The 60,948-nt window shown below is 34.4% G+C and overlaps 5 protein-coding genes across 6 annotated transcripts; all 5 read left to right on the forward strand.

Moving 5' to 3' along the window:
* The first annotated feature begins 2,080 nt into the window (after positions 1-2,080).
* On the forward strand, positions 2,081-19,674 carry LOC128230206 (capping protein inhibiting regulator of actin dynamics-like). 2 transcript variants are annotated; one of them, XM_052942282.1, is made up of 7 exons: positions 2,081-2,208; positions 7,261-7,386; positions 7,930-8,025; positions 8,266-8,553; positions 14,147-14,257; positions 16,976-17,764; positions 17,941-19,674. In XM_052942282.1, exons 1-7 carry the CDS (start codon positions 2,133-2,135, stop codon positions 18,459-18,461), a joined length of 2,007 nt encoding a protein of 668 aa, XP_052798242.1. In that variant the 5' UTR covers positions 2,081-2,132; the 3' UTR covers positions 18,462-19,674. The 2 variants fall into 2 exon arrangements, with proteins under 2 accessions (XP_052798242.1, XP_052798243.1); XM_052942283.1 differs by having other exon boundaries at positions 8,266-8,550.
* A 4,142-nt stretch (positions 19,675-23,816) lies between these two features.
* On the forward strand, positions 23,817-28,716 carry LOC128230023 (golgin subfamily A member 6-like protein 4). The gene is made up of 4 exons (XM_052942000.1): positions 23,817-24,010; positions 25,303-25,455; positions 26,211-26,633; positions 26,935-28,716. Exons 1-4 carry the CDS (start codon positions 23,935-23,937, stop codon positions 27,381-27,383), a joined length of 1,101 nt encoding a protein of 366 aa, XP_052797960.1. The 5' UTR covers positions 23,817-23,934; the 3' UTR covers positions 27,384-28,716.
* A 4,514-nt stretch (positions 28,717-33,230) lies between these two features.
* On the forward strand, positions 33,231-37,680 carry LOC128231577 (trichohyalin-like). The gene is made up of 4 exons (XM_052944581.1): positions 33,231-33,477; positions 35,350-35,442; positions 36,335-37,039; positions 37,329-37,680. The coding sequence occupies exons 1-4, from the start codon at positions 33,402-33,404 to the stop codon at positions 37,439-37,441; spliced, it is 987 nt and encodes a 328-aa protein (XP_052800541.1). The 5' UTR covers positions 33,231-33,401; the 3' UTR covers positions 37,442-37,680.
* A 7,748-nt stretch (positions 37,681-45,428) lies between these two features.
* On the forward strand, positions 45,429-52,425 carry LOC128231575 (uncharacterized). The gene is made up of 4 exons (XM_052944579.1): positions 45,429-45,878; positions 46,847-46,999; positions 47,854-48,381; positions 48,659-52,425. The coding sequence occupies exons 1-4, from the start codon at positions 45,803-45,805 to the stop codon at positions 49,327-49,329; spliced, it is 1,428 nt and encodes a 475-aa protein (XP_052800539.1). The 5' UTR covers positions 45,429-45,802; the 3' UTR covers positions 49,330-52,425.
* A 1,739-nt stretch (positions 52,426-54,164) lies between these two features.
* LOC128231576 (uncharacterized) lies at positions 54,165-60,654 on the forward strand. The gene is made up of 4 exons (XM_052944580.1): positions 54,165-54,401; positions 55,476-55,628; positions 56,560-57,075; positions 57,373-60,654. Exons 1-4 carry the CDS (start codon positions 54,326-54,328, stop codon positions 58,044-58,046), a joined length of 1,419 nt encoding a protein of 472 aa, XP_052800540.1. The 5' UTR covers positions 54,165-54,325; the 3' UTR covers positions 58,047-60,654.
* Positions 60,655-60,948: the final 294 nt, after the last annotated feature.

The following is a 60,948-nucleotide window of genomic DNA, read 5'->3' on the forward strand; positions in this document are numbered from 1 at the left end:
AATCGCTCTTATAAGTATAAATCAAATTTAAGAAGGCACATTCGAGAGAAGCATCTAGGTGCTGATCATTGGGAATGTTTAAACACGGTGACGTGCAGTTCAAAATTCATAAGGAGGAGTTATTTGTATCAACATATGGTGTTAAAACATGGGATACCTAAGACGGAAGCTGTAAACATGTGTGTTAACGCGTCAAGGTGTGGGACAAAACAAAACAAATATTATTCTGATGTCAGTGATGACGATTCTGTTTTTGAATTGATAAATGATATCAATAATAACAATTGTACATCCACAGAATTCGAAGACGCTGTAGCTTCGTTTGATACGGGATTATTCGTTAGCAACCAAAGCACTGTAAAGGCTTCTGGAAGTGGTGTTGCTTCAAGCGCCGTGACTTCCGGTATGGACAAAAGAGAGTCGTCGGATAGTGATTCATCTTCCGGTACAAAATCCGGAAGTCATGGTTCATCTGACGAATCTTCTGTTGGTGAGGACACTGACAGTAATGTTGCCAATAATGATTCCAGCGCCGTCACTTCCGGTATGGACACCAGTGAGTCGTCAGAAAGTGAGTCTTCTTCCGGTACGAACACCGGAAGTAATGTTGTCGACAGTGTATCTTCAAATGATGTGAATAGTGTTCATGATGTCAAAAGTGTGTCCCAGGATAATTCAGTATCAGCTAATGATGATGATGAAAGTGCTAAGACCGTGAAAGAGTGTTATTCGCCAGAGGTAGTATGGATCAGTGATGACGAAGAGTGTAGTGCACAAGTGCCTTTAAATAAGTGTAAAAGAAAAGAAAAAGTCTGGATTATTGAATTTAGACAGAGTGTTTCAACAAGGAATGGTGTACAGGTCATTGAGAAAAGTGAGGTCACTACCGACCATTATGTGCTCGATACTTAATTGTGAAATTTAATATGAAAATGAAATTGCCAGGTAGCAATCAGAAAGTGTTTAAAACAATTGAAACATTAAAAATTATGTATTGCTGGGTAGCATTATGAAACAGTATAAGCTTAGAATTTAAACGTCATTGTTTGATGTGTCAATGTTCATATAAACAGATGCAGTTCTTAATATTAATACATATGTATTAAATTGTCGGCGGGAGTGTCGCGACTTTCGCGAGTATTCCGCCGGATCATTTCCGACGGATATAATCCTTTCGGATTGTGCACGTTTCTCTCGGGCGTTTCGTGCCCGAGTGGCGGGATAGAAAGGTATATAAGGAACGGTTTTATAGTGCCTAAAACAGAAGTTTTTCATTTTGGACAATGGATTATTAAAAACGTCAGTTAAACGATTTATTGTGTATTATTTAGGAAAATCATTTAAGAAAACTATATTAAATTTGAAACAAATTAAAAACTGTAAAAATTAAATTGTGTTGTTTCTTGTGAGAACATTCAAAACCAAACCCCAATGTGGCAATTAAATCTCAGGGGGCAATAACTCAATTAAACTTCGCCACACAGTTTGAACAATTTATCCCTTTTCATGGGAAAATATAATCTTCTGACCGGAATTATGTATTATTATTAATTTTCTTATGATTAATTCTTCGAAGTGCTAGAATAAACATATTTCATTCCTCACTACTAAATGTCTCTTGCAAGAGCGTACATCCATTCCGGCCCCACTCATCCACAGCCCGAGCGTGTATTACCTACCTACGCACCTGTTATATAACATAGGCTTTTAACAGTCACATGTAAGTCTTCATAGAACATAATGCATGAACGGATTTATAAATGACGTTTTTGGGGATCATATGTAGGCGTTTAGCTTTCCGCTACACTTTTAACATTAATTTCTGTGACGTCTCACAGTTATATGTCTTACCTTAAAACGATTTGTCATAAAAGAACATTGGCTATTTGCACCTTGCTTAATTGTTAACAAGATTTGTTTTTGTTTGGTAATTGGGCATGGACAACATGTTATGACAACTTTGCCCACATATCTTGTATCTGTTGTTAAATTTGTCTTTAAGATGCCACAACAATGACAAAAAAGGAAATGTTCATTCAACATTTAACATGTGCATTTACATCACAGCCGATTTGCTATATAAGGGCTAGTTCGAGACAGTTTTATCTTTTACTAAAGCAATACTCGTTAATATGGATATTCATTCATTGCGTGCTTTAACATTTTGTTTAATTGTTCTAAGACAATCGAGAGTATCTGGGCAAGGAGGTAAGATTAGTCTGATGATATGTGCGTTAAACGTGGTTTGTTTCCTCTGTGTAAGATAAGTCGGATGATCTGTGCGTTAAACGTGGTTTGTTTCCTCTGTGTAAGATAAGTCGGATGATCTGTGCGTTAAACGTGGTTTGTTTCCCCTGTGTAAGATAAGTCGGATAATCTGTGCGTTAAACGTGGTTTGTTTCCTCTGTGTAAGATAAGTCGGATGATCTGTGTTTTAAACGTGGTTTGTTTCCTCTGTGTAAGATAAGTCGGATAATCTGTGCGTTAAACGTGGTTTGTTTCCTCTGTGTAAGATAAGTCGGATGATCTGTGCGTTAAACGTGGTTTGTTTCCTCTGTGTAAGATAAGTCCGATGATCTGTGCGTTAAACGTGTTTTGTTTCCTCTGTGTAAGATAAGTCGGATGATCTGTGCGTTAAACGTGGTTTGTTTCCTCTGTGTAAGATAAGTCGGATGATCTGTGCGTTAAACGTGGTTTGTTTCCTCTGTGTAAGATAAGTCGGATAATCTGTAAGTTAAACGTGGTTTGTTTCCTCTATGTAAGATAAGTCAGATAATCTGTAAGTTAAACGTGTTTTGTTTCCTCTGTGTAAAATAAGTCGGATGATCTGTGCGTTAATGTGGTTTATTTCCTCTGTGTAAGATAAGTCGGATGATATGTGCGTTAAACGTGGTTTGTTTCCTCTGTGTAAGATACATCTGATAATCTGTGCGTAAAAACGTGGTTTGTTTCCTCTGTGTAAGATAAGTCTGAAAATCTGTACGCTAAACTGTGTTACTGTAGATTAGCCTGATAATCTGTGCGTTACACGTGTTTTTTCCTCTGTAGATTAGTGTGATAAAACGTGTATTACACGTGGTTTATTTCCTATGTATATATCAGTCTGATAATCTTTGCGTAAGACGTGGTTTATTTCCTATGTATATATAAGTCTGATAATCTGTGCATTACACGTGGTTTATTTCCTATCTATATATAAGTCTGGAATATCTGTGCGTTACACGTGGTTTATTTCCTATGTATATATCAGTCTGATAATCTTTGCGTAAGACGTGGTTTATTTCCTATGTATATATAAGTCCGATAATCTTTGCGTAAGACGTGGTTTATTTCCTCTGTATATATAAGTCTGATAATCTGTGCATTACACGTGGTTTATTTCCTATCTATATATAAGTCTGGAATATCTGTGCGTTACACGTGGTTTATTTCCTATGTATATATAAGTCTGATAATCTGTGCATAACACGTGGTTTATTTCCTATGTATATATAAGTCTGATAATCTGTGCGTAAGGCGTGGTTTATTTCCTATGTATATATAAGTCTGATAATCTGTGCATTACACGTGGTTTATTTCCTATCTATATATAAGTCTGGAATATCTGTGCGTTACACGTGGTTTATTTCCTATGTATATATAAGTCTGATAATCTGTGCATTACATACACGTGGTTTATTTCCTATGTATATATACGTCTGATAATCTGTGCGTTACACGTGGTTTATTTCCTATGTATATATAAGTCTGATAATCTGTGCGTAAGACGTGGTTTATTTCCTATGTATATATAAGTCTGATAATCTGTGCATTACACGTGGTTTATTTCTTATGTATATATATATAAGTCTGATAATCTGTGCATTACACGTGGTTTATTTCCTATGTATATATAAGTCTGATAATCTGTGCATTACACGTGGTTTATTTCCTATGTATATATAGGTATATTAATCTGTGCATTACACGTGGTTTATTTCCTATGTATATATAAGTATATTAATCTGTGCATTACACGTGGTTTATTTCCTATGTATATATAAGTATATTAATCTGTGCATTACACGTGGTTTATTTCCTATGTATATATAAGTGTGATAATCTGTGCATTACACGTGGTTTATTTCCTATGTATATATAAGTCTGATAATCTGTGCATTACACGTGGTTATTTCCTATGTATATATAAGTCTGATAATCTGTGCATTACACGTGGTTTATTTCCTATCTATATATAAGTCTGGAATATGTGTGCGTTACACGTGGTTTATTTCCTATGTATATATCAGTCTGATAATCTTTGCGTAAGACGTGGTTTATTTCCTATGTATATATAAGTCCGATAATCTTTGCGTAAGACGTGGTTTATTTCCTATGTATATATAAGTCTGATAATCTGTGCATTACACGTGGTTTATTTCCTATCTATATATAAGTCTGGAATATCTGTGCGTTACACGTGGTTTATTTCCTATGTATATATAAGTCTGATAATCTGTGCGTAAGGCGTGGTTTATTTCCTATGTATATATAAGTCTGATAATCTGTGCATTACACGTGGTTTATTTCCTATGTATATATAAGTCTGGAATATCTGTGCGTTACACGTGGTTTATTTCCTATGTATATATAAGTCTGATAATCTGTGCATTACATACACGTGGTTTATTTCCTATGTATATATAAGTCTGATAATCTGTGCGTTACACGTGGTTTATTTCCTATGTATATATAAGTCTGATAATCTGTGCGTAAGACGTGGTTTATTTCCTATGTATATATAAGTCTGATAATCTGTGCATTACACGTGGTTTATTTCTTATGTATATATATATATAATTCTGATAATCTGTGCATTACACGTGGTTTATTTCCTATGTATATATAAGTCTGATAATCTGTGCATTACACGTGGTTTATTTCCTATGTATATATAGGTATATTAATCTGTGCATTACACGTGGTTTATTTCCTATGTATATATAAGTATATTAATCTGTGCATTACACGTGGTTTATTTCCTATGTATATATAAGTCTGATAATCTGTGCATTACACGTGGTTTATTTCCTATGTATATATAAGTGTGATAATCTGTGCATTACACGTGGTTTATTTCCTATGTATATATAAGTCTGATAATCTGTGCATTACACGTGGTTTATTTCCTATGTATATATAAGTCTGATAATCTGTGCATTACACGTGGTTTATTTCCTATGTATATATAAGTCTGATAATCTGTGCATTACACGTGGTTTATTTCCTATGTATATATAGGTATATTAATCTGTGCATTACACGTGGTTTATTTCCTATGTATATATAAGTATATTAATCTGTGCATTACACGTGGTTTATTTCCTATGTATATATAAGTATATTAATCTGTGCATTACACGTGGTTTATTTCCTATGTATATATAAGTCTGATAATCTGTGCATTACACGTGGTTTATTTCCTATGTATATATAAGTATATTAATCTGTGCATTACACGTGGTTTATTTCCTATGTATATATAAGTCTGATAATCTGTGCATTACACGTGGTTTATTTCCTATGTATATATAAGTCTGATAATCTGTGCATTACACGTGGTTTATTTCCTATGTATATGTAAGTCTGATAATCTTTGCGTAAGACGTGGTTTATTTCCTATGTATATATAAGTCTGATAATCTGTGCATTACACGTGGTTTATTTCCTATCTATATATAAGTCTGGAATATCTGTGCATTACACGTGGTTTATTTCCTATGTATATATCAGTTTGATAATCTTTGCGTAAGACGTGATTTATTTCCTATGTATATATCAGTCTGATAATCTTTGCGTAAGACGTGGTTTATTTCCTATGTATATATAAGTCTGATAATCTGTGCATTACACGTGGTTTATTTCCTATGTATATATAAGTCTGGAATATCTGTGCGTTACACGTGGTTTATTTCCTATGTATATATAAGTCTGATAATCTGTGCGTTACACGTGGTTTATTTCCTATGTATATATAAGTCTGATAATCTGTGCATTACACGTGGTTTATTTCCTATGTATATATAAGTCTGATAATCTGTGCATTACACGTGGTTTATTTCCTATGTATATATAGGTATATTAATCTGTGCATTACACGTGGTTTATTTCCTATGTATATATAAGTCTAATAATCTGTGCATTACACGTGGTTTATTTCCTATGTATATATAAGTATATTAATCTGTGCATTACACGTGGTTTATTTCCTATGTATATATAAGTATATTAATCTGTGCATTACACGTGGTTTATTTCCTATGTATATATAAGTCTGATAATCTGTGCATTACACGTGGTTTATTTCCTATGTATATATAAGTCTGATAATCTGTGCATTACACGTGGTTTATTTCCTATGTATATATAAGTATATTAATCTGTGCATTACACGTGGTTTATTTCCTATGTATATATAAGTCTGATAATCTGTGCGTTACACGTGGTTTATTTCCTATGTATATATAAGTATATTAATCTGTGCATTACACGTGGTTTATTTCCTATGTATATATAAGTCTAATAATCTGTGCATTACACGTGGTTTATTTCCTATGTATATATAAGTCTGATTATCTGTGCGTTACACGTGGTTTATTTCCTATGTATATATAAGTCTGATAATCTGTGCGTTACACGTGGTTTATTTCCTATGTATATATAAGTCTGATAATCTGTGCGTTACACGTGGTTTATTTTCCTCTGTGTAAGTTATTGAAGTGGAGTGAATTAATTTCTATGAAAACATGAAAACATGTAGAGCGATTATATTTTGTGTAAACATACAAAAGAGATCATAAGAACCGTGAACGAAGTACTCTTCTGACTGTGTTTGCCTTGTACCTTACCCAGTCCGTACAAGCTTCATGGAAATATACCTTGAAATGTGGTCATCCTTTAAAATTGTTGCAAGATCACGGTAAGGCAGACATTTGGTTGTTTAGAGTGGCCTTGCAGAATGACGTTTATGGTTTGGAAGAAACATAGCATTTTTTATACTGAATTTGCTTAACAATTAAAACCACGTACAACGTGTTCAATCTGTCAATATTGTCATCATTCAATAGGTTTAAATATCTACATATGTTGGTCATTCGAATATATGTATATCTTAAAAATAATTGCGGATTAGCAATAAATAAGTCTTATTTGCATGTTACACAATTGTTTACCATGTACAAAGTGTTAACAGACGTTAGATATTGGAACTTTCTTTCGTAGATTCCTGGTGGCAGAGCTGGAGCTGGGGCGACCAGGGTCCGCCATATACGGCGAAAGCGGCGTCTGGGCCGCAGGTGCAGGTCGGGACCTCTTCCGGTGGTTCACAACAGACGACAGTCTCCCCAGGTACGTGAAAGCCGTAGTCCATATAACAATTGTATACTATTAAAATACACTCAAATATTAAAACAATAAAACAAGTTCAATCAATGGTCTGCATGTAGTGGGCTTGTGACGCCTTCCACGGTGGAAGCCCGTAAGCCGCTGACCAGTGGCGGGGCAGATGGAGACCCGGGGACCGGCACCATAGGTGGTGTGTTTTACAAATTAATTCCTTAGTTTTATGTTTAAAATCTAAATTGTAATAGGCATTTAATTGCATGCTTTCATGTCTTCGACAATTTACTCAAAAGATCAATTATTATTTCATTCATTTGAAAGCCTCACATTTCATTTCACATTCAGTGATCAATATTGTTATAAATAGAAACACCATTTATTGTGCCCATCCAATGCCAAACGAATTGTGGAAACATCCGAGCGAGTATCATTATGGTAAGCTGAACACGAAGCCTGTATTTATCCATTATACCGTGACTTTACAAGATACCACCCTCACACAATTTCCTTGAATGAATACTAGCGCTATAACGTGGAGTTTCATTTCAGATTGGACATGGTGGTCTAGCTGGAACTCAAATACGGGCGGCCAACCATCCAGGAGAGTTAACACCGCCCAAACTGTTTCCCGGCAGCAGGGCCCGGGTATATTTATGCCTCGATTCCTTATTTATATGATAATCTATACGTTATTTTTAAGTGTACATGTCATGATCTAGAGAAAACTCTATCAATTTGTAAATCAAACAGCTTTTGAAAGCTCAAGAAAACCGCAGTAAGAACTGCTTTGTTTTATTATCAGCATGTATCTGAAACACAAACGTTTAATTTCGAGTTTTAACCGCAACCAATATCAATAATTGCACATGCTTTATTACATCACAGCTAACACTTGGTCCACCAGTTGGAAGTGGTCAAGTGACGGAAGTGGTGCGCAAGGTCCCGCTATTTCGACCAGGGGCGCGCCATCAATTACCGGTATGACTGCGTCTGCTGTAGAAGTGCCGGTTTCCTTCCGGGTTTCGGAGACACCGGCCGATAAGAATGTTAATGGGTTGATAACAAACGGAAGTGGGGATGGAAGCGGGCTCGTGACGCCTTCCACGGTGGGTTCCCGTGAGCCACTGACCAGTGGCGGGGCAGATGGAGACCCGGGGACCGGCACCACAGGTGGTGTGTTTTACAAATTAATTTCCTTAGTTTAATGTTTTAAATCTAAATTTGTAAGAGGCATTTACTCTCACAGATTTACCGTTTTTACAACTTTTCGTTTTATTTTTTTTTGTCTTGGAATAAGCCAAGATTTGCGAAAGTTTCTAACAACTAGTGATATAAGGCTGCTGGCAAAAGATCAGATCGCAGATTTTCATTATTCCGTTAGAAAGTTAATGTTTTATGACTATAAGCGTTACTAACGTTCAATCTGTGAGAGTGCAGCTTTTAGTCTACAGTCGGTGCTATAGGGGTTCGATTCACTATGGTTGACAAAATTGTTACTTAATAAATATGCAGAGATAGAATGGTATCCTTATGTAGATGGATTCCTCTCAAACAAGTTCCCTGTTCAAACCCTTGCTAGGTCGTTAATTTAAGGCGTCGAATATTTATTCATTTGTTGAGAGAAAATTAGACATGTGTTAGTGACTTAGTATTACACATTGAATTGTCATTTGACGCCTCAGTTGTTAAACACGATAATTGAAAACAAGTGCAGTGCATTACGAAAAAAAGACGTTTCATCTTCCACCACCATTAATGAATCTTTGGATATACAGGCGTGGCGGGTTTCACAATATATTCCGGGTCACGCTAGCGGCGGTCCGCCGGTGTGATGATTAGACATACTGGCGTAGCGGGTAAAACTTTCACAATAAATTCCGAATCACCTTAGTGGCGGTTCTTCTGTGTAATGATTGCACACAGGCGTTGCGGGTTAAAGGTTCACAATTTATATTTCGGTTCAAACTAGCGCGGGTCCCCCGGTGTGGTGTTTGGACACACATGCGTAGCGGGTTAAAGCTCTACAATACAGATTCTGAGTCACGATAGCGCGGGTCCCTCGGTGTGGTGTTTGGACACACATGCGTAGCGGGATAAAGCTCTACAATATTTCCTTCGGGTCAGTCTAGGGCGGGTCCCTTGGTGTGGTGTTTGGACACACATGCGCAGCGTGTTTAAGCCTTACAATATTTCCTTCGGGTCTGGCAAGGGCCGGTCCTTCGGTGTGGTGTGTAGACACTGCACCGAGTAATAATATGCAAGCCCTTTAAACCCAAGTACTGGCTCAAGAATGAGTCAAGTTAAGGTTAAGTATGACGCAAACATTCGATTAATCTTTATTGGAAAATGCATTCTAAAATCCATTAACCAACTTTGTGTTCGAGATTATATTTTGTCTACTGACCCGGCCTCTGTTCAAGTCTACCGAATACCTTATATACTCAATAACAACTAACTGATTAACCAACATGTACAGCAGATTAAAAAGAAACATACTCCATCACAGAGTACAAGGTATAATCTATAATTTAATTTTGGTCACAATTGAGCTTTTAAACTATGTTTGTGAATTAATTTCAGCAGGCAAATTTTCGACTGTTTGAATCCAAAGAGAGTTTCCCATCACATGGATTCACATTCATGAATTGAAACTAATTGTTTACTCACTTCAGTTGTATGTATCTTTATGCAATGCACTTTGAGCAGTTAATAAAAAGTTAATTTTGTTGGCCGTACATGATCAATTAGTGTACAACATTCATCAAACAAATTTATTCAAGCGATAGCACATCTTATACACACGAATGCAAGAATTTAACCAAATTGATTACACTAGCAGTTTACTATTTATAAAATATATTGGCAAAACAATTGTTATGTAAGAATTAAAGCTATATATGTATGAATTTCACTCGTTCGCCTTTGTGGTGTTTATCATATGATATTACCTCATTTATCTATGTTTGTATTGAAATGAGTGAAAAAAGGAAACTTGACTTGCAATCTTGTTACAGCCGATTTAAGGAATTACACATTTATAAGAAAACAAAAACATTTCTCGGTAAAAACGATTGCAAGCTGATTTAAACAATGTTTATCAATTATTGTTTTTTTGTTTTTCATAGAAATCTAGCAATCAATTGTATTAAAATGGTTCATTCATTGGTTTGGATAAAGTAAGCCAAAAAGTTTATTTATTGATAAATATGTATCCAATAATGACTTATGAGTATTAAAGGGACTATGTAAATATACACCAGACGATACAATTGCAAGAAAAATAGAAAATTGTCAAAAACTTCTATAAAATTGATATAGTTGTGTTCAACACATTAAATCGTACTTACTGATGTATCACATTGCTTACGCCAATTGTTGACAATTCTCCGCTCGTTTTATGGGCATACTGTATTTGCAGATTTTGGGACCATCTGGTGTCTAGTCCCTTTAACCAATGAAATCATTTAAATGTGCAAACTAACCAAAAATAACATATGGACAACATAAAAACGCTTTATACAACTGGCTGGTTAAAATAAACTTTGATTCTACCAACATGAGCTGTCATCATATTCAGGCCCCAATTTCTCAAAACTTCTGAAAGCTGCACTCTCACAGATAGAACGTTCTGACAATCTCTAATCTGATCTTTTGTCAGCAGTCTTTCATCACTGGTTGGCAGATATTTACGAAAATGTTTTCTAATTCTTAGACAAAAAATATAAAAGTTTGAAAAACGGCAAATCTGTGAGAGTGCAGCTTTAAGTCCCTTATAACAGGATAAAGCTAAGCTCAATCATTTTGTCCCCTCCAAACCATTAAATATTGATCAAAATCCATTTTAAGCATGTGTTTTGGCTCATTTAAATAAGCAATATAAGCCTGTAAAGCTTAAGAAGTTTCGAGAAATTGGGGCCTGGGCATTTCAATCCCTAGACGTTGTTCAACGAAGGAACGTCAAATTGTGACGTCAGGATAACGTTTACCTTAGTTCTAGTAGGTACTGTTGCGAGAACTAACACAAATAAAAACAACGCTCAGTAGATCGATTGTTTTGCAAACGTAAAGTGATTGATTACTTAAATATTCCGTTTGTGTCGCAACAAAAACGCCCATACAAGTGAACATAAACCTTGTCTTTTGTTTTGCATGCGGATACAAAAAGATCAAAACTCAGGTTAATAGCGGAAAATTAAAGTTGTGTTCAAGCTTCGTAAACAAAAAAAATAGCAATGAAAATTCTGTCGTTATCACACGGTGCCTTGTTGTGTCATGTAATTATTTTAGTTGGATTAGGTTTACAAGCAGGCGGACAGAAACAGAGTAAGTGTTGTTTTCCTTTCGATCCAAGTATAGGCACAGGTGGTGGTGTCAGTAAGAGATTGGCAGTATTGGTGTCGAAGTAACCAATTATTTTTGCAAATTAATCAGACGAAAAACGGTTATATGATCAACTTAAGGTGAAATAAAAATGTGTTAGAGAGGGATATTGGAATAGTTTTGAAAGTTTGACAACTTGTTTTGTTGTTGTTTTCTTTAAAATGATATACAACTGAAGGGGACAAATGTCAAATAACCACACAATCTCTCTGTGTCTCGTTAATCACGTTACCGCAACAATGATCAAAAATCGCGTACACCGTATGACTTTTGCAAATTCTAAGATGGTGAAGACATAATGCACCAGTAAATTGTAACCACGCCCCCAGGTCCGGGGAATAGCGGGGACTTTGACTTTCAGTCCAGCCAAGCCCGAATAAAATCTTTGCCCTGCGGTGACGGACTGCTGGTAAAATCCCCGCAAAATGCCCCCGCACCCCAGGGACTCTAGGTAAGGCCAATTCCCCGCTATTCAGTTTGGCGCGAAGACAAAACCACCGCATTCACCCGGCACCTGGGGGACCGTGGTTACAATTGACTGGTGCATAACTCATTCACAAATTAGTGGATTGTAACCAAAGTCGACCGTGACCTTTAATTTATAATGTTAAACATCAGTACGCATTATTAAAATCTTGCCCGTTTCGTGAGCTATCGTTCGCATAAGACCGACCATTCGACAAACCGACCGACGCTCGCACTCATAAATATCCCCAACCTCAACTTTGTCGGTTAGGTTTAACTACCCCCCCCCCCCCCCCCCAAGGTCCGGTTACAATTGACTGGTTCATAATGGCATCTAGTTATCTAAAGAAATACTACCACATGTGCGCTCAATGTAATCATTTGAATAAAGCGTGAACGCATTAAATGTAAAATGTGCATGTTCATTCTGTATAATTAGCCACGTTTACAACAATATATGAATATCAGTGTCCCATATATTAATGAATATACCGACAAGTTTATGTTTAGGCGTATCTCATCTTTTTTTTTAAATATTATGACAAGGAATTTGTTACCAGATAATTTCACATCGATGTAGTATATGTTCTAGGGGAAGGAGCATTTATTAAAGCCAATGGCTTATAATTGTAGCATTCGCATTCGTATTTTTTCGGCAATTCCCGTATGTGTCCGGTTTAATATCAAAGTCGAGAGAGATCCGATTTAAAGCTGCACTCTCATAGATATACCATTTTTACAACTTTTTTTTTATTTTTTGTCTTTGAAAGAGTATTTTTTTGTATAAATATCTGCAAACCAATGATTTCAGATTGCTGACAAAAGATCAGATCGTAGATTTTCATATTTCCATTCGAACATTTCTGTTTTATTGCTTAAGAAAAAAATGCATAAAATATGCATATTTAGAATTTCAATATAACAATCTGCGATCGGCAGTCTTACATAACTGGTTTCCATGGATTTTCGGCAAATTGGCTCGATTCAAGACAAAAAAAAATAAAAAAATGTCAAAACGTTCAATCTGTGAGAGTGCAGCTTTAAAGAGGTGACAGAACTCATTGTAAGGGTACATAGACGGTATCTTCTCCCATTCGGAACTCCTCGGCCAATTTTACCGAAAACAACTTCGGATGTATGTGGTCGTCTTCAGAAATCGGTATACTTAAACTGCTTTTACCATAGGGAATTTTAATTATGTTTGCAATAATACACTTCACTGGCAATCAATGTAAACTTAGATCTACAAAAACAAGCCGAAATACTACATTTAATTAATAATATAATTCATATTTACGAACTACATTGTACTTTTACTGAAGTACCGGCATACATCCGAGGTTGTATTCGATACAAATGGATTGTTTAATGACATAGGTTTGTTTTTTTTTGTGGTCGAACGATGCCTAGGGTATGACCTCCGGAACACCTGTATTTAGTACATTTCAATTGTATGTTCGCCACATTTTCCTTATATAACTCGGTTAGGATAAAAGTTCAAATTATTCAAAAGTTTAAACAGTATCATGTCTTCTTTAGATAAGAGTATTTGCTATACATAATAAATGTTTGTTTTAGAACACCATTGACAATTTTTCGAATCAAACGATTTTAAAATTCTACAAAATTGATTCGATGTTCACTAGTACACCAAACAAAATAAATGTACCCTAAGCATCCTGGGAACTCATGAAAAAGTTACTGTATGTAAGCAATAACATACATGTTCGACAATTTATTTGTTTCATCTCTTAAATGTTACTTTAAAAATACTTATGGAACAATTAACGAATTAAATTCTTATCCTATTTTTATAAATTCTTTTATATGCTAAAAATATGGATCTCTAGCATGTATAAGTTTGAATATTTAATTTCAAATATTAATTATAATAATACGAAATGTCTCTCGTATTTTCCAGTGTCAGCATGGCAAAAGCGCTTGCTTGAGACGAGGAACCGGAACATGGCGCGTCTAAAGCGGTTACGTGCAAACGCACCGTCAATCACGACTACTGCCCCATCTGTCAAAGGTAGAGTAGATGGGGTAACGTTTTTTCCCTTGCATATATAACCTATAGGAACACGATGCATAATAGTTTTAATTGGCAGGCTCCTCGAATGGGTAGATATCGACAGATTACTGTCAATACCTGTTGGCTCGAACTCCTAGGGACCGGTGAAAATACCTCGAGCCTCAAAAATTGCTGCCAAACGTGATTGTTTACCTTCAGTTTCCTTCACATATACGTAATTCGAGCCAACGAAGAATTCGAGCCAAGCGAGTTCGAGCCAACGGGGTTCGACTGTAATTTCAACAAATGGGCCGACTCAACTCGTTGACTGTTTCGAACAACTATAAAGCAAAGAATTTTCTCAAATATATTAGCTTATTTCTACAAATGGACAGATTTCTGCAATTTTTCAGATTTCTAAAATGTGTATTATTCTACAAATATATTGAACGGACGGAACTTATAAACCCTGCAAACATGTGCCATGTTTGCATTGTTTACTGGTTTGTACGGCATGCTTTGTAAGCTGAAATGTTTATATATGAACTTTTATCGTTCAAATATCAAGTCGGAATAATGAGGTTCTCTTAAAGAACTTTTCATAGATATGTAAAGAAATGTATCGCCTTTGATTATGTCAGCATTCAAAATACATTATCCCAGCAATAACAAGAGTTTAACCTGGGAGTTCTATCGTTATACACTGTAACGTTTGTATTAGCAAAGGTCAAATATAAATATTATAATTACGTCCAGGACACGTAAAGCTGTTAGTTACTTAACTGTGTAGGAAGAGAAAGTATACCACTTTTTATCAATTTTTTTTATATCTTTAAAGTCTGGTCAGTCATTCTTTAAGCATCTGAATATATGATCCAAAAAAAGGTTTTGGACACAGAATAAAATTAATTTATCTTAGTAAAATGGTCAAAGGGAGACAATCAAAATCTTCAAAATCAGAATTATATCAAAACAATGGCTTTATTGCAGAACAAGGAAGTAAGGACATCTTTGCGTCAAAGTCCATTTTTAAACTTTTTTAAAAACCCTTCAATGTAGGTTGTAGGCATTACTATGTTTTGATACACTTTGAAAGTCTGAAGTACACATTCAAATGAAAGTTATAATTACGAGGCGAACATTTAATTTTGCGCAAAAGACTGAAAAAAATGAAGATCGCTACGATTTAAATACTAACCAAATGTTCATTGATGTGTAAATGTAAGATAAAACCCACAAGAAAAACTAAGTTTGTCGGTTTGTCTCAGATTGTATAGATTTTCACTTTTAATGTCACTTGATAGATTTTCACTTTTAATGTCACTTGAGTGTAATTATCATTAATATCTCACTTCTAATCTCATTTGAGCGTAATCATTGTAGATGATCTTACTTTAATGCTACTTGAGCGTAATATTTATAATCTAACTATCTTACTTAGTTTAAAAGTCATTTGAGCGTATTCATCGTTTATTTTCTTACTTTTAATGCTGTATGAGCGTAATCAACCTTTTAATGTCACTTGAGAGTATTTTTCGTTTATTATCTAACGTTTAATGTCACTTAAGCGTATTCAACGTTTATTATCTCATTTTAATGTCACTTGAGCGTATTCATCGTTTATTATCTAACTTTTAATGTATGTTGAGCGTATTCATCGTTTATCATCTCACTTTTGAGCGTATTCATAAATGATTATCTGTCATTTAATGTCACTTGAGCTAATTCAACGTGTATTATCTCATTTTAATGTATGTTGAGCGTTTTCATCGTTTATTATCTCACGTTTAATGTCACTTGAGCGTATCCATTGTTTATTATCAGGCTTTTAATGCTACATGAACATATTCATCGTTTATTACCTTACTTTTAATGTCACTTGAGCATGTTATTCTTTTATTATGTCATTTTAATGTCACTTGAGCGTATTCGTCGTTTATTACGTCATTTGTAATGTAACTTGAGCGTATTAATCGTTTTCTTTTATCTCACTTTAATGTTACTTAAACGTATTAAGCGTTTATTATCTCATTTTTAATGTCACGTTAGCGTATTCATCGTCTATTAACTTACTTTTAATGTCAGTTGAGCGTATTTATCGTTTATTATCTGACTTTTAATGTTACGTCAGCGTATTCATCGTTTATTCTCTGACTTTTAATGCTTCATGAGCGTATTCATCGTTTTTGTCTTACTTTTAATGTCACGTGTGCTTATGCATCGTTTATTACATAATTCTAAATGTCACGTAAGCGTATTCATCTTTTATTATCTTAACGCTACATGAGCGTATTCATCGTTTTTTCATCTTACCTTTAATATCAAGCAAACGTATTCATCGTTTATTTTCTTACTTTTAATGTCACTTGAACGTATTCATTGTTTATTATCTCACCTTTTATGCTACATAAGCGCACTCATCGTTTGTTATCTCATTTCTAATGTCACGTGAGCGTATTCATCCTTTATTACCTCATTTGCAATGTCACATGAGCTTGTTCATCATTCATTATCCGACGTTTAATGTCACTTGAGCGTATTCATGGTGTTTTATTTTTAAATCTTACTTTTATGCTACTTGAACGTATTTATCGCTTATTATCTCACTTTAATGCTACTTGAGCGTATTCATCGTCTATTATCTTAACTTTAATGTCACTTGAGCAAATTCATCGTTTTGTTTTATGTACGCTTTTTAAATGACATTAATAAAAAGTACAGAACTTTCTTTATCAGCCGGATCATCGTGGCGTGAACGGATGAGGCAGCTACAGCGTTTACGTGCCAGCCAGCGCGAACTTACCAGCACCGCTGCACCTATAACCACGGAGTCAATAGCTCTTATCAGACAGCGTCTTCTAGAGGAAAGAAGGAGGCAACAAATGATTCACGAACAGAGACTACAAGAGCAGAAACTCCTTGAACAGAAAATGGAGGAACAGAGACTGAAGGAACAGAGGCTGGAGGAACAGAAACTACAAGAGCAGATACTCAAGGAGCAGAAACTGGAGGAACAGAGACTGAAGGAACAGAGACTGGAGGAACAGAGGCTGGAGGAACAAAGACTACAAGAAAAGAGACTCCTGGAACAGAAACTGGAGGAACAGAGACTGAAAGAGAAGAGACTGCAGGAACAGATACTGGAAGAACAGAGACTACAAGAGCAGAAACTTCTGGAACAGACGCTGAAAGAGGAGAAACTTTTGAAACAAAGACTGGAGGAAGAGAGAGTGAATGAGATGAGACTGCAGGAACAGAGATTGCAGGAAGAGAGACTAAAGAAAAAGGCACTGCAGGAACAGAGACTGAAGGAACAAAAACTGTTAGAACAGCGACTAGAGCAGCAGAGACTGAATGAACAGAGATTACTTAAACAAAAAATGGATGAACAGAGGCTGCAAGAACTAAGACTACAAGAACAGAGACTGCATGAACTGCGACAACAGGAAAAGAATATGCTGGAAAAAAGACTACAGGAACTGAAAATGCAAGAACAAGCGGCGTCTCTGGGGCAACGACAAACAGGTTTTTTATCGATTAGAAACATTGGATTTTTTCGATCAGTACAACGCAATTTAGTTGTTTTAGGACACGTATTTTTTACTGTTCCTTTTTAAACGTTTGTCCGAATGTTCAAAGATTGCAAAATGATTTATAAATTAGATTGACCGGTACATAATTGTATTTTTTTGTATCCTCAGGCGGAGATATTACGAGTCTGGGCCAAGTTCATCCTGGTGTAAACCTTGGGAGTTCCATATTTGGTCCAGGAGATGGTATCCAGATTCGACCATCAGATACTCTACCTTCACCAGTTGACATGGGAAGAGAGAGTTCCATTGGCGCGACTTCCGGTGAGCCACTGGGAGCTTTCAATCCTGGCGAGGCGCTTCAACCTTTACAACCATCACCTGGGGAGCCTCTTGGTGTTCCGATCACAAGCTTTAAGGAAGTCGATTTAAACTCATTCTTTAATTCTGGCAGTACATTGGGGCCAATAGATAGCTCTTCTTCAAGCGTTGGTAAAGCTCAGACTGGTGAGAAAGGGCAGAATGTCAATCAACCAAGTGCAGGCATACAGACACTTAATGGCGGTGTTATGCCAAAAGTCGAGACTTCGAAGTCATCCTCTAACTTTAAGTCTAGCGTTCAGACCAAGACTACACAAAATCAGCTGTTTGGTATGATATCTGGTCTCTCGAGAAAACTCAAAAGGCCTTGATTGCTTTGATGTATTTTTGTTTTTATCACGTTTTGCTATAACGAATTTATTTATTAAATGATTAATTCATTAAATGAATTTTTTGGAGTAACCGATAAACCAGCATGTATTACACACAGATGTGTGTGTTGTTATATTTGTGGCAACAAAAGTTCCTAAAATTAACAACTATTTATGTTGTAACAATATGATACCATTACCCATACAGTAATGTAGTGAATCGTCACTGTGTCAACGTAACTTGACAAAAGCAAATTGCAAATTTCCTACATGAGAATTCGACTGTCGGTTACGCCATTACTGCAAACCGAATTAAAGTAAAAAGTTGTTGATGTTGCTTCCATATTTTTGCGAAAACATGATATCAGTACATTATATAGCAATTATATACTATGTATTAGCAAATATCAAACATAAACATGTAAACTTGAGTCTCTCGACAAAGGGTTGAAAGCGAAAAGGTTCTATCTTCTTTTTTATTTAATGTCACTTAAAACATTTTCGCATTCACCCCTCGCTACGTTTCCGGACAGAATAATCGATTACGCGTACTATAGAAAAAAAAAGTTCTATAGGCTGCACTAAATTGCGAACGAAATAAGATGTATAAGAAAGTGCTGACCATATCGATAAAGAAGGATATTGAAAACTGCGGATATTCTTATAAGGGTATAACATGTAAAGATTATTATTTTGATAATGCTCATTTTTTTTTTAAAATTCGCACAGGGATGATCAGTTTCTTCTTAACCTTTTCGGCTTGTCTCCAATACTTGTTTCACGACGTTACCCTTGCCTCAAACTGTTAAAATCGTTATGAAATATATTTACATAAAACTGAGTACATACTGATGTCACTAATGACTTTACATACGCGCATGTGTAAGCTAAGTTTAAATTTCATTTGAGGATTTTCAAGGTGGGGGGGGGGCCGTCGTAATTTCGTTTCATGTTATTATTAAGTGAGAAAAAATTCTATGGCAATTAAAAGGGATAATTTAAAATAAAATGCTCCGAATCAGGTAACAATTTTCGCCTGGTAAGTGGACTTTTCCTATTTAAAAAATAAAATAAAAATGTATGCGTCCAGTATGTGGCAAAAACATATTCTTTCGACATCTTAATTTTGTATAATATATTCTAAGATTAAAGAAATACTGAATAGGTTGTGGCTAAGGAGGCAATGTTTACAAATAAACGTGTTGATCTTATCCACATTGTTTCGTATTTTCTCGGCAAATATGGCATATTTATGCTTGTTATAACTATCTTTGTATGTCCACCGTCTTGATTTTTTTGTCAAAAGATGCCAATGAAGTCAGCTTTTCACCTGCAAATTCATTATATTACATGTAAGACCCCCCCCCCCCCCCCGCGATAATCCATATGATAGTTAAGTATTATTCAGTGTTAATAACATACAAATTACTAGTTTTTTTTTCGGGCCAATTTATCCTTGATAAAACAACTGTAACAAACGAAATTAAATAGCACAGTGCAATACAGACATAAGACCAAAATATCACAAAAGGTGCATTAAACAACAACATAACTATTTGAAAATAACATTTCCATACTATTCTATACGATATGTTTACTAACATAAATATATCAATTATTTCTGTTGCATTATAATAAAACATCATTTCAACAACGAAAATTTATAATTGCAATAGTTGCGAAAGTATATTTAGTTAATGCATTGTAAGAGTAACATCAAACAAGCAAAACAGTAACGGACAGAACCAAAATGTACATAGCCGAAGTATGCCACGTATGCAACCTGCGTTCTTAGTTGGAACTCATCTGAATTTCATCGAGGCAAATATTCTAATGAAGTTTCTTGAATATTGAGTTGATGAATTGACTCCGTATCTTGACAAGATTTCTCTAAAATGTGACCTTATTACCTAGTTTTTGACCCCACGTGACCAACTTTTAAAGTATACCAAGATTACATCTAGGGGATCATTCTGTCCACAGTTTGAACAAAGGCTGACCAATCAATACCAATATTTGGTTACGAAAATGATTTTTCAAAGATTTGACCTTGTGACCTAGTGTCTGACCTCATTGGACTCAGTCTAAGAGTAGTCAATGATTTCATCACTGATTACTTTCTTATCAAGTTTCATCTGGCCAAATATTTGTATGTAGTATGCTACAAAGACGTTTTCTATGATATAAGTTAGTGACCTAGTTGTTGAAACCATTTCATCCTCTTTTAAAATACGGTGGGATTTCATCAAGGGAAACATAATGTTCACGTTTGACCAATCATTACCATGAAATGGTTCCAGAACAAGATTTGATCAAAACATTTTTATCACGCTTGAACCAGTTTTAAAAATATTGATTAAGTTTGATGACTTTTGAATCATATATAGTGTCTCTAGTTCCAAAGATATTACTAAGATTGAACGTTGTGACCTTGTTTTTAACCCTATGCGACCCAATTTTACAAGTGGTTTAGAATTGATCAAGGGAAACATTCCGACCAAGATTGAATATTATCTAACCAACCCCTACCAAGATATGGTTCTCATGATATGATTACAAGCGAAAGAGATTTGACCTAGTGACCTATTTTGATCGCATGTGACCCAGTTTTTCCAATAGTTTACGGGGAATATTTTGATTAAGTTTAATGAACATTGGACCACATACAATGCATCTACTTTGTTTCAATTTTTTTTTCTAATATTTGACCATGTGACCCTCATGTAACCCACTTTTGCAAGGTCGAGATTGGACCAAGGGACACATTTCTAACTGAGTTTGAACATTATACGCTAATAATTAACAGAACATATGCATTCGAACATAAAAACGTATGGCAGAACCACGAACGGACGGACAACGCCAAAACAAAATCCCAATCCCGAAACCTTTGAAGTGACATTGTACTGATATTGTGCTTCGCATACGTATATTCTTTATATTAGTTTCGAATCTATACGTTTTTTATGCTTTTGTTTAATAAAAGTTCAGTAACATGCTAACATATAAGGTTTTTTATATAATCATGTGTTTCCAGTCATGAGACCAGTGCTCGAAAATCGACCTTCCAGCCCAATGGGTGTGTCACGTGCAACATCGCGCACATTTGAAATATTTGAATGTATACTTATATGCATTGAAAATTATATCATTCAGAAGAGCAACACAAATTAAACAAAAAAAAAAGGAAACATTTTTAACTCTGTAAAAACTTTGTAAAAGAATCTAAGGAAACTTTTCCCAAATATTTGCGCATCATGGTAACAGAACAGCAACTACGCATGCACGTTTTGGTTAAATGCGAAAAAAAACTGCAATAAACTTACGCCAACTTTAAAAAAAGAAGAGAAAAGTTAAAGGTATGCAAATAAAGATAACAATCATGTATTTCCGGTTTTGATGAAAATAATTTACTATCGCGAACGTTGCAAAGCCGGTAGCTCGATAAGCCACGTAAGCGACTGACGCACTTGTCTTCTGATCAGATGTTTCCATCCAAACCGGAAACCCAAGATCGATACTTACAGCGCTTAAAACCTAAAGCGTTGTCTTCAATTTTACTAACTGCGTCCAACTTACGTTATCGGTATAGACATACGGTTGTATGTTTAAGCTAGTAGGTTTACAATACAAAGTTGGTATAAGATGAATGACCCACTGTACGTGCAAGCTAGCATGCACTCGTTTATGATTCTCATGCATATATATATATTACATATAATAGTACTTTTATATTGCATTGTATATTAACATTTGAAAATAACTGGGGATATTGGGAATTCGATTATGGCGGCAATACGTCATTAATTACTTAAATATTTAGAGTGTTATCTGATACTTGTCAACACTTTGATTTTATGTTTAGGTAAAGTTATTGTTAAATTATGTCTTGCTTTCTATTTGCCATTCAGTTCGTTCCAACCTTACACCCTTCAATCCTTTACATTTTTACAAGCATAACATTTCATGACAATCGCCACTTCAGCACCTTCTTCAGTGCCACAAATGTTTAGTTCCTTCGCAACTTAACTGTATTCTTGTTCCTTTACGATTATAATGTGTGTGCATGTTGTGCATCGTGTTTCTGAAAGAACGGTCCGGTCACCTACCAGAATTGGGAATCTTTCTGGATTGCTCTTACACTAACAATTAACTCTTTTTAACAGTTAAACTACATTAAGGGACTCAATCTAAAAATAACTCTTGAACGGCTTGGCCGTGACTCATGAACTATTTGTTAAGCTCTTGTATACTTCTTGGCGATAATGTCGACCAAGTTTTAGGACACTATGTGAAAACTGGCGCAGTAACTTTTCATTGACGAATACACAAACCATATGATGAATTCAACGTTATTTGCGATTGTATAAACTAATGAAATGGCTGGGTTTATTTCATTGGATGCGTCAGGATGGCCAATCAATACTGAATAATGCATTTTTGATATAAAACATTAATTATTACTCTGAATTATATGCCCTTAACATTTGAAACGATAGGCCAATAACGAGTTAACGTTATAATCAGTATGGCATGTATAAATGTATTTGTGATTAATTATAACTGTTGGTTTTCTCTACGTTTTCTACTTTTATTTACATTCCCAGTCAACTGAAAAAAACTGATATTGGTATTATGTTCTGTTCTGGTATTAAATGCAAATATTACTATAGAGTTAAAACAATGCAAAGGGCGAACGGCAACCTTGACGCCAAACCATTTGATATGCAAGCGAACACATCAGTTCACACGTATACAAAGATTAAACAGCCAACAAAATTCCTTTGCATTGTCTTTTTTCCAAATAGTTGTGGTCAATTCACCATGTCGTGTGTCTTTTGAAATCAATAAAAAACAATTTCAGATTTCTCTTCGCAACAATATATTTTGTTAATGATTGCATTTGGTAAATTGTACTTTGATTTCAATGACTTTTATCAACTCATACCGATTAATTATTCGAGCTTACCTAATGATTGATACATTTTCGGCAGTCTTTTTTGCTTTATTTATATAAAAAAAATCAATATTAATTAAACATATCTTAATAATGCATTATAGTTGTGTAAGGTCATTAATCATACTCTCATATATATACTTATTATTTAAATATATTACTACGCACTATTAGCGCTTACATATAATCATTAGTAGTTAATTCAAGTCATAATTTCTTAAAGTTTATTTTTCTATAAACCTCAAAGAAACTTATTGCATCCCTGACGTAAGCATTAAGTGTGTACTGTTGCACAATTGCCGTAATAAAACACGCGTCATTGTTCAAAGAAATAATAAGTTATTAAGGAGTCACGTTTTGCTAATTAACGGAAAACCCCCCAAAAAACTTTTACCTTTCTTTTTATAAATAATAAGTGGAAAGCAAAACGGTCGACGTGAAAGAGTAGGATAATTTCCACGAACTGTAAGGCTGTCTTTGATCAAGTGTTGTCGATAACAAGTGTTTTTTATTAAAATGCTAAATTTACCTGCAAGATTGTGCAATGCCGTGATTTGGATTGGAATTTTTGTTTCCGCGAATGGACAAGAACGTAAGTATAGTTTTTTGTTGCTTATACAATTGTCATGTTTGTTAAGCACATCTCTCAGAGCAAACCGCAAACAAAACCTTGTGAGAGCTAATCATTTATCCTGCCGCATATATAACATAAACTAAATTGCTTTCGATAATAAAGATAAAACACCAAATATAAATGCGTAAAAATGGTGTACATTGTATTAGATTCATGGTTATAAATAGGCAGCATCATAGTTAAAATGGTCACGCTCGTGCATCACAGTAGGTTAAAGGTTTGTGATAACAGCCAGAAACTTTCGCGAGCGTCCGATGTCACCTCCCATAACGGATTTCACTGCGTCCATCGGACAAGGAGATTGTTAACTATTGAAACTCTTGTTAATACATGTAAACATTTTACGTTGTTAAGCCCGTCTGCTTTTTCGAAAGAAATGGTGTAGGTTTGTGAAAGCCTTAAGGTTATCTGGTTTAAAATTACCTTTGAAATCCGCTTTATATGTTCATACATAAATGTATTTTGCTGTCCTTCTCTCTCTTTTTATTATAAAAAGGTTATTAAGGTTTGCCAGTATATGGGAGCAATAGATGGTCCTACTGTTTATAAAAATATTTTTATTACATGCAATTCCTTGCTTCCGGTTTAAAGGGACTAGACACCAGATGTTCCAACAAAGGCAAATACAGTATTTCATCAAAACAAGCCTGCTTATGTATACAGATACATATACCGACAATGTATTTTAACTAACTGGTATTAGCTTTGTAGGCAACCCAAGTAAATTTGGAGTTTGAAAAATACGCAATGACTGCGAAAGATGCAAATGTCGTAAGCGATGTTATATATTAGTAAGTAAGATGGTTGTTTTGTGCACAGCGATGCCAATTGTTTGTTAGATCTTGCCATTTTCCTTTTTCTTCTTGCAATTGTATCATCTGTTTTCTAGTCCCTTAAGAAAGCCAACACGAATTTTTTTTTCTGTGTAATATAATAATGCTGTATTTACATTGTTCAGAACATATACCACTCCGCATGTTTGTAACTTAACTGACAATAGTCAGGCAAGACATATGTTTATTTCTGAATATGTATTGATGATTAAGATTTATAAACAAAAAAAACATCAGGACAATATCCATCTAAATCTTATGAAGAAAACGTGATATTTCGTCACGGTATTTACTCTGTTTAAACAAGAAATTATATATATATTCGAAGGTTAAAATTCGAAAATATTTCTATATTTATAACCTATGAGCTCCATAGGTCAAGGTCATTGTAATTTGGTTTAATTTTTCCCTCTGCAGCAATTTCACGACTTACACGATGGCAGTATTTGGAGAGACAGAAGCTGCGGTCGCGGTTAGAGAAGGGAAGTAGGCTGCTCGAAAAGCTCAATGTTCAGCCCGAATATACAACGCCATCTCCATCGTCCCCATCACAGAATATGTTTCCAACAGGTATCCGTCATTTGTCAAGATAAACTTTGGCACACATTTACAAGTCCAGTAGAACTTTATAATAACCTTTTAAACAACAATAATGTACCAACTCCAACTGTTAAATTATGTTGCTTTTCATGAACTAGTTAACTGCTTACAAAAGAGTATCATGAATACTTCCATGAGCTAGTGTGTGTTTACCAGGCCGAACATGACCAGGTCAAACATGATTATTTTAAACTCAATGCCAACTTAGTACTCATGAAATAAAATATAAATTAAGACATAGGATTATTATGTTTACGAGTATCTTACAAACAAATGCATACACTTTCTCAACGTCCGGTCCGTTTAACTTTAAGCATGTGACCATAGGATCCATGCATAAATTTTGAATTCCAAAACAGTAAATAATTTAAGCATTTTTTAAAAAAAAGTTCTCAACAGAGGCATGTTTTTAAATACAAAAGTCTAAGAATAAACTGTCTAAAGTTCACGCTGAATTGGGTATTGAGTTTTGGGACAAACATTTTAATTGTGCATAAACGACTAAAAACCGTTGAATGGCTTAGACGTAAATACTCATCAAATATGTCGAACATAAGGAATATTTTTTGTAACAGATAAGACCCTATAGTAATTAAAACACATGCGTGTCTCTGTCTAAATACATTTTCACTTTCAATGACACATAAAACGAATCTATCATCAATTATATGTTTTGCTTAAGAACGTTTGCTAAATAAGTTATAATGTTACAATTTAAAACATAGGTTTACCAGTCGGGCCATCGTGGCTAGAACAGTATCAACTGTTAAAGCATATACTAGAAAGTCATCTTAATAGCACAGCTGCACCTACAAACACAGAAAAAATGACATCTATCAGACAACGGCTACTTGCAAATAGGCATAAGCAACAGGAACAAAAACTGCAAGAACAGAAACTTCAGGAACAGAAACTGGAGGAACAGAGACAGACGGAACTGAGATTGCAGGAACAAAAGCTGCGAGAACAGAAACTCCTTGAACAGAAACTTGAGGAACAGAGACTGCATGAACAGAGAATGGAAGAACTAAGGCTGCAGGAACAGAGACTTCAGAAACTGCAACAACAGGAAGAAAAGCTACAGGAAAAACGATTGCAGGAACTTAGACTGCAGGTTCAAGGGGCATCTCAGAATCTACGACAGATAGGTATTTATCAATTACAGTACCTTTAGTGACATAAAACTCATATGCTTCGACCAGTACAACGGTTCTTCGTTTCTTTAGAACACTTCTATTATTTACTGCATTGATACATGTTTCAACTTGTATCCTACTGTTCATATGTAGCAATATGACATATAAATAAGGGTAGACCGTTCTTAAATAGTTTCATTCCTCAGGCGGAGCTCAAACGAGCCAGGATCAAGTTTACTGCTTTTTATACTTTTTCTGACCGAATGTTCAATATGATCTACTTGGGCGCAACAAATTATATATTCTTCTTCAGCTAAAGCTCAAATGAACCAGGGCCAAAATCTTTCTGGAATAGACACCGGGGGCTCCATATTTGGTCCAAGCGATGGTGGTGGTGGTGTAGAAATCGGGCTACGTCCAGTCGAGGACAGCCAGTGGCAAGACACATTCGGTGCAGGTATTCCCATCACAGACTTTAAGGAAGTGAATATTAGTACCACCGTTGATCCAGGCAGTCAGACGGGGCAAGTGGATAGGTCTTCTACAAACGTTAGTCAACCTCCGAATAGCAACATAGGACAGAATGTCAACAGACAAAGTGCAGCTTTACCGACACTTAACGGTGGATGGATGCCGATAGCAGAGGTTACACGGGCGTCCTCAAGCATTAATTCCAACGTTAAGAATAAAAATACTAAAACACAGCTGGGTAATCTACTAGGTAATCTCTCATCAAAACTTAGAAATAGAGCTCTACATTAACATCTGAATCCACTTGTCCAGTCAGGAATAAATAGGGATAATACTTGTCCTAATCTTATATGAACTTGTCTTGACCGTTCAACCTTTTTCATTCTAAATATTTAGTATTTATAAATGATTTCTAACAACATTAAATAATTAAAAACACAATTCAAGTATGTTCACCTACTTTTATGAGTTACATTTTGAGTAGTATGAGGGTGTGCTTCAGAAGTGGATTATTCGATTGATAAAAAGGTCTACCATGATATGCAGATTACAGACGATTGTTGTCTATGTAAACTACCACATGTGAGATTCGTCAAAACTTTGTAATATCTTTATATTTCTACAATCTTAAAACGATTCCCCAACAGTTAAGGTTGATTTAAACAGACTTCTATTTTTTATATCTCGCATTTATTAGACGTGGCATCCAGGCCGATTCTTAAGGGATACTTGTTGACAACTTTCAATGGAAAAGAATCTATGGAAAATATTTTTGATTGTAAACAAAGTGAACACTTATCAAAAACACATTCTTTCAATTTTCCTTAATATATATTGGAAAGGAACCGTTTTAATGTCTGTGTAAATGATCGATATATAACACGTTTGTACGGGTCGCTGGTCAGGCGCAGTGGATATTTCCGTTTGTCAAGGGAAATCACTGCGCTTAAAAATCGCTAAATATTCACGCGCATACCTGTCGGATATTTTAACAATAAGGAGCAGTAGTTTACCGCATTGCTAGCTTATTTATTTCAGTTGATTGCGCTCACAAGCCATAGTGCAGCCATTATGGGGCGAGGGACCTTTATAAATATTGAATTTATTGCATGTAAAGACAATTATGTCAATTCATTACCATTTTGATATTGAATTCAACTTCTTTGCATTATATTTCTTACTCTTGACATGAAATGTATTATATTTGAATGTGCTCATATGTACTTATATTTAATGTAATATGTTTATAATGACGAGACACTAGAAACTTTGTTTAGTTTAATTCGATACAAGTTCTGCCCCGTTCTGTTCTGTTTATAAACTTAAAGAACACCATTTCGCACCTAGTTATCAACCTTACGTGCATGGAATACTTTCAACATACATGCATGTCCAAAAGTTGCCCCACAGACATTTACCGCGAAATGATTTAGTTGTGCCCAATCGGTCGGTGGGGTGAACAAGTATTATTTAATCTTTAACGTGTTTCTGTTAACATTGTGCTGTCTTGTTATAAGAGTTAGACATCAATTCATGTTGTTCCTGCTTATTTCACTGACTTATGTTTAAACCTATGTTTATCCTCATTTGAATAATGATAAATATATATTTACATTTAAACCTATTTAGCTGCGTCTTTGATATCTTGCATCAAATTTTGTCTTGTTCCGCTGATATTACAATTTGCCACGCAAAACAAAGTCTTTACGGCTCTATTTCGATGATGTGCACTTCCGGTTAAATATTGACATCGCAGAACAATGTGACGTTGCAAGAAACATTGGTTTTTGCTATTTTTGCTAACATATGTTTTGAGATAATTTTTATTTTAAATCATATTGTGCCGTCCGGCTAACCAGCGTTAAAATTAACTTGACCGGACCAATATTTAGTGGTGTTGAAGAGTCAGACAACTGTTAAAATATAAAAAAAGACCTGATTTTGTTAATGATTTGACTGTTAGTTTATCAATACACACGTGTTCACCGTGAACTCATTTATTTATTCATTGAGTGATATTGTTTTAAAATAATTGACAGACTTTATGTATTAACACAAATGTTCGCGTTGTATTGTTTGTGGCATTTAGATATACAATGTGTATACCGTTCTTACTGTATGTTCCCTTTGATTTTCACACAATAATCCTAGTAGCACTTTATATTAAGGTACTATTGAATGAAAGGGCAAATCCAACAAAATTTGAACACTATTTGTTTCTCAAAAATAAGTTAAGACGTAAGTCACAAGAGTGCTTTAATTTGCTCCATGAGTTAAAACGTTGGTCACAAAAGTAAGGCTCCTCCTTCTTTATGACGAAAGAACACACTTTATATAAAAAAAACTTAATCAATAAATGATTGGATTTACGGCCTTTAAACGATCAATGAAACAAGAGTCGACTTGGATACGAATTTGCTGGAATACGAGTTCACTGGAATATGAATTCACTGGATTACGAATTCACTTGAGGTTTACTGGTCAGGCTGTAGGTCACTAGGCCTGCAGACTTTTATAACCTTTAATCGGAATCTGACATTGGCAGATCAACATAACATTTTTAATATTTGACAAATTAATGCGCGCACGGGCGTATTAACCCCAGCGCTGTTCAAACTGCAGTGGTCAACTACCTAATTGACATTACCAATTTGGTATCATACTGACTGCGGCATGCGTTTTGCACAAAAAGTTTGCTTAAAGTAGCAGTGAAATGAGTTTTCATAATATTTTGGCATGGTAAGAATAAGTTCACTTACTCTATATCCATGTGTTCACATTTTGGCCACTGCCGGGGAAAATATACTATCGGTTGTAGATAGAATTTGGGTCATAGGTTTCGGGTAGACTTATTTCCTGGAAATTAACCCGTAATTTTTGGTAAAACCCCGGAAAGACATGGTAAAACACCGAAAAGACAATCATCGTATTGAAGGTGCAATGAAATGCTCATCTGGCGTAAGATATCAAACCAAAATCTTTAAATGCAATAATTATATTTCATTTTATCTCACAAACAGCTTTTATGGTGACAGATATTCATTTGTTTAAATAGTCTATACATTGTGTGTTTAAAATAGTTCTAAATTGACTAAAAAGAGCGTTAATATGTTTTTTTACACAAAATCGACATTCCAAACCAATGGATGTGTCACGTGCAAAACCGCGCACACTTGAAATTCTTGAATGTATAATTAAATGCATTTCAAAATTATATCATTTCAGAAGAGCAACACAAATTAAACAAAAACAACAACAAAAACATGTAAAAGTATCTAAGGATCCTTTTCCATTTTTTGCGCGTAATGACATTAGCAACTACGCGCCCGATTTTTGGTTAAATGAGCAAAAACCGCAGTAAGCTTACGTCAACTTTTAAAAAAGAAGAGAAAAGTTAGAGGTATGCAAATAAAGATAACAATAATGTTTTGCTGGTTTTGATGAAATTAATTTACTCTAGCGCACGTTGCGAAGCCGTTAACTTGACAAGCCTTGTAAGCGACTAACGCAATTGTCCTCTGATCAGATTTTTCCATCCGAACCGGAAACACAAGATCGATACTTACAGCGCATAAAATCTCAAGCTTTGTCTTAAACTTTATTAACTCTGTCCAACTTTTGTTATCAGTATAGACAGGTTGTATGTATAAGCTGGTTGGTTTGCTATACAATTTTTGTAAAAGATGAATGACACACTGTACGTGTCAGCAAGCATGCACTCGTTTATATTTCACGTGCATATATATTATATATATATATTAATACTTTAATATTGGATTGTATTTAATTTGGCTTACATTTGAGTTTGTTGAAAGTTACTGGGGATATGGGGAAATCAATTAGGGTTGCAATAAATTGTAATTTACACGACTATTTTGAGTGTTATCTCATAATCTCATACTTGTCAACACTTTGTTTCATGTTGTGTAAAGGTTTACTGTTAAACTACGTCTTGCTTTCTATTTGCCATCCAGTTTGTTCCAACTCTACATCTCCCCATTATTTACAGTTTCGAAACAAGCATGACTTTCTTGACAATCGCTCCTTCATCACTTTCACTGCCACACATGTTTAGACCCGCAACTTAACTCAAGATATTCTTGTTCTTTTCGTAAAGAATTAATTGTGTTTGCATGTTGTGCAACGTGTTTCTGAAAGGACGGTCAGGTTTGTGAATATTCCTGGAATGCACTTAAACTAACAGTTAATTCATTTTAACAGTCAAATTACATTAAAAAGATCTCAATCTCCGACTCATGAACATTTGTTAAGCTCTTATACACTTCTAAGCGATAATGTCGACCAAGTTTCAGGATAATATGTGGTAAACTGGCGCAGTTATTTCGCAAACATTTTTCATCGAATACACAAATCATATGATGAATTAAACGTTGTTTGCGAATGTATGAACCAATCAAATGGCTGGGTTTATTGCATTGGATGTATCAAGATGTCCTATCGATACTGAATAATGCATTTTTGATTGAAAACATTAATCGTTACTTAGAGCTCTGAATTATATGCCCTTAACATTTGAAACGATTGGTCAGTAGGGAGTTTACGTTATAACAAGTAATTACAATTGTTGATTTTCTCTACGCTGTCTACTTTTATTTACATTCCCAGTAACCTGGAAAAACCAACACTGAATACTCGTTGTTTATGCTTGTGTAGTGGATAAAAAGGTAGATATTGATATTAAAGTACTGGTATTCTGTTCTTTTCTGGTGTTAAAGGCAAATATAATTAGTGAGTTCAAAATTCAGAGGACGAGCGGCAAAATTGCAGAGAACGAGCGGCAACCTTGACGCCAAACAACTTAGTAGGCAAGCGAACACAACAGTTCACACGTATACAAAGATTCAACAGTAAACAAAAATCTCCCGTTGCATTGTTTATTTCCAAATAGTTTAAGTCAATTTATCATGTCGTGTGACTTTTGAAATCAATAAAAACATTTTCAGATTTCTCTCCATAACAATATATTTTGTTAATGACTGCATTTGATAAATTGTATTTTTATTTCAAAGACTTTCATCTCCTACTGATTATTTATTCGAACTCGCTTACCTAGTGATTGATACATTTTCGGCAGTTTATTTTGCTGTTGTATTTTGAACAATATGCTTAAAGGGGCTGTACTCCGTATGATGAAATAGCAAAAAAAATGACGAAAAATGACATAAACTTGGTATTATTGTGTACAATGCGTTAAAACTGAAGTACCACATAGTTTAAAATTAATTAATTTTTCGCAGTTTTTCGTATTTTTCCATTAAAAAAGATTACTAGGTATGTCTACCTAGTAGAATTCATTCCTTATGCGTGACTGGCTAGTCGATGTTATCACCTGATATTACCAAGTTAGGTATATAGCTTTAATATTCCAACCATTAGGGATAAGCCTTCGTAGCACAGTGGATACAACACTGAACTGCAATTTTTGCGACACCGGTTCGAACCCGGTCGCCGACTCGATTTTTTTATATTTTGGTATATGTTTTTACATCAAGGAGTAAAACATTTTATCAAATAATTGTCCGGAGATTCGTTAAAGAAAAAACATTTTTGGTGCTAATCTGGTGTACAGTCCCTTTAAACGATGAAGTATAAACTTCGTATTAACTCACAGCTGAAAAATGAAGATAAATGCTAATGAGTATGATATCAATTCCTTATATTGACAATTAGAATAGAAGTTAATTCTGTTAATGCATTTTAATTGCTGTCGAAAAAATACGTAGATGACATACAGCTATATTAAATTAAAGGAAAGTATCAAATTTACCGAAAATACTTTTTATAAAAGATCCCATTGGTAATAATAATAATGTAAGATCGCCAATTTTTCAATATTCATTAAATCTATCTTTCTAATATATCTAAATTACGCTTGTGTAAGATCATTAATCACATCTCTCAATAATTTTAATAAACATAACTTCTCACTGCTAGCGCTGATATATAATCATTACTAGTTAATTAAAGTCCTAATTTCTTTAAAGTTATTTTTCTATAAACCTCAACCAAATTTATTTTGTCCTTGACGTAAGCATTAAGTGTGCACTATTGCACAATTACCGTGATAAAACACACGTCATTGTTCTTAGAAATAATAAGTTATAAAGGAGTCACGTTTTGATAATTAACGGAACACCCCCAAAAAACATTTACCTTTATTTGTATATATTATATGTGGAAAGGAAGACGGTCAACGTGAAAGAGTAAGAAAGTTTCTAACGTACTGCAAGGGTGTCGTTGATCAAGTGTTGTTAATAATAAGTTGTTTGGGGTTTTTTTTATATCAAAATGCTATATTTACCTGCAAGATTGTGCCATGCCGTAATTTGGATTGGACTTTTTGTTTCCGCGAATGGACAAGAACGTAAGTATAGTATTTTGTTGTTTGCCTATTTTCTTATAAATTCATGTATCAAGTTACATAGGCAAATCGGCATCATGCCATTGATCATTATTATCATTAGACACGTTCATTATTATTATTTATTGTACTAATACTGGCGCAAATAAATGAAAATACCAAAATGACTTACCATGGACAGGAACTGAAAGGATCATCCTTTTTGCTATAGTTCGTGATTTAAATAGGATTATATTAAAGTTGTATACTATTGTCATGTTTGTTTGGCACATCTATCTAGATCTATAAAAACTTATCTAAAAATATCTAATCATTTATCTTGCCGCAGATATAATATAAAATAAATTGCTTTCGATCAGAAAGAAAAAAAAACACATCGAATATAAATGCGTAATAATGGTGTACATTGTATTAGATTCATGGTTAAAAAATGCATCATAGTAGGTTAAAGGTTTGTGATTACAGACAGTAACTTTCGCGAGCGTCTGATGTCGCGTCCTATAACGGGTTTCACTCCGTCCAACGGACAATGAGATTGTCAATACATGTAACCTTTTGACGCTGTTAAGCCCGTCTGTTTTTAGATGGGAAATGGTTCAGGTGCTGTGATTGCATTAAGGTCGTATGATTTAAAAAGACTTTTGAAATTTGCATTTATATGTTCAAAAATAAATATATATATTATTTATTTTGTTCTCCTATTTTTGTATAAAAATGTTATTGAGGTTTGCCAGGATATGGGAAAAATAAATGTTCCTACTGTACATAAACATATTTTTTATCATATGCAATACCTTTCTTCCGGTTTAAAGGGACTAGACACAAGATGGTCCAAAAAAGGCAAATACAGTATTTCGTCAAAACAAGCCTAAAATTGTAAACACAAGGTTGTAGGAGGCCGATAATACATCATTGTAAATGATTAAAAGAATAAATGCAACTATCATGTTGCTGTCTCATTTGAGTGTCAAAGTGTTAAAATAGCGAATAATGGTTTCCCGGTTTAAATCATATCTGTTTATGTGTACAGATACATATACCGTCGCTGTTTTTAAACTTACTGGGATTTACTTTGTAGACAAACCAAGTAAATTTCGAGTTTGCAAAATGCGCAATAACTGCGAAAGATGCATGTAGCTTGAGCGTTGTGATACATCAGTAAGTAAGATTCACTGTGTTGTACACAGCGAGGTCATTTTTTTGTTAGTTTTTGACAATTTTCTTCTTTTCTTGCAATTGTATGATCTGGTGTCTAGTCCCTTTAATAAACCCATCACGTATCGTTATATATGAGTTTTTTTCTGTTTACTATAATAATGCTCTATTTATATTGTTCAGAACATAAATAACTTTGCATGTTTGTAACTTAATTTGCAATAGTCTAACAAGTCATATGTTTATTTCTCATTTTGTATTAATGATTAAGATTTATTTAAATGCATCAGTAGAATATCCATCTAAATCTTATGAAGAGCATTAAAACAAACTATACAAATGCAATTCGGTGTATGACATGTTGTGAAAACAGCAATTAAGTGATTTGTAAACACATCATGATTTCAATCAGCGTTTATGATTAGGACAGCGTTGTTTGTCACTATTCAGATCAGCGCTGCAATGGGCGATGTGTCAAAGTGAACATCGACGAAAGCATGATATTTCGTCTTGATACTGTGACGTGCGGTAGTTATTGTGTTTAAACAGGAAATGATGACAAGAGAATGTGACAAATAATGTGGTATTCAGTATGTGACGACATGTTACAGATCCTATATATATTAGAAATTCGAAATTAGTTCAAAAATTATAACCTATGAGTTGCGCTTCCATAGGTCAAGGTCATTGTAATTTGGTTTTATTTTTCCTTTTTCCTAGAGAAGGGAAGTAGGCTGCTGGAAAAACTCAATGTTCAGCCCGAATATCCACCGCCTTCTCCATCACCACCATCACAGAATATGCCGCCAACAGGTATCCATTATTGCTCAAAATAAACGTAGGCACACATTTCCAAGTCTAGCAGAAGTTTATGATAACCTTTTAAACGACAATTATGTACCAATTCCAACTGTTAAATTATGTTGCTTTTCATGAACTTGTTAACTGCTTACAAAAAAGTACCATGAATACTTACATGAGCTAATGTATGTTTACCAGGGCTAGCATGACCAGGTCAAACATGATTATTTTATACTCAATGCCAATTAAGTGCTCATGAAATCAAATAGATATTAAGACATAGTGTTATTATGCATACGAGTATCTTACAAACAAATGCATAAGCGTTCTCAAAGTCTGACCCGTTTATCTTTAAGCATGTGACTAAAGATCCAGACACACATTTTGAATGACAAAACAATAAAAGATTTAAGTAAACACTTTTTAACAATTCTTGCTTAACAGAGGCATGTTTTAAAAATCTAAAGTACTAGTATACAAATGCGCATAAAATCGAGCATAGATTCATTGTAGAAGTTCCGGGTTTCATTTTATCCAAGGCCCTGTTTGTCTGTGTATTTAAGTGCAAACAACAAGAACAAAAGACGGATTTGTCTCAAATTCCTTTTTTATGTAGATTTAAACACGTATTAAGACTACTAGTATTCATACTTGTTAAAATGCTGTACAATCTTTGGATAACCGTCTCAATTTCACGCTGGATTTGGTATCAAATGTTTGGAACAAACATTATTAATTGTGCATAAACGACTACAAAACCGTTGAATAGCTAAAGACGTAAATGCTCACCGAATATGACTGAACACATTTTCACTTTCAATGAGAAATGGAAGTATCTATCATCAATTATGTTTTGCTTAGAAATGATTTCAAAATGACAATAATGTTACAATTTCAAAAATAGGTCTGCCAGACAGTAATCTAACTAGCACACCTGCACCTACAAACACAGATAGAATGGCATCTATCAGACAATTTGAGAAAAGGGAGAAGCAACAGGTAATTCAGGAAGAGAGTGCGCGAAAGAGGAAATTGCAGAAACAGAGACGGGAGGAACAGAGACTAATAGATCAGGGACTCATGGGATGGCGGGCACAGTTTCTAAATAAGAAAAGACTCATGGGACTGAGATGGCGGGACCATAGAGATCCGCGAGAACAGAAACGGGAGGAAAAGAGACTGAAGGAACAGAGACTAAAGGAACAGAGATTCCTGGAACAAAAACTGCATGAACAGAAACTACTGAAACTGGAATTTGATGAACATAAATTGCATGATAAAAAACTGCGAGAACAGAAACTACTGGAACAGAAACGGGAGGAACAGAGACTGAAGGAACAGAGATTGCAGGAACAAAAACTGCGAAAACAGAGACTCCTGGAACAGAAACTGGAGGAACAGAGACTGAAGGAACAGAGATTGCAGGAACAAAAACTGCAAGAACAGAAACTTGAGGAACAGAGGTTGCATGAACAGAGAATGGAAGAACAGAGACTACAGGAACTGAGACTTCATGAACAGCGACAACAGGAAGAGAAGCTACAGGAAAAACGACTGCAAGAACTTAGACTGCAGGATCAAGGGTTGTCTCACAATCTACGGCATATAGGTATTTATCAATCACAATTACAGTACTTTTTTATGCCAAAAAGCTCATATGTTTCGACCAGTACAACGGTTCTTTAGGACACTTCTATTGTTTACTGCTTTGATAAATGTTTTCAATGTTCATATGTCGCAATATGACATATAAATAAGAATAGGCCGTTCTTAAATAATTTCATTTTACTCAGGCTGGGCTCAAACGAGCCAGGATCAAGATTAATCTTATTTTTCTTTTTATGTCCGACGATTCAATATGACCTACCTGGATGTAACTAATTATATGTTTTTCTCAGTCAAAGGTCAAATGAACCCCGGCCAAATTATTCCTGGAAATGACAACGGGAGGTCCATATTTGGTCAAAGCGATGGTATCCAGGATCGTCCATCAGACACTCTGATTGAATAAGTTGATTTAGGCGAATGAAATTCAGGTGTAGCAAATGCAGCGGTTTAATCTACTAGGTGATCTCTCATCAAAACTAAAAAATGGAGCTCTACATTAACATTTTAATCCACTTCAGGAATAAATAGGGATATTACTTGTCCTAACCTTATATGAACTTGTCTTGACCATTCAACCTTTTTCATCCCAAATATTTAGTATTTATAAATGATTTGTAACAACATTAAATAATTAAAAAACAATTCAAGTATGTTCACCTACATTTATGAGTTAAATTTTGAGTAGTATGAGGGGGTCTGCTTTTGTATCGGATAATTCGGTTGATAAAAAGGTCTACCATAATTTGCAGATTACAGACGATCGTTGTCTATGTAAACTACCACATGTGAGATTCGTCAAAGAACTATGTAATATCTCTAATTTTCTACGATCTTAAAACGATTCCCCAACAGTTAAGGTTCATTTAAAGATACTTCTATTTTTTATATCTCGCATTTATTAGACTTGACCTCTAGGCCGATTCGACAGGGATACTTGTTGACAACTTTCAATGGAAAAGGGTCTATGAAAAATATTTTAGATTGTAAACAAAGTGAATACTTATCAAAAAACATTTCTTTCAATTTTCCTTAATATATATTGTAAAGCAACAGTTTTGATGTATGTGTATAGTTAAACGATCGATATATAACATGTTTTATTTCGTACTGGTCGCTGGTTAGGCGCAGCGGATGTTTCCGTTTGTCAAGGGAAACACTGCGCTTAAAATTCGCTAAATATTCACGCGCATACCTGTCGGATATTTAACAATAAGGAACACAGGGATCAAGTCAGAAGTTTAGAAGTGCTAGGTTATTTATTTCAGTTGATTGAGCTCACAAGCCATAGGGCATCCATTATGGGGCGATGGAAGACCTTTACAATAATATAGTATTTATTGCCTGTAAAGACAATTATGTCAATTCATTACCATTTCGATATTGAATTCAACTTCATTGCATTATATTTCTATACTTATATTTAATGTAATATGTTTATAATGACGAGACACTATGTATATTTAAGTCGATACAAGCTCTGCCCCGTTCTGTTCTGTTTATAAACTCAAAGAACGCCATTACGCACCTTGTTATCAACCTTACGTGCATGGAATTCTTTTAACATACATGTATGTCCAAAACTTGCTCCACAGACATTTACCGCGAAATGATTTATTAGTTCCCAATCGGACGGTGGGGTGAACATGTATTATTGAACCTTTAACGTGTTTCTGTTAACATTGGGCTATCTTGTTATAATAGTTATACATCAATTCATGTTATTTCTGCTTATTTCACTGACTTATATGAATGTTTAAACCTATGTTTACCCTCATTTGAATTATGATAAATATATATTCACATTTAACCTATTTAGCTGCGTCTTAAGTGTCTTTCATTAAAATTCGTCTTTTTCCTCTGATACATATATTACAATTTACCACGCAAAACAAAGTCTTTACGGCTCGATTTCGATGACGTGCACTTCCGGTTAAATATTGACATCGCCGAACAATGTGACGTTGCAAGTAACATTGGTTTTTATTTTTGCTATCATATATTTAGAGCTAATTTTTATTTTAAGTCATATTGTACCTCAGTCCTTTATATAGAGGACAAATACACAAAAGGTGGTACTGATTCAACCGTATTTGTATTACATAGTTTACATTTTCTGTTCCCTCTATCAATATTGTTGTATCTACCAATTTCTATTTCCAATGAATGTGCACTCAATCTAAATCTTGACAAAGAAGTTCGATGACACTCGTTATCAATGGTATCAATATATTTTTCAATTACAAATTCCTTTTTAAATTTTACATAATATTCTAATTTACTTTGTGAATTAACAATATCAAACCATTGCTGAACAGATTGATCTCTTATTCTTTGTTTAAGCCTAGGGAAACAGCTTGTTTCATTGTTATAGTTTAACCAAATATTACTAAAACCTAATCTATCGAGTAAACCTTTTACCGCTTTTGACCAGTTCTGTTTAACATTTACGGTTACAAAGGAGTTGTCTCGAACAGTATTATAATAAACCGGTACAATTAAAGAATCTGAGGAGTTAACTTTACACAAAAACTTTAGAGCTCTCTCTTTACAAATAATAGATAGTGGAAAGCGACCACGTTCCCCCAGAACAGCAGCATTCGATGTCTGCTGACGGACGCCTAAAATGTATTTAAAAACAATTGCAATGTAGTACAAAGGCACAACTAAAGAGTCGAACAAAAGCAGTTTTAACATCCAGTTTTACTCTGCTAAATAAAGATAAAAAATTGTTAAAAGCTTTTAATGCTTGTTCATTTAATGTTTTCACAGCATCATTGAGAGTACCAATGGTGAAATTAATTCCTAAGTACGTAAATCGGTCAACTTTTTCTATGTTATGACTATTCAGTGACCATACACAATCCACTCTTGACTTCCTTTTCTGGAAAATACAAAATACAAAATTTAGTTTTATTTACATTGATTTTCAAACCCCATTTGCGTGAATAATTGTTTATACAATTGAGCTGAGACTGTAATCTTTGTGGATATGTAGTGAATAGGGCTATGTCATCAGCAAAAACATCATATATAAGGACAGCCTTTCAATATCATTATTTGTGAGGTAGTTAAAATCTAAACTATCTCTTATATCGTTGATAAAAATAATAAACACCAGTTGGGAAAGTGGTTCTCCTTGTTTCACCCCTAGTGATATATCAAGGAAGGTCGAATATGACATCGTGTCTAAATCTTTAACACACGATTTAACATTTCGGTAAATAGATTTTAGCATAACTAACATTTTACTACTTATGCTCGATTGAATTAATTTAATCCATAGCGCATGTATGACCATGTCAAACGCCTTTTCATAATCAATAAAAGCACAATAAAATTTCATTTTGTTTGCTAAGACATTTTGTATGACAGAATGTAGGATAAAAATACAATCAACTGTACTACAATCGTCTCTAAATCCAAACTGCGCATCGTTAAATTCATTTTCACTTTCACACCAACTATTTATTCGATCATGTAATGTTAACGAGAATATTTTGGCCATTATGTTCACTAGTGTAATTAGAGGGATAACGTTTATCCCCTTTTTTATAAATTGGAACAATTACGCCCTTAGTCCATGAATCGGAATAGACCCCTCTGTCAAAAATATAGTTATAAATAATTGCAAGATATGGCGAAAAAAAATATATGCAGTCAATTAAAAAATCTGCAACTTTTTCTGTTAGATCAGGGCTCTTATGTCTTGACATAGAAGAAATTGTTTGAATTATTTCATTACAGTAATCGCACAATCTAAGCAATCAATATGAACATCATCGGCTGAACCTTGGCTTACATGATCGTGGAAACTATTATCATACGGCGTAGAAACCATATTCTTAAAATGATCTACAAATGCATTTATATCTACATCGTAAAGATTAGGTTTCATTTTTATACTTCTTAATAAACTTTCAAAACTTGCGTGAGTTTAATTTGCATATGGAGCGTAAATAATTCCTTTCTTTAATATAGTAGGTATTTTTAGCTTTACGTTTTGCAGTGCAATATTTGTTCCTAGCTTGCAAAAGTAAAAACCGATTAACATCATTTCGATCAGAAGAAAATGTTCTCTTACAGCGATAAAAACTAACTTTGGTTATTTTACACTCAGTGTTAAACCAGCTTGATTTTTTCATGCCGAATGTTGTTTTTTTCTCATCGCAGAAAATGTTTTTCCATGTAATTGGTTAGAAATACCGTAAATAATATCTGATATATTATCTATGCAAGAATTTAAATTTGTTTAGTTATTCAATAATGACTGAATAATACAATCAAAACATTCTCTTTTTTGCAATTAATTTATCATTGAGATCAGCCTGCTTATTTTCTTCCCAGATTATTTTGTCAACCTTTTCAGGCTTTAGCAAGCGATTGTTTATTAAAAGTCATTTTAAATTCAATAGGACAATGGTCTGAAAATTCGGTCATATCATGAACAAGCATAGTGTCTAACTCGGAAAATACAGTATAATATGCTAACACATAAACAACCACGCTAGCACCAACTCTATTTCTACATAATTTATAGCAAGTGAAGAGGCCTGGCTCAATACGCTCATTTGCAATACATTATAGTTCACTGGAATACGAGTTCACTGGAATACGAATTCAACCTTTAATCGGAATCTTACATTGGCAGATCAACATTACTTTTTTAACATTTGACACGCGCACGGGCGAATTAACCCCAGCGCTGTTCAAACTGCAGTGGTCAACAACCTAATTTACATTACCAATTTGGTATTATACCGACTGAAGCATGCGTTTTGCACGAAAAGCTTGCTGAAAGGAGCGGTGTTATAAGTTTTCATTATATTTTGTGCGGATTAATTAATAAGAATAAGCTCACTTACTCTATATCTATGTGTTCACAGTTTAGCCACTGCCGGGGAATATTTACTATTGGTTTTAAATAGAATCTGGATCATAGGATTCGGGCAGATTTATTTCCCGGAAATTTACCAGTAAGATATTGGCGTAAGATATCAAACCAAAATGTTTTAAATGCAATTATAACCTTTTATTTTATCCCACAAACAGCGTTTTGGGTGATTGTAATTCATTCGTTTATATAGTTTATACCTTGTATCTTTAAAACAGCCTTAAATTGACTCTTTACACCAAATCGACCCTCCAAACCAATGAGTATGTCTCGTGCAACACCGCGCATAATTGGAATTTTTGAATGTATAATTATATGCATTTTAAAATTATATCATTTTAAACAATTAAACAAAATAAACAACAAAGGCATGTTTAAGAATCTAAAGAACCTTTTTTTTGGCGCGTCATGACATCTGCAACTTCGCACGCGCTTTTTGGTTAAATGAGCAAAAACTGCGGTAAACTTACGTCAACTTTGAAAAAAAGAGGAGAAAAGTTAAAGGTATGCTAATAAAGATATCAATCATGTATTTCCGGTTTTTGATGAAAATAATTTACTCTCGTGCACGTTGCGAAGCCTTTCACTCGGCAAGCCTCGTAGACGAACAGCGCACTTGTGCTCGGGTCAGATTTTTCTATCCGAGCCGGAAACACATGATCGTTACCTACAGCGCAGAATACTTCAAGCTTTGTCTTAAACTTTTTCAACTGCGTACAACTTTAGTTTAAACTGTATCTATTTCAAGTGTACATAAACAAGGAATTTTAACAACAATACAAATAATAAGGATTGGAAAAACAAGTTACTAAAACTTATTTAAATTCCTCTCCTAATAGTTATTTAGTTCAATAAACATATAATATTTAAATCCGACGAAGATGCTTAAAATAAGATGCGTGATATATTTGCTTATATTCTGTTATCATTTCTAACACATGTAGCTATACAATAGGTTTATTATCTCATGCATGACACACTGTCCCCGTCAACGAACACTATCCGAAAAGATCCGATCAAGCATTGAATCTCCTTGAACTTGATATAAACCTCTGCACACACAGAAATATGTCCTTGTTTTGTTCAAAAGTTAAGCGATCGTCACCGAAAAGTAAATTATGAATGGTTAAAGCACAAGGAAGGTCATTGAAACATCGCTGTCTCTGGGTGAAGAATAAAATGCATATCATGAGGAAATGGGAAGCATCTTCAATTGCGGTGCATTTACATTAAGGGGAGTCAATGATATTTTTTCTGTGAAGATCGTGGATGAAGAATTCATGATTTGGTTGCGGCGCGAACCGACATTGTAAAGTAGAGATGGTTCTGTCGAATGTGTTTGAAGTTTGTTTTTAAAAGACTGGACTGTTTCCGAGTGTCTTGTTGCTATTGGAAGGGAGTTCCAATCTCGGAGTGTAGCAGGAAAAAATGATAACGCATATGACTGGCTGCGACAAACTGGAAGGGGAACGTTTTCAGAGTTTCAAAGTGGTATCTGACTTGAGACTGGGTGGGAATCAACGACGATAGACATTCGGGTGTCATACCTTTACTTATCTTATAAAAAAGAACAAGCCTATGTTTTTCTTCTAAATGCAATGGTGTCCTACTTCAAATCAGCCATAAGACCCTGTATGTTACACAGTTTTGGTGGCACCGGTAACTATCCTCGCTGCTTCGGTCTGAATTGCCTCGAGTTCACTCTGTAAGTTAACACTACAGTTGTCCCAGACAACGTCGCTATACTCCTCTTATGAAGCTTATATATATTTTTTCAAGGCAGGTACGAGAAAGCATGGATTTAAGGGAACGCATGATATCCAATCTCTTCTAAATTTTGTCGAGAACGGAAGTGATTTTTCCATTTACATCATCAGAAAGGCAGAGACCAAGACTTTTGTGAGAACGAACACTTTGAATTGGAGTATTATGCATAAAAAATGTGGAAGAATCCCTTTATCACGTTTCCTAGAAAAAGTAATTGATTATATGTTGGAAAGATTGAAAGTGACAAGCCATTTAGTTAACCAAATAGATATTTTCTGAAGATCAACTTTCATTGTCGATATAAACAGGTTGTATGTTTAAGCTGGTTGGTTTGCTATACAATGTTGGTATAAAATGAATGACACATTGTACGTGCGAGCAATCACACTCTTTTATTTTTCACATGCATAATATATTTTAGTGCTTTAATATTGGATTGCTTTTTGATATTGCTCATATTTGTGTTTCTTGAACATAATTGGGGATATTGAGAATTCGATTATGACGGCAGTTATTTTTTAATTGCATAAACATTTTCATGTGTTTTATTTTCGTGTTATCCCATATTTGTCAACATTTTTTTTGTGCATTTTCGTTAAAGATACTGTTAAACAATGTCTTTATTTCTATTTTCCATCCAGTGTGTTCCAGCTTTTCATCTCCCCATCCTTTTCAATTACGTTGCAAGCATGATTTTCTTGACAATCGCCACTTCATCACCTTCTTCAGTGCCACTCATGTTTAGTCCCTTCGCAACTTTAGTATTGTATTCTTGTTATTTTCTTATACGACTAAATTGTGTTTGCATATTGTGCAGCGTTTTTCTGAAAGAACGGACCGGTCACCTACCAGCTTTGTGAACCTTTCTGGTGCGCTTACGCTAACAATTATTTCATTTTACCGGTATATTTACATTAAAGGACTCAATCTCGTAAAAACCTACACTGAATACTCTTTAATAATGCGTGTGTAGTAGATAAAAAGGTAGATATCGGTATTAAAAGTATTGGTATTCTGTCTTTTTCTGGTGTTAAAGGCAAATATAATTAATGAGTTCAAATTGCAGAGGTCGAGCGGCAACTTTGTCGCAAAACCACTTGATATGCAAGCGAACACATCAGCTCAAACCTATGCAAAGAAGACTTAACAGCCAACAAAACTCGCCCTTTTTTGCCCTTTAAATAGTTGTGGTCAGTTTATCATGTCGTGCGCCTTTTGATACCAAAAAAAACAACATTTTCAGATTGCTCTTCGCAACAATAGATTTTGTAAATGACTGCATTTGGTAAATTGTACTTTTATTTCAAAGAAGACTTTTATCGACTCATACCGATTATTTATTCGAACTCGCTTACCTCGTGATTGATACATTGTCGACATTTTATTTTGCTGTTGTATTTTGAACAATGGGCTTAAACGATGAATTAGTATAAACTTCGTATGAACTCACAGCTGAGAAAAAGTGAAGATAAATGCCAATGAATATAATATTAATACATTTTATTGACTATTAAAATATAATTTCATTCTTTTAACGCATTTTAATTGTTGTCGACCAAAATTATAACGTATAATATATAAAGCCATTATAAATAAACTAAAAGTATCAAATTTAAAAAGAAGAAGATCCCATTGATAATAATATCGTAAGAACACCATTATTCAGTATTAATTAAATCTATCTTAGTAATGTTTAACGCTTGTGTAAGATCATTCATCACTCTCATTTAGTATTTAAATATATATAAATTCGCACTGCTCCCGCCTATATATAATCATTAGTAGTTAATTAAAGTCGTAATTTCTTTAAGATTATTTTTCTATAAACCTCAACCAAATTAATTTTATCTCTGACGTAAACATTAAGAATACGCTGTTGCACAATTGCCGCGATAAAACACGCGTCATTGGTCTAAGAAATGATAAGTTATTAAGGAGTCACCTTTTGATAATAAACAGAAAACCCCCCAAAAACTTTTACCATTCTTTGTTTATATTATATGTGGAAAGGAAGACGGTCAACCTGAAAGAGTAGGAACATTTCTAACGTACTGCAAGGGTGTCGTTGATCAAGTGTTGTTAATAATATTTTTTTATTATATCAAAATGCTAAATTTACCTGCAAGATTGTGCCATGCTGTGATTTGGATTGGAGTTTTTGTTTCAACAAATGGACAAGAACGTAAGCATTATCTTTTGTTGTTTGTCAATTTCCTTTTTAATTCATGTTTCAAGTTATATTGGCAAATCGGCATCTTGCCTTTGACCATTATTAACATTTAAGTAACGTTAAATATTATTGCTTGATTGTAATAATGCTGGCGCAAATAAATAAAAATACCAAAATATAATGACTCACAATGGACAGCAACTAGAAGGATCATCCCTTTTGCTTAAGTTCGTATTTAAATAGGATTATATTACATTTGTATACAATTGTCATGTTTGTTTGGCACATCTATCAGAGCAAACCGCAAATAAAACCTTGTAAAAATCATTTATCCTGCCGCAGATATAACATAAAATAAATTGCTTTTGATAAATAAATAAACAAACTCGTGAATATAAATGCGTGATAATGGTGTACATTGTATAAGATTAATGGTTCAGAAAATAGGCAGCTTAAAAAATCATTTTAAACATAATTAAAATGGTAACGCTTTTGCATCATAGTAGGTTAAAGGTTTGTGATTCCAGACCGTGATTTTCGCGAGCGTCCTATGTTACGTCATATAAACCGCATTTTAATCCTTCGGACAAGGAGACTGTTAATATATGTAAACTTTTGACGCTGTTAAGCCCGTCTGTTTTTCGGAGAGAAATGTTTTAGGTTTTGTGATAGTCATATGGTCGTTTGATTTAAAATGATGTTTGAAATTCGCATTTATATTCACATATAAATAAATAAGTATATACTTATATGTGAATATAAATGCGAATTCCAAAAGTATGTATATATATATATATATATATATTATATATATATATATATATATATATATATATATATAAATCTTATGAAGAAAACGTGATATCGTCTTGATATTGTGATTTTGTTTAAAAGACGTGCGGTAGTTACTTTGTTTAAACAGGATATAAGTCGCGACTCCATAAGTCAAGTTCATTGTAATTTGGTTTTTTCTTCTACAGCAAGTTCACGACTTACGCGCTGGCACAATTTGGAGAAACAGAAGCTGCGGTCGCGACTAGAGAAGGGAAGTAGGCTGCTGGAAAAACTCAATGTTCAGCCCGAATATCCACCGCCATCTCCATCGTCCCCTTCACAGAATATGCCGCCAACAGGTATCCGTCATTGCTCAAAATAAACTTTGGCACACATTTACAAGTCCAGCAGAAGTTTATCATAACAATGATGTACCAACTCCAACTGTAAATTATGTTGTTTTTCAAGAACTGGTTAACTGCTTATAAAAGAGAATCATTAATAATTCCAAGAGCTAGTGTATGTTTACCAGTGCAAAAATTGAACTCAATGCCAATTAAGTGCTAATGAAATAAAATTTAAATTAAGACATAGGGTTAATATGTATACGAGTACCTTACAAACAAATGCACACACTTTCTCAAGCATGTGACTAAGGATCCAGACACACATTCTGAATTCTAAAACAATAAATGATTTAAGTAAACACTTTTTTTACAATTCTTGCTTAACAGAGGCATGTTTTAAAAATCTAAAAGTTTCGATGATCATTCTATCCAAGGCCCTGTTTTTCTGTGTATTTAAGTGCAAACAACAAGAACAAAAGACGGATTTGTCTCTCATTTACTTTTATGCAGATTCAAACACGTCTTAAGACTACTAGTATTCATACTTGGTAAAAGGCTGTACTATCTTTGGATAAACTTTCTAAAGTTCACTCTGAATTGGGAATCAGATTTTTGGGACAAACATTTAATTGTGCATAAACGACTTCAAAACCGTTAAAGAGCTTAAACTTAAATGCACATCAAATATGTTGAACATATGGAACATTTTGTAACAGATAAGACCCCATAGTTTCTAAAACACACAGATTCTCTCAGTTTGAATCCATTTTTACTTTCAATGACACATGAGCGTATCTATCGTCCATCATATGTTTTGTTTAGGAACGTTTTCTAAATGACATTAATGTTACAATTTCAAAAAATAGGTTTACCAGTCGGGCCATCGTGGCTGGAACAGTTTCAACTGGTTAAACATATACTAAACAGTCATCGCGGAGTCACTAGCACACCTACACCTATAAACATAGATAGAATGGCATCTATCAGACTACGGCTACTAGAGAAAAAGAGGAAGCAACAGGAAATTCAGGAACAGAGAGTGCAAGAGCAGAAACTTCTTGAACAGAGACTGGAGAAGCAGAGACTACTAGAACAGAAACTCCAGGAACAGAGATTGCAGGAACAAAAACTGCGAGAACAGAAACTTCTGGAACAGAAACTGGAGGAACAGAGGCTGAAGGAACAGAGATTGCAGGAACAAAAACTGCGTGAACAGAAACTCCTGGAACAGAAACTTGAGGATCAGAGATTGCATGAACAGAGAATGGCAGAACAGAGGCTACAGGAACAGAGACTTCAGAAACTGCGACGACAGGAAGAGTTGCTACTGGAAAAACGATTGCATGAACTTAGACTGCAGGTTCAAGGGGCGTCTCATAATCTACGACATATAGGTATTTATCAATCACAATTACAGTACTTTTTAATGCCAAAAAACTCATATGTTTCGACCAGTACAACAGTTCTTTGTTTCTTTAGGACACTTCTATTTATACTGCTTTGATATATGTTTTCTTAATGTTCATATGTCGCAATATGACATATAAATAAGGATAGGCCTTTCTTAAATATTTTCGTTGTCCTCAAGATTACTGCTTCCTTCTTTTTCTGTCCGAATGTATAATATGATTTACCTGCATGTAACTAATTATATGTCTTTCCTCACCAAAGGTCAAATGAACCAGGGCCAAATTCTTCCAGGAATAGACATCGGGAGCTCTTTATTTGGTCCAAGCGATGGTATCCAGGTTCGTCCATCAGAAACTCTGATTGGACCAATTGATTTAGGCCAATGGAATTCAGTTGGAGCAAATCAATTTGATCCTCTTGGGCAACCTGGCAATTTAACTGAACCACCAGACTCAGGCCTTACACCCGATGACCAGTCGGCCGTTCACTCCGGTGAGCCGCTCGGATTTTTCAATCCTGGCGAAGCGCTTCAACCTTTACAATCATCACCTGGGGAGGCTCGTGGTGTAGAAATCGGGCTAGGTTCAGTCGGGGATAGCCAGTGGCAAGGCTCATTGCTCGGTGCAGGTATTCCCGTCACAGAATTTAAGGAAGTGAATATCAGTACCTCCGTTGATTCCGGCAGTCGGACAGGGCAAGTGGATATCTCTTCTACAAACGTTAATCAACCTCTGAATAGCAACACAGGACAGAATGTCAACAGACCAAGTGCAGGTTTACAGACACTTAACGGTGGATGGATGCCGATAGCAGAGGTTTCAAGGGCGTCCTCAAGCGTTAATTCCAACGTTAAGAATAAAAATGCACAAAAACAGCCGTTTAATCTGTTAGGTGATCTCTCATCAAAACTAAAAAATAGAGCTCTACATTAAAATTTGAATCCACTTTTTCATTCGCGCATATAGATAGGGACAACAATTGTCCTAACCATATATGCATTTGTTTTAAATATTCAAACTTTTTCATCCAAAACTATTTAGTATTTATAAATGATTTCTAATAACATAGATAATTAAAAAACACAATTTAAGTATGTTCACCTACATGATTAAGTTTTTAATGTTGATTAAGCTGTATGAGGGTCTGCTCTAGTAGCGAATAATTCGATAGATAAAAAGGTCTGCCATGATTTGTGGATTAGAGACGACAGTTGTCTGTGAAAACTACCACAAGTGAGATTCGATTTCTACTATGTTAATACGGTTATCCAGCAGTTAAGGCTGATTTAAACAAACCTCTATTTTTATATATCTCGCATTTTGTAGACGTGGCCTCCAGGCCGATTCTGTAGGAATACTTGTTGACAACTTTCAATGGGAAAGGGTCTTTGGATAATTTTAAGATTGTAAAAACTGAATACTTATCAAAAACACATTTCTTTCAATTTTTCTTAATGTATGTTGTAAAGCAACAGTTTTGATGGACGTGAGTAGTTAAACGGTCGATACTAACATGTGTTATGTTGTACTGGTCGCTGTTTCAACATACATGCATGTCCAAAAATTGCTCCACAGACATTTACCGGGAAATGATATATTAGTTCCCGATCGGTCGGTGGGGTGAACATTTAGCATTGAACCTTTTACGTGTTTCTATTTACATTGTTATAATAGTTATACATCAATTCATGTTATTCCTGCTTATTTCACTGACTTATATGAATGTTTAAACCTATGTTTACCCTCATTTGAATTATGAATACGAATTCACTTATGAATATATATTCACATTTAAACCTATTTAGCCGCCTTTTTCATGTATTGCATCAAAATTCGTCTTGTTCAACTCAAATGACAATTAACTAATCAAAACAAAGTCTTAACGGCTCTATTCTTTTGACGTGCACTTCCGGTTAAATATTGACATCGCAGAACAATGGTGCGTTGCAAGAAATATTGGTTTACTATAATTGCTCATAATTTAAAGCGCTATAATATGTTTTGAGATAGTTATTAGTTTAAGTCATGTTGTACCGTTGGGCTACCAGCTTTGGAATTTACTTGACCTGACCAAATAGTTGGTGGTGTTGGACATTGAGACAACCGTTAATGTCTAACCATGAAAAATGATTTGATTGTTAGTTTTTCAATGCAGTCGTTTTTACCGTGAACTCATTTATTCATTCATTGTGTGGTATTGTTTTAAAATATTTTACACTCTTTATGTATTAACACAAAAAGTTCGCGTTGTATTGTTTGTGGCATTTAGATATACAATTTGTATGCCGTTCGTATTGTATGTTCCTTTTGGCTTCCATACAATAGTGCTAGTAGCATTATATTAAGGTACTATTGAATGAAAGGGCAAATCCATATATCCAACAAAATTTGAACGTTATTTGCTTCTCAAAGATAAGTTAAGACGTAAGTCACAAGAGTGCCTTAATTTGCTCCATGAGTTAAAACGTTGGCCACAAAAGTAAGGCTCCTTCTTCCATTATGACGAAAAAACACAATTTATATAAGAAATCTTAATCAATAAATGATTGGATTACGGCCTTTAAACGGTCAATGAAACAAGAGTCGACTTGTTGGAATTCGAAATCACTGGATTATGAGTTCACTGGATTATGAGTTCACTGGATTATGAGTTCACTGGAATACGAGTTCACTGGAATACGAATTCACTTGTGGTTTACTGGTCAGGCTGTAGGCCAATAGGCCTGCATACATTTATAAACTATAATCGGAATCTGACAATGGCAGATCAACATAGCATTTTTAACATGTGACAAGTTAATGCACACACGTGTGTATTAACCCCAGCGCTGTTTAAACAGCAGTGGTCAACTACCTAATTGACATTACCGATTTGTTATTATACTGACTGCGGCATGCGTTTTGCACGATAAGCTTGCTAAAAGTAGCGGTGTAATGAGTTTTCATTATATTTTGTGCGGTTGATATAATTCTAATAAGCTCACTTACCTTATATCTATGTGTTCACATTTTGGCCACTGGCGATGGTAATATACTATCGGTTGATAATAGAATCAGGGTCATAGGATTCGGGCAGATTTATTTCCTGGAAATGAACCCGTAATTTTTGGTAAAACCCCGGAAAGATATGGTAAAATCCCGAAAAGACAATCATCGTATTGAAGATGCAATGAAATGCTCATCTAGCGTAAGATATCAAACCAAAATGTTTTAAATGGAATTATAATATTTCATTTTATCCCACAAACAGCTTTTTTGGTGATTAAAATTCATTCGTTTATATAGTTTATACATTGTATGTTTAAAATAGTTTTAAATTGACTCTTAAATTTTATTATTAAGAGCTGTAATATATTTTTACACAAAATCGACATTCCAAACCAATTGTGTGTCACGTGCAACACCGCGGACATTTGAAATTTTTGAATGTATAATTATATGCGTTTTAAAATTATATCATTTTTGAAGAGCAACACAAATTTGAAAAAACAAGAAATAAAGATATCAATCATGTATATCCGTTTTTTTTGATGAAAATAATTTACTCTCGCGCACGTTGTGAAGCCGGAAACTCGTAAAGCCACGTAAACTACCAACGCACTTGTCCTCGGATCAGATTTTTCTATCCGAACCGGAAACACATGATCGATACTTACAGCGCATAATACCTGAAGCTTTGTCTTCAACTTTTTCAACTGCGTCCAACTTTCGCTGTCGGTATAGACAGGTTGTATGTTTAAGCTGATTGGTTTGCTATAAAATGTTGATATAAGATAAATGACACACTGTACGTGCAAGCAAGCACACTCTTATTTTTCACATGCATTGATATATTTTAGTGCTTTATTATTGAATTGCTTTTTGATATTGCTCACATTTGTGTTTGTTGAACATAACTGGGGATATTGAGAATTCGATAATGGCGGCAATAATTTCTTAATTGCATTAACATTTTCATGTGTTTTATTTTCGTGTTTTCCCCATACTTGTCAACATTTGTTTTGCATTTTCGTTAAAGATACTGTTAAACTATGTCGTTCTTTTTATTTACCATTCAGTATGGTCCAACTTTACATCTCCCCATCCTTTTCAATTACGTTGCAAGCATGATTTTCTTGACAATCGCCACTTCATCACCTTCGTCAGTGCCACACATGTTTAGTCCCGTTGCAACTTAACTAATTGTATTCTTGTTATTTTCTTATACGATTAAATTGTGTTTCATATTGTGCAGCGTGTTTCTGAAAGAACGGCCCTGTCACCTACCAGCTTTGTGAACCTTTCTGGAATGCGTAGAACAGTAAATGTACATTAAAGGACTCAATCTCGTATAAAACTCTTGAACGGCTTGACCAAGACTCTTGAAAATTATGTTATGCTCTTGTTTACTTCATGGCGATAATGTCGACTAAGTTTCAGGACAATAATATGTTGTAAACTGGCGCAGTAATTTCGCAAACAATTTTCATCGACTTATACACAAATCATCAGAGGAATTTAACGTTGTTTGCGAATTATTAAACTAATCAAATGGCTGGGTTTATTTCATTGGATGCGTCAAGAAGGCCAAACGATACTGAAATAACTTAATAATGTATTTTTGATTGAAATCATTAATCATTACTTACAGCTCTGAATTATATGTCCATAAAATTTGAAACGATAGGCCAATTACGAGTCAATGTTATAATAAGTTTTGCAAGTATATATATTTATGTATGAGTAATCATAATTGTTGGTTTTCACTACGCTGTCTACTTTTATTCACATTTCCAGTCATCTGGAAAAACCTACACTGAATACTCTTTAACAATACTTGTGTAGTCGATAAAAAGGTAGATATTGGTATTAAAAGTATTAGTATTCTGTTCTTTTCTGGTGTTTAAAGGGCAAATATAATTAGTAAGTTCAAAATTGCTGAGGACGAGCAGCAACTTTGTCGCAAAACCACTTGATATGCAAGCGAACACATCAGCTCAAACCTATGCAAAGAAGACTTAACAGCCAATAAAACTCGCCCTTCAAATATTTGTGGTCAATTTATCATGTCGTGCGTCTTTTGAAATCAATTAAAACAACATTTTCAGATTTCTCTTCGCAACAACATATTTTGTAAATGACTGCAATTGTACTTTTATTTCAAAGACTTTCATCGACTCTTACCGTTTATTTATTCGAACTCGCTTACCTCGTGATTGAAACATTGTCGGCAGTTTATTTTGCTGTTGTATTTTGAACAATGGGCTTAAACGATGAATTAGTATAAACTTCGTATGAACTCACAGCTGAGAAAAGGTGAAGATAAATGCTAATAAATAAAATATTAATACATTTATTAACAATAAGAATATAATTTAATTCTTTTAACGCATTTTAATTGTTGTCGACCAAAATTGTTACGTATGAAACATAAAGCTATTATAAATAAACCGAAAGTATCAAATTTACCGACAAAAATGAAGATCCCATTGATAATAATTATGTAAGAACATCATTTTTCAATATAACTTAAATCTATTTTAATAATGTATAACGCTTGTGAAAGATCATTCATCATTCTCCTTAATTATTTAAATATACATAAATTCGCACTGTTAGCGCTGTTATATAAGCATTAGTAGTTAATTGAAGTCGTAATTTTGTTAAGGTTATTTTTCTATAAACTTCAACCAAATTTATTTCATCTCTGACGTAAACATTAAGTGTGCGCTGTTGCATAAAACACACATCATTGGTCTAAGAAATGATAAGTTATTAAGGAGGCACGTTTCGATAATAAACGGAAAACCCCCCAAAAACTTTTACATTTCTTTGTATATATTATATGTGGAAATGAAGGCGGTCAACGTGAAAGAGTAGGAAAATTTCTAACGTACTGTAAGGGCGCTTTTGATCAAGTTTTGCCAATAATATTTTTTTTTATTTCAAAATGCTATATTTACCTGCAAGATTGTGCCATGCCGTGATTTGGATTGGAGTTTTTGTTTCAACAAATGGACAAGAACGTAAGCATAATCTTTTGTTGTTTGTCAATTTCCTTTTCAATTCATGTTTCAAGTTATATTGGCAAATCGGCATTTTGCCTTTGATCATTACATTATTAAGATATAAGTAACGTCAATTATTATTGCTTGATTGTAATAATGCTGGCGCAAATAAAGGAAAATACCAAAATACCATGACTTACCATGGACAGCAACTGAAAGGGCCATCCGTTTTGCTTGAGTACGTATTTAGATAGGATTATATTACATTTGTATACAATTGTCATGTTTATTTGGCACATCTATCAGAGCAATATTTATGCAAAAAGCTATATTTATGCAAAAAGCAAACCGCAAATAAAATCTTGTGATAGCTAATCATTTAGCCCGCCGCAATTATAACATAAAATTAATTCCTTTCGATACATAAATTAAAAAAACTCCGAATATTCTTGCGAAAAAATGTATATTGTATTAGGTTCATGGTTAAAAAAATAATTTAAAATCATAATTAAAATGGTAAGGCTTGTGAATTACAGTAGGTTAAAAGTTTATGATTACAGACAGTAACTTTCGCGAACGGCTTATGGTACGCCGTATGAACCGCGTTTTACTCTTTCGGACAAGGAAAATGTTAATACATGTACACTTTTGACGCTGTTAAGCCCATCTGTTTTTCGGAGAGAAATGGTTTAGATTTTGTGATAGTCTTGTGGTCGTTTGATTTAATATGATGTTTGAAATTCGCATTTATATTCACATAACAATGAATAAGTTTATATATATAATTTCAAAGTATGTATATATACATAGATATATATATATTACGAAGAAAACGTGATATTTCGTCTTGATATTGTGATTTTGTTTAAAAGACGTGCTGTAATTACTGTGTTTAAACAGGAAATGATGGCATGATAATGTAACAAATTGTGTGGTATTCAGTATGACTCACAATATATATATATATATATATATATATATATATATATATATATATATATATATATATATATATATATATATATATCACCTATTAGTTGCGCTTCCATAGGTCAAGGTCATTGTAATTTGGTTTATATTTTCCTTATACAGCAAGTTCACGACTTACGCGCTGGCACAATTTGGAGAGACAGAAGCTGCGGTCGCGGCTAGAGAAGGGAAGTAGGCTGCTGGAAAAACTCAATGTTCAGCCCGAATATCCACCGCCATCTCCATCGTCCCCATCACAGAATATGCCGCCAACAGGTATCCGTCGTTGCTCAAAATAAACTTTGGCACACATTTACATGTCCAGCAGAAGTTTATCATAACTTTTTAACAACAATGATGTACCAACTCCAGCTTTCAAATTCTTTTACTTTTCATGAACTGGTTAACTGCTTATAAAAGAGTATTATGAATAATTCTACGTGCTAGTGTATGTTTACCAGGGCAAAAATTGAACTCAATGCCAATTAAGTGCTCATGAAATGAAATATAAATTAAGACATAGGGTTAATATGTATACGAGTACCATACAAACAAATGCACACACTTTCTCAACGTCTGGTCTGTTTATCTTTAAGCATGTGACTAAGGAGCCAGACACTCATTTTGAATTCCAAAACAATAAATGATTAAAGAAAATACTTTTTAACTATCATTTCTCAACATGGGCATGTTTTAAAAATCTAAAAGTCTTTCTTCCTTAAAGAAGTATACCTATACGCAAAATATCGAGCATTGATTCATTGTAGAAGTTCCGATGATCATTATATCCAAGGCCCCGTTTTTTCTTTGTATTTAAGTGCAAACAACAATATCAAAAGACGGATTTTTCTCAAATGTACTTTTATGCAGATTTAAACACGTCTTAAGACTACTAGTAATCATACTTGGTAAAAGGCTGTACTATCATTGGATAAAATGTCTAAAGTTCACGCTGAATTGGGAATCAGATTTTGGGGACAAACATTTAATTGTGCATAAACGACTTCAGAACCGTTAAAGAGCTAAAATATAACTGCTCAATAAATATATTGAACAGATAAGACACCCTAGTTTCTAAAACACACAGATTCTCTCAATTTCTATCCATTTTCACTTTCAATGACACATGAGCGTATCTATCGTCCATCATATGCTTTGTTTAGGAACGTTTTCTAAATGACATTAATGTTACAATTTCAAAAAATAGGTTTACCAGTCGGGCCATCGTGGCTGGAACAGTTTCAACTGTTTAAACATAAACAAAACAGTCATCGCACAGTAACTAGCACACCTGCACCTATAAACATAGATAGAATGGCATCTATCAGACTACGGCTACTTGAGAAAAGGAGGAAGCAACAGGAAATTCAGGAACAGCAGAAACGCCTGGAGCAGAGTCTGGAGAAACAGAGACTACGAGAACAGAAACTCCAGGAACAGAGATTGCAGGAACAAAAACTGCGAGAACAGAGACTGCTGGAACAAAAACTGGAGGAACAGAGACTGAAGGAACAGAGATTGCAGGAACAAAAACTGCGAGAGCAGAACCTTCTGGAACAGAAACTAAATGAACAGAGATTGCATGAACAGAGAATGGAAGAACAGAGGCTGCATGAACAGAGACTTCAGAAACTACGACAACAGGAAGAGAAGCTACTGGAAAAACGATTGCAGGAACTTAGACTGCAGGTTCAAGTGGCGTCTCATAATCTACGACAGATAGGTATTTATCAATCACAATTACAGTACTTTTTAATGCCAAAAAGCTTATATGTTTCGACCAGTACAACGGTTCTTTGAACTGAACCCCCTACTTTAGGACATCTCTTTTGCTTAATGTTCATATATCGCAATATATATATATATATATATATATATATATATATATATATATATATAAGGATAGGCCGTTCTTAAATAATTTCATTTTCCTCAAGATTACTGCTTCATCCTTTTTCTGTCCGAATGTATTTTATGATCTACCTGGATGTAACTAATTATATGTCTTTCCTCACCAAAGGTCAAATGAACCAGGGCCAAATTCTTCCAGGAATAGACATCGGGAGGTCTATATTTGGTCCAAGCGATGGTATCCAGGTTCGTCCATCAGAAACTCTGATTGGACCAATTGATTTAGGCCAATGGAATTCTGGTGGAGCAAATCTAGTTGATCCTCTTGGGCAACCTGGCAATCTAACTGAACGACCAGACTCCGGCCTTACACCCCATGACCAGTCGGCCGTGCACTCCGGTGAGCCGCTCGGTTTTTTCAATCCTGGCGAAGCACTTCGACCTTTACAATCATCACCTGGGGAGACTCGTGGAGTAGAAATCGGGCTAGGTTCAGTCGGCAATAGCCAGTGGCAAGGCTCATTGCTCGGTGCTGGTATTCCCGTAACAGTATTTAAGGAAGTGAATATTAGTACCTCCGTTGATTCCGGCAGTCGGACGGGGCAAGTGGATAGCTCTTCTACAAAGGGTAATCAACCTCCAAATAGCAACACAGGACAGAATGTCAACAACAGACCAAGTGCAGGTTTACAGACACTTAACGGTGGATGGATGCCGATAGCAGAGGTTTCAAAGGCGTCCTCAAGCGTTAATTCCAACGTTAAGAATAAAAATACACAAAAACAGCTGTTTAATCTGTTAGGTGATCTCTCATCAAAACTAAGAAATAGAACTCGACATTAACATTTAATTTTTTCTTAATATATGTTGTAAAGCAACAGTCTTGATGGCCGTGAATTGGTTAACGATCGCTACTTACATGTGTTATGTTGTACTGGTCGCTGGTCAGGCGCAGTGGATATTTCCATTTGTCAAGGGAAAGCGCTACGCTTAAAAATCGATAAATATTCTCGCGCATACGTGTCGGATGTTTTAACAATAAGAAACACAGGAATTAAGTCAGCAGTTTACCGCATTGCTAGGTTATTTATTCCAGTTGATTGCGCTCACAAGCCATAGTGCAGCCATTATAGGGCGAGGAAAGACCTTTATAAATATAGTATTTATTGCCTGTAAAGACAATTATGTCATTTCATTAGCTTTTTAATATTGATTTTCAATTTCATTTCATTATATTTCTTACTCTTGACATGAAATGTATTATATTTTGAATTTTCTCATTTGTACTTATATTTAATGTATATTTAATGAAATATGTTTATAATGACGAGACAATATGTATAGTTTAAGTCGATACAAGCTCTGCCCCGTTCTGTTCTGTTTATAATCTCAAAGAACGACATTACGCACCTAGATATCAACCGAACGTGCATGGAATACTTTCAACATACATGCATGTCCAAAAATTGCTCCACAGACATTTATCGGGAAATAATTTATTACTTCCCGATCGGTCGGTGGGGTGAACATGTAGCATTGAACCTTTTACGTGTTTCTATTTACATTGTTATAATAGTTATACATCAATTCATGTTATTCCTGCTTATTTCACTGACTTTTATGAATGTTTAAACCTATGTTTACCCTCATTTGAATTATGAGAAATATATTTATGTATATATATATATATATTCACATTTAAACCTATTTAGCCGCCTTTTTCATGTATTGCATCAAAATTCGTCTTGTTCAACTCAAATGACAATTATATAATCAAAACAAAGTCTTAACGGCTCTATTCTTTTGACGTGCACTTCCGGTTAAATATTGACATCGCAGAACAATGTGGCGTTGCAAGAAATATTGGTTTTGCTATAACTGCTCATAATTTAAAGCGCTATTATATGTTATGAGATAATTTTTAGTTTAAGTCATAGTGTACCGTTGGGCTACCAACTTTGGAATTTACTTGGCCTGACCAAATAGTTGGTGGTGATGGACAGTGAGACAACCGTATATGTCTAACCATGAAAAAGAAATGATTTTGTTAATGATTTGATTGTTAGTTTATCAATACAGTAGTTTTTACCGTGAACTCATTTATTTATTCATTGTGTGGTATTGTTTTGAAATATTTTACAGTCTTTATGTATTAACACAAAAAGTTCGCGTTGTATTGTTTGTGGCATTTAGATATACAATATGTATGCCGTTCTTATTGTATGTTCCTTTTGGCCTCCATACAATAATGCTAGTAGCATTATATTCAGGTACTCATGAATGAAAGGGCAAATCCATATATCCAACAAAATTTGAACGTTATTTGCTTCTCAAAGATAAGTTAAGACGTAAGTCACAAGAGTGCCTTAATTTGCTCCATGAGTTAAAACGTTGGCCACAAAAGTAAGGCTCCTCCTTCTTTATGACGAAAGGACACAATTTATATAAGAAATCTTAATCAATAAATGATTGGATTTCCGCCTTTGAACGGTCAATGAAACAAGAGTCGACTTGATGGAATTCGAAATCACTGGATTATGAGTTCACTGGATTATGAGTTCACAGGATTATGAGTTCACTGGAATACGAATTCACTTGTGGTTTATTGGTCAGGCTGTAAGCCAATAGGCCTGCATACTTTAATAACCTTTAATCGGAATCTGACAATGGCAGATCAACATAACAGTTTTAACCTTTGGAAAGTTAATGAACGCACGTGTGTATTAACCCCAGCGCTGTTCAAACTGCAGTGGTCAACTACCTAATTGACATTACCAATTTGGTATTATACTGACTGCGGCATGCGTTTTGCACGATAAGCTTGCTTAAAGTAGCAGTGTAATGAGTTTTCATAATATTTTGTGCGGTTGATATAATTCTAAAACCCCGGAAAGACATGGTAAAACCCCGAAAAGACAATCAACGTATTGCAATGAAATGCTCATCTGGCGTAAGATATCAAACCAAAATGGTTTAAATGCAATTATAATATTCATTTTATCCCACAAACAGCTTTTTTGGTGATTAAAATTCAATCGTTTATATAGTTTATACATTGTATGTTTAAAATAGTATTAAATTGACTCTTAGCTTGACATTTTATTATTTAAAGCGGTAGTATGTTTTTACACAAAATAAGGTTATGCAACTGCGTCTCATCAAACCATTATTGTGTTAATACATACAAACAAATTTTCAACCATTACTTAAAGCGTATTATACAATTTTACATTAAAATCAAAGAGCTTAAAGCGTTGACAGCCCTGCGACCTGTTACGATTTGTTAATATAGTCATGTAAGGCCCATTAGAACGGAAATTGTGTGAAGAATTTTCGGTTTGTCTCAATAATTTGGGACCAGATTCGTGAGCATGTTGCATAAACATAGTTATAAACCACTGATATAAATCTTTTCATTTTTTCGACGAGTAACATGTAGGTTGAAGGCAATGAAAAGGTACATAAATACATACAGGGAATAGATAGTTTGTTGTTTATTCTATCCAGAGGAATTTTGTGCGAGGAAAAATTAATTGTAGAAAAAGACCTTAAACATAACGTTTATTGACATGTACAATGCATTTTGTTGGATGCATTTCGTGTAGCGTACATACCCTGGAAGTAAATCAAATGCGACATAATACGTTTCATAAGTAACCCAAATATAAATCATACCACATTTAACAAATATATTTTGCATGTGTTTAATCCATTGCCATTCGTTGTTTCTAATTATGTTATCATA

The sequence above is a fragment of the Mya arenaria genome, chromosome 4, assembly GCF_026914265.1.
Source record: "Mya arenaria isolate MELC-2E11 chromosome 4, ASM2691426v1".
Taxonomy (NCBI): Eukaryota; Metazoa; Mollusca; class Bivalvia; order Myida; family Myidae; genus Mya; species Mya arenaria.

What these genes read in the sequence shown, in the direction of transcription:
- LOC128230206 (XM_052942282.1), top strand. Translation starts at nt 2,133, where the DNA reads ATGGATATTCATTCATTGCGTGCTTTAACATTTTGTTTAATTGTTCTA. An exon ending in ACAGACGACAGTCTCCCCAG is followed by an intron (nt 7,387 to 7,929) that starts GTACGTGAAAGC and finishes GTTTCATTTCAG; the next exon opens with ATTGGACATGGTGGTCTAGC. An exon ending in TACTGCCCCATCTGTCAAAG is followed by an intron (nt 14,258 to 16,975) that starts GTAGAGTAGATG and finishes TTTCTTTATCAG; the next exon opens with CCGGATCATCGTGGCGTGAA.
- LOC128230023 (XM_052942000.1), top strand. Translation starts at nt 23,935, where the DNA reads ATGCTAAATTTACCTGCAAGATTGTGCAATGCCGTGATTTGGATTGGA. An exon ending in ACAGAATATGTTTCCAACAG is followed by an intron (nt 25,456 to 26,210) that starts GTATCCGTCATT and finishes TTTAAAACATAG; the next exon opens with GTTTACCAGTCGGGCCATCG. An exon ending in TCAGAATCTACGACAGATAG is followed by an intron (nt 26,634 to 26,934) that starts GTATTTATCAAT and finishes ATTCTTCTTCAG; the next exon opens with CTAAAGCTCAAATGAACCAG.
- LOC128231577 (XM_052944581.1), top strand. Translation starts at nt 33,402, where the DNA reads ATGCTATATTTACCTGCAAGATTGTGCCATGCCGTAATTTGGATTGGA. An exon ending in TTCCGCGAATGGACAAGAAC is followed by an intron (nt 33,478 to 35,349) that starts GTAAGTATAGTA and finishes CCTTTTTCCTAG; the next exon opens with AGAAGGGAAGTAGGCTGCTG. An exon ending in ACAGAATATGCCGCCAACAG is followed by an intron (nt 35,443 to 36,334) that starts GTATCCATTATT and finishes TTTCAAAAATAG; the next exon opens with GTCTGCCAGACAGTAATCTA.
- LOC128231575 (XM_052944579.1), top strand. Translation starts at nt 45,803, where the DNA reads ATGCTAAATTTACCTGCAAGATTGTGCCATGCTGTGATTTGGATTGGA. An exon ending in TTCAACAAATGGACAAGAAC is followed by an intron (nt 45,879 to 46,846) that starts GTAAGCATTATC and finishes TTTCTTCTACAG; the next exon opens with CAAGTTCACGACTTACGCGC. An exon ending in ACAGAATATGCCGCCAACAG is followed by an intron (nt 47,000 to 47,853) that starts GTATCCGTCATT and finishes TTCAAAAAATAG; the next exon opens with GTTTACCAGTCGGGCCATCG.
- LOC128231576 (XM_052944580.1), top strand. Translation starts at nt 54,326, where the DNA reads ATGCTATATTTACCTGCAAGATTGTGCCATGCCGTGATTTGGATTGGA. An exon ending in TTCAACAAATGGACAAGAAC is followed by an intron (nt 54,402 to 55,475) that starts GTAAGCATAATC and finishes TTCCTTATACAG; the next exon opens with CAAGTTCACGACTTACGCGC. An exon ending in ACAGAATATGCCGCCAACAG is followed by an intron (nt 55,629 to 56,559) that starts GTATCCGTCGTT and finishes TTCAAAAAATAG; the next exon opens with GTTTACCAGTCGGGCCATCG.